Here is a 72089-nt window from a genome sequence, read left to right on the forward strand (position 1 = left end):
AGGAGTAGAAAGATAAACATTTTCCTGTTGAAACATTTTCCTGTTGTTCTGAAGCAAAAAAAAAAATCTCAAGTTCCTAGCCCCGGCACCTCTGGGCTTGCTGCATCAGTTATGAATGTAAAAAAATTTCTAGAGCCCAGGCACATCTTTCATTACAAATTAAGCACTGGCCACCCTTGCCCGGTATGACTAGGAGGCCTGGGCCTGGCTGTCAAGGAAAGAGTGGGAGATTTAACTGTAAAGGGCATCATTCCACAGCCCTGAAGTTTCTTTTGGTGGATATGTGTTAGGTTTTTCCTTCTTCAAAGCACAAATGTAAGGCTCCAGTTGTGCTTCCATAAACACCTAGTAGCTCTGTCTCTGTTTCTTTTCAGACTCTCATCAGGGAGTGAATGTTATTTCTGGTCTCTGTTTCAGCTGAACAGAGGAGTCACAGCAGCAGAATTAGAACTCAAACCTCCTACTCAGGGCTCACACAGAATTCCGTTGGCGACTGCATTGGGGTGCATCTCTAATCAGCTTGTGCGGAAAATGGATGCAGTGAGTCAAATGAAGATGATCTATGAATTAGACCAGGGCTGAGAGGACACAGAACGGGGCTGGTGATGAGACAATGATGATTCTTGCTTCAAGACAGCTGGGGCACTGCCACACTCAGAAAAATAAGGGGAAAAAATCAGAGGGTTTTTAAAAAAACAAAACAAAAACCTTCATCCTAATTCTATGCACTATGTCCTTCCATCTTGTGCAGGAGAGCTCTGGTTAGGGTAACTGCTCCCCGGGCCAGCATGGTGTATAGAACATGTGGATATTCCAGCAAAGAGCTCCAAACTGCAGCAGTCTTCTAGAACAGACCAGCAACCACAGCTGAGAATGGAAGGACATTTTAAAAATGCTCTGTGTAATGAGTGCATGTGTACCTAAGAGGTTTATGGTGCCCCACTGACAGTGTTGACTTAAAGCTCCTGCTGGGTTGAGAGAAAGGTTTGAAGGCTTTGGATAGAAAGAATGGGAGTTGGGGAGCTGAGGAGAGTTAGGGCAGAATGAATGAGGAGACTGAGAGGATTAAATTTCTTCTTTCTTTACCTTTTTCTTTCTCCCCTTAGCCTCCTTTTACAGCTTTCCTTTTAAAGAACAAATTAGTTCCCTTTAAAAAAAAGAGAGACTTAAATGTAATATCAAGCTTATTAAATTTAAGCTAAACAAGCCCGAAATGCAGACATTAAGTATCTCATAGTATTATTAATGAAGAACCTTCTTATCTGAAAATCTTATTGTTCAAAATTGGGTCATAGCCTAAAATATGCCTCCTTTGCACTGGCAAATCCCTCATTTAAAGTCCTGCAAAGTCTGTTGTGGTTCAGCCTGCCAAGCCAGCAAAGCTTGCCTTTCCAGCTGGTGGGATTGCTGAAAGGCCTGTGGTGTCTTCTACATCTCACCATGTTGCTCTGTGAGCCACTGCAGAGTGCCCTCCATCTCCAGGTCACCAAACTGTGTGTCTGGCAAAGGATCCCAGACAAGCCTCCACTTGTAACAGGATCCATGACTTGCTTCTCTTCCTGGGGTCTGCTTGCTGCCCCCAATAAGGCTCAGAGAGGCTTCAGGTTGTGAAACACCCATGTCTTTATTTACTGATAGTTATCCCACCACCAGTGTCTGTCTATTTACAAGCTTTACAGGATTATGTAACCTCTTTTACAGGCAGAGTCAGCCTTCAGCGAGGCAGCCATTGGTTGGTTGACTTTTCCCTAGCTGCCCTGCAACCTTCTAGCTTCCTCCCAGCCTTTATAGCCCTTGGCTTGTCAGGCGAGCAGGGGTTGCCAATCCTCAGGCTGCCATCAGGTCTTTTCCATCAGCCCCAATCTGTTTCCCCTGATTGGAACTGACCAGCAGAGGCGGCTCCAGGCCCCAGCACACCAAGGTCATGCTTGAGGTGGCATGCTGCAGGGGGCGGTCTGCCAGTAGCCCGACAGGCAGGCAGCCTTTAGCGGCACGCCTGTGGAGGGTCCGCTGGTCCCACGGCCTCGGTGGAGCCACGGGATCAGCGGACCATTCACAGGCACACCTGTGGGAGGTCCACTGGAGCCGCGGGACCGGCGACCTGCAGAGCGCCCCCCACGGCAAGCCGCCGTGCTTGGGGCTGCGAAATGTCTAGAACCGCCCCTGCTGACCAGGGAGGGGCTAATTAGATGCTTTTCCACCAGCACCCTGCTACAGGCCCACTATTTACATTTTTTCACAAGTTGTTCTTTTTAAATATCTGAGTGCTCAGTTTTGTGCACTTTCTTCTGAGTTGATTGTTATTGTAGATGGGTGAGTGACTGGATACAGGAATTGGTGTGGGAGTGTCCAATTAGAGTTCATCTAGGTTTATAGGGAGGCAATAATATTTAAACAGAAGAAGGGTGGGGCAAACTTTGGCTATCACACATTGCATGTCCCTTTCACCAGGCAATATCCATTCAGTGATTATTGAGAAACATCTGTGCTCTCCACTTGTTCAGACAAGAAAAGAAATGAGATCTCATCCCACAATCATCTGGAAAGCCAGGAGATCTAAAGTCATCATGTCTTCTTCTTCTTATGCAAACTCTGAAGTCATCTTGGTCTTAATGTCTACAAATGGTGAATTATTCAGAAATTTATCCTTCAGTGGCAACTTCTTGAGGGAATACTGGTAGTTTCGATAAAGAAAACACCAACAGAAGAAAACATATTGACTTGTTTCTTTCTATCACCTCCTCTGAGCAATCTCTGTATTTTTTTGTCTTGTGTTTAGTGATCTGTTGCACCTCTCATGCCATCTCCTGGGCACAGAAACTGATTATTTTAGGACAAAGGAGGTAACAAAAGGCACATTATAAATTATTGATAAATATTGAAATTCTCCATAGAAAGATCTAGACATAGGGGAGTTCCTGCCCAGATGGTGACTAACCAGCTCCAAAGAACACTGGATATAGACAAACATGTTTGACATTCCTTTGTTTTGTAGAATTGCTGGACAAAAGGGGTGCCTAGGTCCACATGAACTAGCTCAGGCTTTGTACTGAGAATGCTGAGGCCCATATGACTTAGGCGGGGTTGGGGTCGAGTTTGAAATCTCATAAGGAATGCTTAACGGGAGCAGACAGTGTGCTGGAAGCAGGACAGAGACACAAAGGGTCAGAAAACAGGGACTTTCTTTCTGGTTCCAGCATCGGCTTCAGCGGTTGGTGTAAGTGGAAAGCCTGTGAGTGGGGTTTTGCTCTTGTTTTTTCAATTTCTGTTCATGGTAAACAGGACTTTTGTGTAAATTTCAGGAAGAAATTAATTACCCTAGAGCAGGCCCTGAACCTGTCCTTAATTTCTCTAAGTGGGAAACTGACACACTGCAAAATCACAGTATCTGCTCGTGGTTAGCAGAAAATTGCACCCTTTGCATCCGGCTTTTCCCAGCAACATCAACTGATGGCAGAAATGTGAAAGCAAAAGTTTTATACTGCATCAAAAACGGAAAACACAGGAGTAGTAGCATGATTATTGGATGCAAATGAGACTGCTCTACATTTATTAAACTAAGGAATTCCTGGGTGTACAGGAGATTGTAAGGAGAGTTTTTGTCACATGGGATATGTCTACACTGCAATTAGACACTCACAGCGGGCCTGTGCCAGCTAACTTGGGCACGCAGGGCTAAGGCTAAGGGGCTGTTTAATTGTGGTGTACACATTCGGGCTCTGATTGCAGTCTAAACTCTGGGACCCTCCCACCTTGTAGGTTCGTAGAGCCCAGTCTCCAGCCCAAGCCTGAAAGCCTACAAAGCAATTAAACAGCTCCTTAGTCTGAGCCCCACAACCCCAAGTAAGCCGGCATGGGCAAACCATGGAGTTTTAATTGCAGCATAGACATAACCCCAAACACAAGAAAGGGGGATTCCTTTTTGCATGCCTGTACTGAAATAACCCCCTAGAGACATTAGCACATGGCTTTGTACTTCAGATAGTCTATCTACTGAATGATGTGAAGCCAACAAATATACATCCTGTCAAATAAAAGACTGATGGTGAAAAAATAATTCAGAAAACAGTTATCTGAAAACAGAATCCATCCCCTGTTGAATATAGAATATTGATTTGGAATTACATGTAAACCACATAATTGCATTCTGTTTTCTACACATCAGATTCATTTATCAGAGAGTTAAAGAAAAGATTAACTAGTTCTTAGCACTTTCAGTTGAATCAAGAAAAGAAAATAACAATTCAGAAAAGTAATGTAACTTTGATTTGTGCTGAACCTTAATACCACTAATACACTACCATGCCCTCTGAAGATATATTTAAATTGTTGAAAACACAACACCTCGATCATTTTAGGAAAGTGCCAAAAAGCTACCCACCTCTGCTGTAAAGATTATCTAAAATGAAATTTATGGACCATTGGTTTCTACTTCATTAAAATCTAGAACTAGTTTATACAAACAATAGTTGCCTGAAGAAAATAATAGTTTAAAAAACACCAGAGTCTGTAAATAAGTATTAGGAACTGAAAAACATTTATTGCAATAGCAAATTTTACTGGCTCAGCCTCTTTGCAACAGAGATTTATATTTTTTTATAGTTGTAGCATAAAAGCTCTTTAAACTCTTTAAATGAGTACTGTGCATACTTATTGTATCCATTTAATAATTGACTAGTTGTTGCTTAATCTGTCTCTAGTACTTAGGCCTTTAAAAGTCAACAGATAACGTGAAATAAATAAAACCTTTGTCACTCACTGCTACATCAGGTTTTACGTAACTGTCCTAAAAATGAGTTGCAACAGAAACCTTTGAACAGCATGCCAGTAAAATGTACTGTATTCCAAAGAAGCTGATAACATCTTGTTTGGAATTCTGTCAATTTATTCCAAGAATTTAACAGTAATTAACCCAACACTTTAAGCCTCTTGGCTGTTTTATATGTTTATGATGTAAATAATACCACTCTTTTGTTCGTCAAGTGACAAAACTTGATGATGTGGTGGGTCAGTCCGCTCTATTTCTGGTTTTCATTTTGAAAGGGAGATGGAGTGTGTTCCCAAGGCTTCTCTTCTGCGATTACAATAAGAGTCCTCACTGGAGGAATGATGGTTGTAAAATGGGTGCCTGTCAAAAAGGCACTAAAAGAAATTAAATTGCTTAGCCAACCAGTCATCCACATTGGTTCACACATCTGATCTTAGGTTACTTAAAGCCAGCAATGGAGTTGTGATAAGCTCTTCACTCCCTTACCAGTCCCCAGATCCATTTAGTTGCCTTCCTGATGTAACAAATTGACTGCATTTAGCAATATTCATCATGACCAAGATTTTCAGAAGTGACTAGTGATTTGAGGTGCTTCAATTTTGGGGGTTTCAACTTGAAACACCTTGAAAGAGTTGCCTTTTCAAAGGGTGGGTTCTCAGCACTCTCTGACAATCAGATGTCTCTGAATTACCTTAAGTTGAGAACCCAAAATCACTAAACAGGTTAGAAAATCTTGTCCATAAACATTCCTTAGGCACCTATTTGTTCATCAGCAATAGTGTAGGTACCTTGCAAACAATACAGGTGGGCATTTACTGAGTCATCATGAGTCCTAAAAGTTATCGATCATGGCAAGTCTCATGTTGACAGTCTGGTTTTATTAACAGTCATATAAAAATAAAGGCATATGTTGCGATAAAAAAGTGTCAGTTCTTTAGATTGTTTTGCTGATAGAAGTGTCCTTGATTATATGAGGAGGTCCTTGAGCATTTGGCGCTTTCAGCTCAGATGAAGCTATTCAACATTTTAAACCCCAGATAGTTTTAGTTGGTTCATTGGCCTTTTTTCCATAGTGGTGTATATTGAATTATAGATACATCATGTACAAAATTCCAGAGTAATTTTCACTTAATCATGGAAACTCTGTATATAGAATTGCAGACATACAAGAATTTTGTAAATGGCCAAATCATCAGAAACTTTTATATAATCATTAAATATTTTCCATCCTTACCCTACCCCTACATAAACTCTGAAGAACAGAGGGAGAAAAAAAATTCTAGCAATATTTTTGTTCCCAAAACTGAGTTCCATGGTTTGCTCAGCACTATCCAAACATATTGAACAGCACATTGATCTGCTCCAAGGAGCCTGTAGTCTATAGTGCAGACGGTCAAAACCAAATCAAACTTGTATAGAAGAACAGGTGCCAGCACTAGCTAGGTATGTTATGTTGTAAGAATTTGTACATTTATTTTTAAACTCAATGGGTTAAAAAATACCCATAATTATACACTAACAAAATGTAGTCTATTGACTGTTCCAGATATTCCATACACAAATGAAAGTCATTTGCAAACAATTCAGCTGAGCTGACAGTTCGTATGCCAGATTGTATCATGTTGGAAAATTAAAATGCCAGCATTATAAGTTCTTGGGAGAAAGCATGTTCAAAATTGGCTCTTTAACTACACCGTTTCAAAGGCAACTTTGTACTGATAAACTAGTCAATCAAATATTACTGCATTTGTAACAGTAACATGTGAAGCTATTCTTTAGTTATGTAATCTAGCAGATACAGAAGCTTTAAAAACACCATATGCTAAATAACATAAACACTCCAGAGAACATGTTGTGAAAAATGCTGTGATTAATAAAAACCAGAATGAATTTCTTGCCCTGTCAAAGCATCATTATCAGATAAAAGTTAAGAAATAATTAGTTTCAGTATGTCAGCAATTCTAGATCGCTTTAAAAAGGAAAAGTTTAGCTGGAATTTCTATTACTTAGCCCTAGTCTATACTATGGGGTTAGGTCGAATTTAGCCACATTAGGTCTATTTTATAATGAATGTGTCCACACAACCAACCCTGTTCCGTCGACTTAAAGGGCTCTTAAAATTGACTTCTGTACTCCTCCCCGGTGAGGGAAGTAGTGCTAAAATCGACCTTGCTGGGTGAAATTTGGGGTAGTGCAGACGCGAATCAATGGTATTGGCTATCCCAGAATGCTCCATTGTGACCGCTCTGGACAGCACTTTGAACTCCGCTGCACTAGCCAGGTGCACAGGAAAAGCCCCGGGAATTTTTGAATTTCATTTCCTGTTTGGTCAGCGTGGCGAACTCAGCAGCACAGGTGACCATGCAGTCTCCCCAGAATCGTAGAGCGTAGAATGTTTCTACTACCCTTATCATCTCCATCCCTGAGGTTATTGCAGATTAGAAGGCAAAAAAAAACCGCGCTCGCAATGACATGTTTTCCAAGCTCATGCAGTCCTCCCGCACTGATAGGGCACAGCTTAATGCATGGAGGCATTCAGTGGCAGAGGCCCAGAAAGAATTAAGTGAGAGGGAAGAATGGAGGCAGAACATGATGCTGAGACTAATGGAGGAGCAAACGGACATGATGAAGCATCTGTTGCAGCTGCAGGAAAGCCAACGAGAGCACAGACCCCCGCTGCATCCACTGTATAATTGCCTACCCTCCTTCCCATGTTCCATAGCCTCCTCACCCAGATGCCCAAAAACACAGCGGTGGGAAGGCTCCAAACACCCAACCACTCCACTCCAGAGGATGGCCCAAGCAACAGAAAGCTGTCATTCAAACAGTTTGATTTTTAATGTGGCTACAATAAGCAATGTGGCCTTGTCCTCCCCTCCTCCCCCACCCGACCCAGGTTACCTTGTCCATTATCTCATTTTTTTTAATTAATAAAAACAGAGTGCATGGTTTCAAAACAATAGTTACTTTATTTCGAAGGGGGGAGGGTGCTTGGCTTACAGGGAATTAAAATCAACAAAGGGGAAGGGTTTGCATCAAGGAGAAGCACACACAACTGTCACACCAAAGCCTAGCTAGTCATGAAACTGGTTTTCAAAGCCTCTGTGATGCACAGCATGCCTTGCTATGCTCTTCTAATCGCCATGGTATCTGGCTGCTCAAATCAGATGCCAGGCGATTTGCCTCAACCTCCCACCCTGCCATCAATATCTCTCCCTTACTTTCACAGACGTTATGGAGCACACAGCAAGCAGCAATAACAATGGGAATGTTGGTTGCGCTGAGGTCTGACCTAGTCAGCAAACAGCACCAACGAGCTTTTAAATGTCCAAATGCACATTCTCCCCCATGCTGCACTTGCTCAGCCTATAGTTGAACTGCTCCTTACTACTGTCCAGGCTGCCTGTATATGGTTTCATGAGCCATGGGAGCAAGGGGTAGACTGGGGTAGGTGCTACCGCGTGGTGCTGCCAGCTGGGAGAGCAGCCTGAGGGAGAAGTCTCCAGCTCACATGATATTCCAGGCAAGATTGAATCTCCATGAGATGAAATTTAAAGAAGAGAAAGACCTCGAGTCTCTGGCTCCCATTTGGTGCTCTAAGAGGAGAATAGCCATGTCTGTCCAGGCACCCCTGTTCAACCTCACTCAGGAGATGTATGATGACTGTCAGTCCTACTGCACCATCTGCCATGAAGGCAAGGAGCTGCTGCTATGTAGCAATGCAGTACCACATCTGCCAGCAGCACCCAGCAGAAGTACGGTGATAGTGAGCTGAGCAGGCTCCATGCTTGCTGTGGTATGATGTCTGCACGGGTAACCCAGGAGAAAAGGCGAGAAACTATTGTCCACCGTTGCTTTCATGGAGGGAGGGAGGGGGGCCTGACGACATACCCAAAACCACCCGTGACAATGTCAGACACAGAGGGCTTAACTCAGAATTCCAATGAATCTGTTTTCCCAATATTCCCTGTTACACCTTGTTTTTAAACTGATAACTAACCTCCCAGCATCTCTGTAACCAGCTGACAGTAAGATCAGAGTAAAGCCTGGTCTACAGTAAAAAGTCAGGTCAACCCAGCTACGCCACTGAGGGATCAGAAAAATCCATGCCCTGAGTAACATAGTTAAGCCAGCCTAATCTCCAGGGTAGACAGCTAAGAATTCATGTATGCAACACAGCATCTGAGTTGAAGGACACACTCTACATGACACTTAATTAGTTTTATCTTGCTAATTTCAATTCAAGTTATGTTACATTCATGGAACCATATCAGACCCCTCTGGGCAGCTCAGTTAACATCTGGTTGCTCTTGCTATTTTTTGACCAAAATTCGGTGTATCTCGTTAGACAAGGAGGTTATTTCTGTGGTTTTCCATTCTTTCTATCTTTAATCCATGTTTTTCCTCCCAGTGAGAGTGAAATTTCATTTAACTTTCACTTTTAGTTGTTTCCAAGCATAAGAAGAGGGAATATTTGATTGCATTAAACTTCTACCACATAACAGCTAGAAAATATCAGTTGCACAGGGAATCAATATCAGCTACACCAAAAATAACCAGGGCTAGCTCTCTCTTTCCCTCATCACCCGTTATTCATTAAGCTGTGCATGGATGAGGTAATGCATAATTATCCTTCTCAATTTTCACTACGGAGAGATGATAGCCATCTGCAGTTAAGTTTAAGAATTGCTTCCATTATAACCCAATTTAGGTTCCCACTTCTTCTTCTAAAATCTTCAACAACAAAATCATTTCCTGTTCAAATTCTGCATGTGTGGCTGACAGTCACTACTTTGCCAAATACGAAGACCTTGAGATAGGGGCCAAAAAAATACTGAAAAATAAGAGTTAATCAAAAATAAAAATTTTCACTGGAAAAAGTTTGATTCAAATTTTCAATGGAAAGTTTTCAAGTGAAATGAACATTTTCATCTCATTTCACTTTGAATTTAAATTTTCATTTCTTTTTAGTTTTCAAAAATTTAAATAAAGCTAATTTAGAATCAAAATGAAAAATTCAGTTGGACTCAAAATGAAAATTTTAATTTGAATCAAAACTAAAAGTAAATCTTGTTACAGTTTGTTTCAAAATTTCCCTTCATAGGTCTTTTTTTATTCAGGGAAACGTAAATGGGTTTTACAACCAGCTTGTGCTTTGATTGCATCCTGAAAATTCTTTTTGTGGTTGTTTGTTTCCTTACATTTTAGCTCAGAACCAACTTGTACTAGAAGCTTCCCAGGAGTTTATTTAAAAAGCCTCATTAACCAGATGGATACATTCATCCTAGCAGGACTTGAGCTAGTGTGCTAAAAATAGCAGTGTGGACATTTCAACTCAGGATCTCAAGGCCACTCAACCCCCTGGATCGGAGATCACATAGCTAGCCCAATTCTCCAATGGAACAGCAAAATTCACAGAACCAGTTTTGAGATGAGAAAAGGCACATTTGACGAGATATTTACTGGAAATCAGGTATGGTTCATTTGACAGAGAGTTATATTTAGTTTCTTAGACTGTGCCAGCAGTATCCTAGGGAGAAACTGTTGCTGTCCCTTCAGGAGTACCTGAGACAAAGTAGTTTCCCTAGAGAAATGAAGTCCTTGTTACTAGCACGGTGAAGGATGAGTCTCCTGCCAGCGGCAGCTCCAGGCACCAGCCCTCCAAGCGCGTGCGTGGGGCGGCAAGCCTCCAGGGGCGGCCTTCCAGTCCCTGCGAGGGCGGCAGTCAGGCAGCCTTCAGCGGCATGCCTGCAGATGGTCTGCCAGCCCGGCAGCTTCGGCAGTAGGTACACCGAAGCCATGGGACCAGCAGACCTCCTGCAGGCAAGCCGCTGAAGGCTGCCTGACTGCCGTGCTTGGGGCGGCAAAAAAGCTACAGCCGCCCCTGTCTCCTGCAGGCATTTCTTGGTGCTGAGACAGAAATAAGGTCCTGGAAATAAACACCTGCTCCACATTGGAAGTTTTGTCTCTTTGTTTAATTTGGCAGCATACAGGTGGATAGAAGCAAAATTTCTAATTTCCTGCCCAGGTGCTGAGCTGGTTGCAGAAAGCATGTGCCAGCCTAAGCCCCTAGCAGGCATGAAATACTGCTAGCTGCCACAATAACTTAATTATTTTAACCATGTGGTATGTGATCTGTGTTGAGATCAAATCATCTTAGTAACTAATTACACAAATTTAGTTGTAAGTTATAGTGTGGACAGAGACTAAAGATCAGCCTGCCTTTTCTACTGATAAGCAAGTGGATAGCAAACCCACCTGAAGTGATGATCTTATTGCCAAGATTCAGTGAGTAAGTATATGGCTTCTATAGCTAATTAAATCTGTTAATTATAATCTAAAATTCACTGGGCTAAGCAATAATGTTTCACATTTATACTCTTCCTCAGATGGACATGATTTGATGTTTGCCATACTAAAGGGAACAAAAACCAGCTGAATCACTTCAGAACAAGTATGTATGAAAAACCCTGAATGCAGTGAGTTTGCAATAAAATGTGCATTCACAGGACATATAGTGTCAGGTTTTTATTTTGTGAAAATGGCTGCCTAAACTCACTGTTCTAAGAAAATTGATTTAATAAAAGGCAGTTCTAGGGTCATGAACCACATGGCTAATTCAAGTTATTTGCATCTTGTGACTGAGTCGGCTGTTTCTCACCACGAGGAACTTCTGAATAATTGTGCTCACATCCAATTCAAGAGATCTTAGCCAATATGACAGAACTATGTAGTGTAGAAACAAATGCATAGTCCTCTTGTCAATCTTCTAGAGGTATTAAGAGAGCAATGGACTATGACCTGTGAGTTAGAGCCATGCCTCTCTTAGCTACTGGGGATCTGATGGGGCTGTTCCTGGAGTTGGTTGTAAGTGCACCAAAGGCTGACTTCTATTAAAGAAAGAACAGGAGTACTTGTGGCACCTTAGAGACTAACAAATTTATTTCAGCATAAGCTTTCGTGAGCTACAGCTCACTTCTTCGCATGCATAGAATGGAACACACAGAAGTGAGCTGTAGCTCACAAAAGCTTATGCTGAAATAAATGTGTTAGTCCCTAAGGTGCCACAAGTACTCCTGTTCTTTTTGTGGATACAGACTAACACGGCTGCTACTCTGAAACCTGTCTATTAAAGAAGAAATTGTTAGAAGAAACACTCTTTACACTGACACCCTCTGCAATTATTTCTCTGTCTTGAGTCTTGTGATAAGATAGTTGAAAAGGTTGGGTCCAAATAGCTCTGGAGTACTCAAGACTGCTTGAGCCCAGTGAGTTTGATTTTGGGCTTGGGCATACAATCATACAGAGACTCACTGGCTGTGCTGGTCAATGATCTCCTTGTAGTGATAGACAGAGGTCAGATGTCCACGCCAGTGCTTTTACTGGCAAAAACGTTTTAATGCTTGGGATTTCTTTCACTCCCTCTTCACTACTATCTGATGGTATTGCTCAAGGCAGAAACTTCAGCAGATGCTAAAAGTTATTTGCCTTCTTGGGAAATTTTGCCTCTCAGCTGCAATATATGATTTTGATATGATTAAACTACTGAGTATGGGGATTTACATGAAATGCCACAGTTCTGAGCTTGTAAGGATTATCATGCCATCCCCTGCCCCCTCCAACATGTGCACAACATTAAACAAAGTTAGCAATAGCATAGTGGTTAGTTTGGGTTTTATACCAGAAAAGTTTGATTCAAGTGAACCTTCAGGTATAAACACTGTCCCCTGCCCTGTATCTGTCTCCGCCTTTCTCTCGCTGCCCACCTACCCAACCATACACCCCTATAATTGAAAGGTCTTTAAGGAGCTCAGTCCAATTCTTTTTGGCTATCGGGCCTTATTTGAGGAACAGAGGAGTGGCCATAACACATTAGATCATTGAGCCTTGTATTCTGCCTGTGACAACCATTAGAAGTTCCAGAGGAAGGTGAAATGACTCAGTTGCACCTAACAGCTAAACCTGAAAGGGACTGACCCACTGTGTTTGAGGTGCTGTCAAAGGCTCAGCTCCTACTGAAGTCATCTTGAATGGATCTTCCATGGAGTCAGTGCAATCTATTTCACAGTTAGGACGGAGCTCCTTGCCAAATGTGTAATAATGTACAAGGAGCAGGAAACCACTCACAAGGACTTCTAGGATGATCAGTCTATAACAATAAAAATAATAATTATGATCATTAGAGATGGTCCTGAGCTATGAAGTTCAGATACGTTGGTTCTCAAGCTGAGATGTGTCTCTCTCTTTATTAATAATAATTTGCACTTAATGTCTGTGCCCTTTAGATAAGGATTACCCTTAGCATGCAGAAGTGTAACTATTACTGTTCATAAAGTAGTTTATCCCAGTGATTTTCAAGTTGTGGAAGCTGGCCGGCTGTCTGCCTTGTTCCTCCCTACAAAGTTACATTAAAAAGACAGATACATATATATAACTGTTCCATGTAAACGTTTGCTGTAGCTGCCACAGACATGTTATGTGATTGTAAATGGAAGAGGAGGTTGTCTGTGCAGTTGTGAATATGAAGGGAGATAATGCTCACTCTCTCTCTTTCTCTCTCTCAAGTAAGATATGGTGGATGCAAAGGAATAATTGGAGAATGGTTGATGCAACCCTTTTTGTAATCTAATCGCAATATTTGACTCTACCTCCTGTGATACTAAATCCCCAAAGATTGACTATACACCATAAGAAAAACTTCTCTCTTGTAGCTATTCCAAATTTAATCAAATAAGTAGCCAACTAACCCTTTTAGAATTTAGCTGAAAGGACCCTAAAAGAGCAAAAATAGAACAGGAATTACTAGTGGCATTTTTAAATGTATAGGAATTTTTGAGAAGGGTTTTGTATGATTTGGATAATAAAATTAATATATGACCATTGCTTTTTAATGGACCGTATTGTGTAAAAGGAGGTCTATATTTTTGCTGTAGCAGTAAAGATACTAGATCAAATTCTCTGCATTTATTTACATCAGCAGAGAATTTGGTCCATTCTATTTGGTTTTATCTATATATTCTAGACTGGATTTTGCTGTAAATGAAAGCGATTTAGTCAGGGAAAGAGGATTGGTTGACTTCCTTGTCTCTCTTGTTTAATTACGCGTGTGGAAGATAAGCCATCTGTGGATTCAAATGATTATGTGTCAGGGTGCATCTACACTGGAGCTGCAAGGTGTAATTTCAGCTTGCTGAGACAAAGGCTGACCGGATAGCAAGTGTGAAAAATAAGGAGAGAGGGTGGAGGGCAATAACCGCCTATAAAAGACAAAGCCCCAAATATTGGGACCATCCCTATAAAATCAGAAAACCTGGTCACCCTACTGAGACATACCTGCACTATTTCTGATCCATCTAGTGCACTAGAAATAGAAGTGCCGCTGCAGCAGCATGGGTGGCAGAGCAGGCTAGCCAATCTGAGACCCTTGGGCAGCGATCCTGTCCTGCTTCTGCCTCTACACTGTTATTTTTAGCCTGGGTATGTCTACCTGAGCTGAAGTACACCTTCAATGTACACATACCCTAAGGATAATTCCACCTATGCACTCAATTGCACTTTAGTAACATAAGAACGGCCGTACCGGGTCAGACCAAAGGTCCATCTAGCCCAGTATCTGTCTACCAACAATGGCCAATGCCAGGTGCCCCAGAGGGAGTGAACCTAACAGGCAATGATCAAGTGATTTCTCTCCTGCCATCCATCTCCATCCTCTGACAAACAGAGGCTAGGGACACCCTTTCTTATCCAACCTGGCTAATAGCCATTAATGGACTTAACTTCCATGAATTTATCCAGTTCTATTTTAAATGCTGTTATAGTCTTAGCCTTCACAACCTCCCCAGGAAAGGAGTTCCACAAGTTGACTGTGCGCTGTGTGAAGGAGAACTTCCTTTTATTTGTTTTAAACTTGTTGCCCATTAATTTCATTTGGTGGCCCCTAGTTCTTGTATTATGGGAACAAGTAAATAACTTTTCCTTATATACTTTCTCCACATCACTCAAGATTTTATATACCTCTATCATATCCCCCTTAGTCTCCTCTTTTCCAAGCTGAAAAGTCCTAGCCTCTTTAATCTCTCCTCATATGGGATCCATTCCAAACCCCTAATCATTTTAGTTGCCCTTCTCTGAACCCTTTCTAATGCCAGTATATCTTTTCTGAGATGAGGAGAACACATCTGTATGCAGTATTCAAGATGTGGGCGTACCATGGATTTATATAAGGGCAATAAGATACTCTCTGTCTTATTTTCTATCCCGTATTTAATGATTCCTAACAACCTGTTTGCTTTTTTGACCGCCGCTGCACCCTGCATGGGCGACTTCACAGAACTATCCACGATGACTCCAAGATCTTTTTCCTGATATGTTGTAGCTAAATTAGCCCCCACCATATTGTATGTATAGTTGAGGTTATTTCTTCCAGTGTGCATTACTTTACGTTTATCCACATTAAATTTCATTTGCCATTTTGTTGCCCTATCACTTAGTTTTGTGAGATCTTTTTGAAGTTCTTTGCAGTCTGCTTTGGTCTTAACTTATCTTTAGCAGTTTAGTATCATCTGCAAACTTTTCCACCTTACTGTTTACCCCTTTCTCCAGATCATTTATGAATAAGTTGAATAGGATTGGTCCTAGGACTGACCCTTGGGGAACACTACCAGTTACCCCTCTCCATTCTGAGAATTTACCATTAATTCCTACCCTTTGTTCCCTGTCTTTTAACCAGTTCTCAATCCACGAAAGGACCTTCCCTCTTATCCCATGGCAACTTAATTTACGTAAGAGCCTTTGGTGAGGAATCTTGTCAAAGGTTTTCTGGAAATCTAACTACACTATGTCCACCGGATCCCTCTTGTCCACATGTTTGTTGACCCCTTCAAAGACCTCTAATATATTAGTAAGACGTGATTTCCCTTTACAGAAACCATGTTGACTTTTGTCAGACACCTAGAACATAAATTGTTGGGCAATTTATTCTTTACTATTTTTTCAACTAATTTGCCTGGTACTGACATTAGATTTACTGGTCTGTAATTGCCAGGATCACCTCTAGAGCCTTTTTTAAATATTGGCGTTACATTAGCTATCTTCCAGTCATTGGGTACAGAGGCCGATTTAAAGGACAGGTTACAAACCCTAGCTAATAGTTCCGCAACTTCAGTTTTGAGTTCTTTCAGAACACTTGGATGAATGCCATCTGGTCCTGGTGACTTGTTAATGTTAAGTTTATCAATTAATTCCATAATCTCCTCTAGTGACACCTCAATCTGTGAGGATTCCTTCGATTTGTCACCTAGAAAAGCCGGCTCAGGTTTGGGAATCTCCCAAACATCCTCGGCCATGAAGACTGAAGACACAGACAGATTAGTGTCTATAACATGTTTTAAATTGCTAATCTTATCATGCACTTTACATTGGCTATAAATGATGCATCATAACCCCACATAACAAGATTGAGATATGACATAAAACATCACAGAGTAAATGGGGTCATTTTACTTGATTTTACTGAGACATGTATCACAATGTAAAACAAACAGTTTCGTGAAATTCTTCATTAAGAAAATATTATTATTGCCACAATGAGTTATTGACTGCAGCTAATGATTTAAGATGATATAGCACGTTCCATTGTAATCTTGGTAGCTTCCAAAGATGGTTGAAAAAATCTAAAGCCATTTTATGATATCAAACATATACTGACGGCAGAGAGACAGTAAGATCAGAATATCTGAGAATCAGGTCATTTCTTTAAATAGAAACCCTTTCCCCCCAAAAAATATACTGTACCTCATTCACAGCAATGGAGAAACTGCAGCAATATGTAAAAGGAAAAAGAGTTATAAGCCCAAAACTATAGACTTTACTTACGTAAGTGATCTCATTCACATAAACAAGGGCTGCTAGGCTGAGGCCTATAGTTTTATCCAAATTTTACCCTAGAAAAATGTATTTAAAGCACTTTACAATAATGAACTGAGTGAAAATCTTATCTTTATGGGACTATGATGAATGGGAAGATGATTTTTGTTTCAAAATTATTTTTTCATGCCAACACAAAATTGGGGGTGGGGGAGGTTGAGAGAAATAATCTCTACAGTAGCCATTATATTGCTTTATCCAACCTGGGTGCATCACGTATAAAGAAAAAAGTTTCTCTCCTTGAATGAAAGCATTGTTGGAATAATAGTTTCAGCAATCTTGGTTACACATTTCCCTCCTGCTGTTTAGTGACCACATTTAATTTAATAATTTTACATTTCCTTCACTCTCACCTCTCAGCAGGAACCTAAAACTTCACCTAACTTTTGTACTGGTGACCCCTTTCACACAGCAAGCCTCTGAGTGCGACCTCCCTTATAAATGTAAAAAATGTGTTGTTAATTTAACACTATTATAAATGCTGGAGGCAAAGTGGGGCTTGGGAGGGAGGCTGATAGCTCGTGACCCCCATGTAATAACCTCACAACCCCCAGAGAGGTCACGACCCCCAGTTTGAGACCCCCGTCCTACACGGACAATCATGGCCAGACTTCTGTATCTATGGGCTTCCTAGTAAACACACATTGTAGTAGGGGGAATATCATTAAATTACCATGAATCCCACAACCTATTATGGCCTTTTCCTTACTTGAAAGGCCCTACTCCCACAATCAGAGCCAAGCAGACAGACCCACTACACCAATGTGGAACTCTGCTAAATTCCATAGGGTTGTACAGGGAGCCCTCAGTCCATCCTACACATCTGATTGAAAGCCAGACTTAGGTTTGCCAGTTATATTTCTATTAGCTCTTTTTCTGTGCTTCAAGGAGAGAATTACTACATCTTACATCCAACCATTTGGCAGGATTCTCCATGAATGAATAAGCAAGTACATATGGATACAGTCTGACTAGCAGGCGGTTGGGCAGGAGAGGACAGGGGCACTTGCCACACAATCACACATTTTCAGATATTATGACCTATCTTGAAAATTTCCATTTTCATAATGGTAGGAAGTCTGTTCCTCTATATCCTGCGTTACTCCCTTTTGCTTTCTCCATGCCTTTTTCCGCACAATGTTGTTTTGACTGGTAGCGCCGTACATTTTCTTTGGACTAACAAAAGTTTCACTGTTCAGTTCCATTTCTTCAGCCAGTTCATCTTGGTCGATTATGCCACATTTCTCTTCACTGAGGCTTTCAGGGTCAGCCCATTCTTGCTCCTCACCAGAAGCAAAGATAGCATAGAATATCACTCCACTGTAGTGCACGAGAGCTGCTATCAGAAAGACATTTTGCCACTCTTCCCGGGTCTGAAAGAATGATATAAGACTCATTAGGTGTGCAGTAAATGGAAATACTAACCTCTGGATTAGACCAGGAGTTAGCACACATTGTACATTGATTGATTGTCGGATTCCTAGTTTTATAAATAAAACATTTGAAGAAAATAATTGTAATGAATATTTCTTTTTCCTCCATAATGATAGCTAATAAAATACTAATGGGATTTCCCCGTGGGTTGTAGGACACCCATGAAGTTAGAAGGCCATGGCCCTTTCTAAACGTGAGAAGTCAAACCCCATTTCAGAGCGATGATTGCTCAGGAACCTCAGCAGTCTTACACTGCAGTTTTCCAAGTAACTCTTGCGGGTTTTTCTGCAGGAGAGAATGATACCACCCTAAGACAGAACCCTAGTGAAATTTCAAGGCAAGATGCTTAGCAGGTGTAAACTGTATCCCTCTTCCATTGATACCAGCTGAGGATATAGCACCTAGTATTTTGGTAAGGGGAAAAAAAACACACAGCTGAAAAAAATTAGAGATCCAATAACCTTTGAAATGATCTTAATCTTGCATGTAATTTAATCCTCATTCTAGAACCAGGTAAGGAAACATTACCTTGTGTTTAGTCATCGCACCAACAATGAGTGGGCACACCATTCCAGACAGTGTCCCCACACCATTGGAGATCCCCATCAGAATGCTGGCGTACCGGGGTGCAATATCCAAATGGTTGACATTAAATCCTGTAACAGCAGCAGCAACAATCAACTGCACAGTCAGTTTCACGCCATGGGGCTAATATGATTTGCTTAACAGTGGTTAAAGGAGATTGAAAAAGGAGAGGGAATCCACAGTGCATTAACCAGGGAGAATGGGGAGCTAACCATCTGCTTTTAGCAAAGGAAGGGGAGCTGCAGCCTTTTATCCCACTTCCCCTTCTTTTAACCCCTACATCTCCACTTTTGGGGCATAACATAGTACAGGAAATATTGCTTATTTTTACAATTTAATCATTTAAGGCTTCAATGCCTGCAGTCACCTAGCATCTGAAGTGATGCACCCAGCATTGAATTTTTAAATAAGAATTAACAACTCATAAATTTGGGTCTCTTTAATTCTTCAACTCAGTTTCATGCTTTAATTTAGGGAGCCTTTTCAGAAACATTTTTTCCCTGTAGTTTTAGTGACAATTTACCAAAATACCAGACAGCCAGAACATATAGTAGAAAGTTTAATTATATTTTCTGTAGATTTCTAGTGGATAAATATTTCATTAGAAAAGATAAAAAGCAATTTAAGTGATTGTCAAGCAGTGTAATACTGTCAGTAACACAAGCTGTGCGTATCAGCTGCGAATACCTGCAAGGAAAAGCCATGTAAATTCCAAATTGTATTTTCTCAAGAGTTCGAGGAACTGAAAGCACTAGAAAGGCTAGGTATTAGTAAAATTGGAATTAGAAATAAAAACTCCTCTCCGATGAGAAAAATCCTGATATTTCTGCAATGGAACACAAGTTTCCTCTTTATCAGGATATCTCTGTGGTCAGCTTTCCATGCTCATTAACAGGAATTCCTAATGAACAGAAATCACCATTTGAAAAACAATGGTGTCCAAGGAGCTGCAGAGCCCCAGCATGTTGCTGGATAAGCCCATGGAGTTGAAAGGAACTGCCTGCACCGGGGCAGAAACAGTTATAGGACACACAGCTTGATGAACCCAGCAGGTGCAGCTGGCAGGGGAAAAGCAAACTGACAACTAGGGTACAGCAGTAGAGAGGTAATTCATACACTTTCTGCAAGTATCAAAGGTATAGAAGGACTGGAGGGGGGGCTGTTAGAGGCGCAAACAGACAGAATCACATGATTACAGTCTGAAAATTATACTGGCAGTTTAAATCACATTTCAAACCTTCTCATCTTACATTTGAATTTCAGAATAGTTAGCTCTGAATCCTATTAGTTTAATGTTTTGAATGATAACAGCCTAATCTGAGGTAAATGTGCATTGCAATCTGAAGAGCATGGAGGTATTGTAAACCCTAGAGTGGTAAAGACTCAGATTCTCACAAATTCCACTCTCTCTCTCTCTCTCTCTCTCTAAAAAATAAAATGCAGGTATTGCAGTAATCATTCTGTTGCAGCAGGAAACACGTCTTTCCCATAAGCAGCCATGTAAGTAGCTAATATGATGATTAATAAGATGAAGCTTTACCTGAAATAGCAAATCCACTAAATCCTACTGCCAGCACCAAGAAGGAAATAGCCACACCTCTTGTATGAGAGTAACCAACCACCAAAAGCAAAGTTGCTTCCATGCCAAAACCTGCAAATGAAACACAGGACTAGATTAAGTTCTAGAAAATATAGTGGTTAAAAAGACACCAATAAGGACTAATCAATTAGTGAGTTTTAAAATACGAATTAATGCACTTTGGGGCATTACAGTTGCCACTGAACCCACTTGCCAATTTTTTGTGGGTCACAATAACATTTTACTGTTTGTATGTTTATTTATTTTAATAGTTCTTCTTTTCCCTGTTGCTGTGTGAGAGACCCAGACAAAACAACCAGAGAAACTGACACACAGGGGAAACAGTGAAAGTAATTACTGAATATGCAAGGTGCTGTCAAATACCTAAAGTAAACAAAACTGGAAAAAAGAGAAATAGCTCTCTCCTCTAATTCATTTCAACTCTAATGATCTGAGATGGCCTTTGTAATAATAGTAAAAGGAGATTTTCTCAAACAGCAGTGAGACATTAATATTATAAATCATCAAGTACCACAAGGAACTTCCGAAAACTAACTTCTGTCTTTGTTAAGAAGTAGTGACCATTCTTCCAGGTGCATCAAGTATGGGTGACATGATGGCAATCCCCTGGTCAGTTAATTTGAGAATGTTCCTTGATGATTTAAGGTCAAATTCAGACCTGCTCCAAGCAGGTGCAACTCTTGATTTACTTAATTCATACCGTGCCATGTATAGGGACATAAGAACAAAGGAACTGACAAACTAGAGTAGTTCCAGAGTCCATCTAGCTTAGTAACTTTTCGCTGACTGTGATTAGCACCAGATGTTTCAGAGGAAGGTGTAACCCCCCAGCTGAGCAATTACACAATAACTAAGGCTACAATTTTGTCATGGAGGTCACGGATTCTGTGATTTTAAGAGATGCCCATGAGTTCACGTTTCAGCCCTGCGTGGTGGGGCTCGGGGATGGAGTACCACCTCCGCCCCCTGACTCACCTCGGTGGTCACCCAGCCTGTGGGTCAGTGTCAATGCCTCCAAGTTACACTGTAATACTTTATTGTTAAATTGTTACCCATTTTTGTTGCCTTGACTGTAACCTGATTTTGTACATTTTTATGACTGTACCATGAATTTTGCCTAATTTTACTACGACGAAACTGTACCCGTAGCAAGAATATATCTGTGATGGGATGTTCACCCCATACCATAAGTGACACATAGGAGGGCATGCAGGGTCAAGTGCCCCTTCCCCTGCAGATTTCTGCTCAGCCTGCCGTGGGGAGGAAAGGAGAGAGGGGCTCTGTCCTCCATTGCGCCTCCCCTCTGGGTAATGTTTAGCCCCTCCCAGAACCACTACTGCCCTCCATCCCAGCATATTTCTGGCTTGCCTCTCCTCTCTCCTCAGTAGCCAGGTCTTGGCAGGGAGCAGAGGGGGTGGGACACCGTTGTCTCCCCAGCCAAGTTCTCTCTCAGGCAGTTGCTGCACTGCACAGAGTCAGCTTCAGCCGGTGTGAGAAGTGGTTCCATCCTGCTGCCCGCCCAGGCCCAGCTGCCAAGGAGAGCAGCCAAACATGCCGTGGAGTAGACACAGCAGAAAGACAGAGCCCTCTGCTGGTAACTCTGGCAGGGTGGGGAGAGCATGGCTAAGATATAAAGCCAGGAAGTTTGCAGCAGAAAGGAGCTGCACTGTGGAAGTTGGCAGTCACTCTCTAGGGGTAGAGAGGGGAAAATAGGAAACCCGTGAAGAGAGAAGTTGTGATTTGTGCAGAAATTGCAACACATGACTATATGTTTTATCTGTAAAAGCCAACAGTACCTCCACAATTCATTATTTTTCTTACAGTGGTAGTGGTTAAAATCTTTCTGCTTCGTAAAAAGTCAGCTAATTGCCCACCAATGGGAACAATAATTGTCATGACCATGTGTGGAACTGCAGACAAAAGGCCAACCTGAAATTAAACAAAATATATGTAAGCTCATGTATTCTCTCGTTCTATTTTTATCCTTTGTTCAGCAATAATTTTTCTTCTGGAATGTATTTGTTTAAACAGACGCTAGGGCAGAGGATTCTGGGCTGCACCTCTTACAGAATTTCAAGCCCAGGGAGAAGGGGTTATGGAATCTTTATGTCACCTTTGTGACATCCCAGTTTTGTGTTGTTCTAGGAGCTGGAGCAGCCTTGGCGTAATTTAGACAGCCCAGGAGGCCTAAGTTATGGCAGCCTCCTTTGGCTGGCCAGTAGGCCACAGCACTGCCAGAAATCTATGGCCCTTATCCTGTCTTTGGAGGTCCCCTACACCAGGGCTTGTGAGGGGGCACCTTGGGTGGCAGCTTTATGGCTCTCTCCATAGCTTCTGCACCAGGGGAATTCTCCCTCAGTCTGAAATGGGGATTTTAGGGCCCTTTTATGCCACTCTGTCCCTCTCTGTCAGCTTAGAGGAGCCAGAGAATGATTCGGAATCTCATCATAGTATTTTCATACATTTTTCTGGTTCTTATAGTTACTCTTGCCAAGGAATTAATTAGAAGAAAGTTAAAATTCCACTTATCCCTGCACTTGTTATAAATAGGCTTAGAAGGATTAGATTTTTATTGGTAAATGTCATTAAACGTTGTTTTCACCATATACACAGCAACCAACAAACATAATTCCATCTATAATAATTGAAATTTATGGCTAGGCAGAGAAAGAAAAATGCTACTTGAGAACTTATTAGGGTTTGATTTTAAGGATATTTACTTTGTATATTTTGACACGTGATGTTGACAATTTGTGTTTTAATGGTTATAAAAGCTTTAAAATTTTCAATCTCAATGTCTGCTCTCATTCAGTAATTATTGTCTGGACTCCCTCCCCCCACAATAATTTCCCACAACTGTGAAAATTTAAATAGATAAAAATAAAAAAAAAAAAGCTTTAAAATAAATATTGATATCATCAGCTATAACTGGCTTTGGAGGGATTTGAGGCCTTTCAGCACCTTGCAGGACCAGGTCCAAAGTGCAAGAGCTGGAATTAAAAAACTTACCTTACTAATTGCAAAGCCAAAGACCTCTTCAAAGTAAGCAGGCTGACTTATAAGCAGCAAATAGAAGGTCCAGCTTCTACAAAAGTTTGCCACAATGATTGCATATACCGGCATTGAAGTGAAAAACTTCTTCCAAGGGGTACTAAATTGCTAGAACAGACAAATTGAAGACTTTTTGTATAGGTAAAAGCAAGGCAGAGACAGATTTTCCTTTCATATTGGTTGTATCCCCCAGTGCAACTTTACTGATTTACACTGGTCTAAGCAAGTGGAGAATCAGCTCCTAGGTTTGTGACTGGGAACAAGAAAGAGCTTCTTTCTTTGAAGGGTTAGGACTTTTGAGATACTGTGTAGAACAGTGGTTTTCAAACTACAGGAATGGAAGGCACTGGGGTACGCTGGCTTTGGTCAGCACCGCCAACCAGGCCATTAAAAGTCCTGGTGGCAGTGCTGCTCGGCTATGACAGATTAGTCACTCCCTTTTCTAACACTGCGCTGTGCCCCGGAAGTGACCAGCAGCAGGTCTGGCTCCTAGGTTATGGGGCCACATGGCTCCAAGTGCTGCCCCTGCCCCAAGCACCTGTTCTGAACTCCCATTGGCCAGTTTCCAGACAATGGGAGCTGGTGGGGGGCAGTGTCTGCAGTCGAGAGCCACATGCGCACCTCCACCTAGGAGCTGGACCTGTTGCTGGCCGCTTCCAGGGCCGAGCACAGTCCATGGTGCCAGGACAAGCAGGAAGCCTGCTTTAGCACCCCACTGGGCTGCTGACCGGCAGATGCCAGAGTTAAGCCCACACACCAACCCCATGCCCCAATCCCCTGCCCCAGCCCTGAGCCCCCCAAACCCAGAGCCCTTTCCTGCACCCCAAACCCCTCATCCCCAGCCCTACCCCACAGCCTGCACTCTCTGCCAGGAGTCCTGACCCTCTCGCATACTCCCACTCTCTGTCCCAGCCCTGAACCCCCTCCCAAAACCCAGAGCCAACTCCTGCACCCCAACCCCCTCATCCCCAGCACCAGCCCAGAGTCTGGACCCAGAGTCCTGACCTCTTCCTGCACCCCAAACCCCTGCCCCACCCGAGATCCCCTTCCCACACCCTGAACCCCACATTACAAGCCGCAGCCCTCACCTCCACTCCCCAACCCTCTGCACCAGCCCTGAGCCCATCCCACACCCCAAATCTCTCATTCCCAGCTCCGTTGGGTCACGGGCATCAACAATTTTCTTTAACTGGGTCACCAGAAAAAAAAGTTTGAAAACCACTGGTATAGAGCAACAGTGGTACAGAGGTAAGAAGAATTATAAAGTAAATTGCGGGAAAGCATTGATATGTTCCTCACTGTCTTCTGGTGTGATTCAATCTGATAAATTCCATATTGTAAATATACAGTAACTAAGTGACAGGCAGATATCAGTTTTAGTCTAAATTAGGGCTTGAACTAAAGTCCTTGGGATCAAATGGAATTTATGCAATTCACTCTTCTCACTTTGAGTTTCCATTTATGCTTCAGTAATCTGTTCAGCAGGAAGAAAATTACATCAGAACCACACTTATCGACAACAGAACTCCTAAAAGAAACAATTTGTAATGATGGCAAGGTGGATATATTTTTTTTCCTTCTCTTTAAAATGGATCATTATGTACACAGTGTGGTATGAACTCCACATGGATGTATATATGTTGATCCAATTAATATTAAGGGTGCAGTGGTGACCTTGGTTGTGCATGTGTGTCTCCAGACAAGGTCTGATTGATTTCAATGAATGCATCAGGTGTGCATCAAAGGGTAGAATTTGACACATTATCCAATCACCACGATTGTTGGCCAAATCATCCATAATCAAAAGAGTATTTGGGGTATTTTGTTACAGAGTGTTGAAGAATGTAAGCCAGGAAGGAATAGGTTATCAAGAAACAGCTTTTGTTTTTACAAACAATAGCAAAACCAAGTTACATAAATGGAAGAAGACAAATTTGATCGGAAAATATATTTTGGGATTAGGTTTCTAGGATGTTACTGGTAACAAAGCTAAGAAAAGGTCTGGGGAGTGGGAGAAGAGGGCAAAAACAAAAAACTTAGGCTGTTTTAAGACCAAGAGTGAAAGAGAACCCTGACTGTGCATCCAGAACTTCCACTAACAAGAGTTGTAGGCAGCTTCTGATCTAGGTAGCAACATTGACTTCATTTTTTCTGACCTCAGCTGGGTTACTCATAAGCGAGATCAGAATCTGGCCCCTTAAGTTTAGACAGAGGTAGAAACCTTGAGCTGAAGGACATTGAGTTGTGTAGATGGATTAGATGTTTATATTTTTATTCATGGGCTGGATTCTGTAGTCTTTAAGAAAAGCAAAGCTGCCCTTATGCACGCTGAAGTCCTACACTGTATCCCTATCCACACATTGATATAATGCAAAGTCTTAACATGTTTGTTTGCCATAAATGACAATGGCCACCAAAACCCAGGTATTTTCTGTCTATGACCATTAAATTATACTTACACTTGCACTAACTAGGCTGGCTCCTTCTCCTATACTTGTTTCTACGTATGTCCTTTCTTCACTGGTTATTGTTGGATGTGCAGCAGGGCTCTCATAGGCATGAAACAACCAGAATATGTACCAAACAATTCCAAACATTCCTGCACAGGTGGAAGGAAAATAGATTGGTTTCAAATACCATTGGGTAATGGTAAAGTATCTGTAATGCCTAACGTTTCAGTTATCTATCTGAGGACCAAATCAAATCAAAGTCCGGCAGGAAGTCTGCACAAATTCACATGGAAAAATTATAGCTGCCTAGTTATACTGTGCCCATCACAGTGGTATCTGAGCAGCTATTCAGCACACTGCACTTATGTGCCTGGGGAGGTTGAGGGAAGGCAGAAGCACATATCTGCATGGGATGTGGGTGGGGGGAGGGAATCATGATTAATCCAAACTAAAAAATATATTGGTATGGGCTATGTAAAGACATAGTAAGCAGATCCCAAATGGCAAACCTTGCAGCATACTCTGTGCAAAGGATCAAAGTGAATTATGCTATCTCTGAAACAGACAAACAAACATGCATGGGTGAGCTTCCCCATTGTGTGTGGCTTTTGGAGCCCCTACTGTTTTGTGAATGGGTAAGTGTTTAGGCACAAATAAGAGGCAACTTCAGGAATGTATAGCTGGGTGGTTAAGTGGGCTTTCATAAGGACTCACCAGTATGTAGCCCTGCACTATATGTTGAAATAATTACAGTTGAAAAGCATTTTACAATATGTTACCATAGTATCTTTTAATACTTCACAGAAAGCTGACAATAAGACTGAACAATTTTGATCAGTACCATTTTTAAAATAGATTTGTACTACACTAACAGTGCTGATCCAACTGTGTGCCATTTTACAGTAAACAACTCACCATAAATGTAAAAGACTGATGGCCATCCTATATACTGTACCAATACCCCTGCCAAGGGCATGGCAATCACTGCCCCAGCGTAAGAACCTGAAGATCAAAAGGATTGAGAAACCATGTCAGCTATGTTACCTAATTCCTCCAACTCATTTCCTATAGGTATTAGAAGAACTACACAGGAGGCTGGAATAATTTGTGTACTAAACAGTAAACCCTGTATATGATGGAAACCACTTCAAGCCAGCACCTCTAGTTCCAGCACTCAGCAACTACAGTGTGCACTTAAGACCAGCGTCACAAATTCCAAGCGGTACCTTTATCATGCAGCAGCATATGTTGAGGTAGGTAAGCTGTATTACGCATATCGATTAATTGTGCTACAGAGATGTTAACAGCCTGATTTTCAGAAGCACTGAGCAGTCACAGTTTTAGACTGAGAATTTAAATACATTCTCCCATCTTTATGCTAGCACCTGTGAAACTCCACCAATGCTAGTAACAGTGGATTGCTCATCTAGACCTGCAGTATGTTAAACAATACGTTGACTATAGCTGTGTTTCTCAAACTGGGATCCATAGACCCCTGGGGCTCCTTGGGAACCCCCAGGGGGTCCGCGAGCCCCACTGATCAACTCCTCCCCCATCTCCTCCCTCCCAGCACCTCCTGCATGCCAAAAATCCAGTGTCACAGTGGGGCTAAGGCAGGCTTCCTACCTCCCCTGGCCCCATGCTGCTCGTGGAAGCTGCTCTGCTGACCTGGGGGTGGGAGGTGGGGGGCAGGGGGCCAATGGGAGCTGCAGGGGCAGTGCCTGCAGGCAGGGGTGGTGCCTGCAAGCAGGGGCAGCATGCGGAGACCCCCTGGCACCCCCGCCTAGGAACCGCTGCCAGAGGAATGTGAACCAAAACTCCCTCTGAGAGCCACACCCTCCCACACCCCTCACCCCCTTTCACGCCCTAACTCCCTCCCACAGCCGCACCCCCCCCACACCCCTCAACCCCTCCTGCACCCAATCTCCCTCTCAGAGCCCAGAATCTGCACCCTGCACCCAAACTCCCTCTCAGAGCACAGAACCCACACCCAAATTCCCTCCCACAACTCTCACCTCTCCTGCACCCAAACTCCCTGCCCCAGCCTGGTAAAAGTGAGTGAGGGTGGGGGAGACAAAGTGATGGTGGGAGGGGGTATGGAGGAAGTAGGGGAAGGGCCTCAGGGAAGAGGGCAGGACAAGGGTTAAGCACGGGACTTGGGGGTCCCTGAAAAATTGTAAATCAAAATGGGTGTCCTCAAGATGCTAAGGTTTGAGAACCACTGGACTATACCAATAGTATGAAGAAACAGTAGAAATAAAGTCTATTTTTAACCTGGTAACGGGTTAAGATGTCTGAGCTCCAGACCAGAAGAGGTGTGTGATGTATTGGTTAGGGATATGGAAAAGGACATGAGCATTTAAGTGTCTGAAAAAGGAATTTCCACTGAAGACTTATATAGACTAATGATGAAACTCTAGCTTAGCACTGACAACTGGGTATCTGATATGTTCTGGGCAGGATACCTAGAATTGTGAACCACAGGGTTACCCCTCTGCCTTACTAAGAGTGAGAGCTTTGCTGCTGCTGCTGCTAAGATGTGGGTCAGCTCCCTGACACACCAGCCTGTCTGCCTCATCAGCAAAGTCTTCAAATCTCTGCCAGTCTAAATTCTGCCTTGCAGGTAACAATCAGCATAACCTTTCAGTGTCCAGTCCCTCTTACTGCACCCTCACAGAAATTATTAGAGTCGCTGCCTCCAAAGACACAGAGCACAATATGCGCCTGGTAGATTAGCTAGAGTCTTGCACTTCACTGTAATACACGGCACAGAGATCATTTTGTAATAAAACAAGAATAAGTTTATTAACAAAGACCAGAGATTTAAGTGCCACTAAGCAAGAACAAAAGAGACAGGTATGGTTACAAACAAAACAAACAGGGATTTCTAGTGACTAAAAAACTTAATCCTCGCAAGTTACAGTCGTCACCTAAGCAGTTTTGTTACTCACATCAGGTTACCAGCAACTCCAGGCCAAGGCACCCAGCGCTGAGAGAATCAAAAGGTGCTGCTCCCTTGTATTACTCAAAGTCCATTGTCTTTGCCTCAAGAGCCAGGAAAGATTCCTGGGTTGCAGACTCTGTCCCCCAGTGTGCTCTCTAAAAATTTGTTTACCCTATATGTACCTTTACTTTCTTGGTCCTCTGCCTCTAACCAAGCTTGTCTAGGGCAAGCTGGGTTTTTGCTCTGCCTCCCAAACACATTTTAAGAATGTATTTCCAACACACATATCATTCTTTGAACACAACCTGTACACCCATTACAGATGATATTCAGGACCAGCGTGTCACCAGTTTATGTACAATTAAGGCTAAGATTTTGTCACAAATATTTTTAGTAAAAGTCACAGGCAGGTCATGGGCAATAAAGAAAAATTCACTGAAGCCCATGACCTGTCCCTGAGTTTTACTAAATACATCCATGACAAAATGGGGAGCTGCTGGGCAGCTGTGGGGGCCAGCCAGGAGCTGCGTGGTCCCCTGGTGGTGACTCAGAGCCCTGCGGTGCCTGCAGCAGCCCAAAGCTCCAGGATCCCCCCACAGCCGGGAATTGTGGGGTCCCCACCATGGTGGCTTAGAGCCCCCCACTGCCCACAGTGGCAGGGAACTCCAGTGTCACCCCACTGCCCATGGCAGGTGGGAGCTGTGTGGGGACCCCACCAGCTGCCACAGCTCCCAGCCACTGTGGGCTGAAGTCACAGAAGTCTTTGGAAGTCATGGCTTCCATGACTTCTGAAATCTCCATGACAAAATTGTAACCTTACATATGATACCTTACATGACACCTTTTAGATACATATTATAACAGTGTGTTGGGGGGAATGGGTGTCCGGTCTGATTGAGTTATCGTACAGTGGGCTGTCTGCCAGTTGGCTCTGAGGTCTTCCTGGATTAACTCTGCCATACATGAGAAGTGTTGTTAATGAATTATTCTGAGGAAGGAGCAGACTCAGGTCTTCACTGTTTGACATTAATTCATACTTTGTTAATGAACACTTTTGACCTAAGTACAAACTATTATCAGACATGCAGAGAGCACCTCACTCTACTAGTTTCTTGGAAAACTCATTAGCTAATACTTTTCACTGGTGACTATTCAGACTGAAGTTTCATATCTGGTCTGCATCCTAGTTAGTCCTGCAGGATTAACTAAACTGAATGCAAGGATTTGATCTGACAAAGTGGGGAATTTTTTAACATTTTTATGAAGCCCATGTGTGCCTCAGTTTCCCGTACATGCAGCATTGTTACAGAGTGGGTGCAAAGAGATTGTGTGCTCTCAGGGCAGGCTAAGACACAGGTGTGAATGGTTTCTAGCTGTCTGGGCTCTTAGGTCCCAGGTCAACGGAGCTCTTGAAAAGAAAGTGGCAAATTCACTTGCCTGAACATGGACACCAAGTAATCAATGATGCAGAAAGATGTCGACGTCCCTTGCCTCTCATCTCCCCAGCGTGGGAACAAAGAACTATGTTGGGGTGGGGGAAGAGATGGAAGGTAGGTGTTGGGTGGGGGAAGCTGTGGAAAGCACACACCTGGGAATCTGACAAAGGAGATCAGATGGTGACAGAGTTTGAACAATAGGGTTCACTGCAGTTTGGCTGGTCTCTGGCTACCCAGAATAGACTGTGCTTTAACCTTCATTTCCCTGTGCTAACCAAGGACTTTTATGCTGTGTTCCAGCTGACTAATAGACCTACTGTTTGACAACACTGGCTGAGTGTCACTGCAGATGCTTGCAGAGGTGCATTGCTCCCAGACCCTAAGATTGTACAAGTCTCCCTCAGGGATCTGTCTCATTGGCACTGGTCAAACAGGGCTCACAGTGTGAAGCAGCAGAGCTGAAGGCCCAGAGGTCCAGTCTAAGGAGGCAGTGAAGCTGTGTGGCTTACCTATGAGGAAAAGTGAGACTCCTCGGGGGGCCTAACATATTGAAAGGATCCTCCCAGAGACTGTTCCAAAGCTGGAGCCATAGCACCAATCCTGTGGATCTGTGACACTTACCAGTTCTCTTTTCAAAAATAAAATGGGGGTGATCCATAGCATCCAAGGTGGTTGGGGGTCTGAGGGAGTTTGCCAGGGTTTTCCCATCCATTAAATTGTAGATTAAACATGTATACAGCACAATTCCTGTACATTCTTTAAAAAAAAAATCTCCCTTTTTTGCACTTCTTTGCCTTTTCCTAGTCTTCCTCTTTTCATCCTCTGTTTGATATTACAGTCCCCTGCTCTCTCAATGCCTGCATTTGCTAGCAGACTATTTTTTTCAGTGATTTTTCTATCTTTTCAAATTTTTTGTTGAATTTTCTCTATTTATCAAGTCTCCATCTTCTTCCTAGTTTTCCCCCCACTGTCCACTTTTACCGTCACTGCTTTCACTCTCCTCTTCACCTCTCTGTCCCAGCTTCTCTGCAGCATTCTCTCCCCACCCACTGACACACCAGTTCTACATCTTCCTCATCCTCTCTCCTCTTCATCACTATCCTCCCTCCTTCTAATGAAGAGGATCATATTTCACTTGCAAACAATAAAGAATTTCTCAATGGAAACACCAATCAGAAACACAGAAAATCTAGAAATCACTAAACTTACCACAGAAAGACGTGGTTGCCAGCCTGCTTCTCTCCAGTGGGGGAGCCCATTTGCTCCACATCCCATGGCACGCTGGATAGGTCACGCCCTAGCAAACATTTCATACACACACATCACACAATTTTGCTTTTACTGTAGACAGTTGCTGTTATTTTCAACTGGTATAATTGCTCTTCAATAATAAGCGGTATGGGAGGGGCTGAGGAGAGCTATGAAGAACTTTGTTGGTTGCTTATGAAGATTGTGAATGGCTTTGAACAAGAATTTAAGTGGTAAAGTACTCTGGTGGAAATGTTTACATATATAGGGCATGCAGTGAATGATAGTATTAAAATGTGGTAGATCTACTTTCCTTTCCATAATCCTGGTCTTTTGAATTTATAGTTTAGACTAATTGAAATATGTAAATGGGTATAATTAAAATTTAATCATCTTAAAAAAGCATAAAGAAATGTTATAAAGATGGGCCTTTTCCCAGTAGTAATACTCGGCAGGAGTAAAACTAACTATCATCACTGGATAAAAATGAACAATAAGGAGCAATGTGGATTATTTAGAAAACTTGAGCGAATCTTTTTCTGACATAAAACTGAAACCCCCAAAATGAGTGAAATATAATCAGGCCAAAATGCTGAATGCTCCTACCTCTACGAGACCTTGCAAAATTCTTACAAACATAACACAGCCATAATGTACTCTTGCAGCAGATGGGATGAACATATTCAATGTAGATGTTAGGAAAATAGCTGCTCCAAATACCCTGTGGAAAGAAATAGAATAAGGGGAGATATTTATTGTTCACTGGGCATAAAAGACATTGGCCCATACTTTGTGCCATTTCACTTGCAAAGGATTTGCACAATGAGCCAAAGTCAAAGTCAACAGAGTTGCAGCTACAGACACCAGAGCTGAATCTATCCCTGGTATGAGTCCTCTACCTAAAACAAGAGTTTTGTATAAACTCAAAAATTGGTACAGAAAAATCTACTGGTTCTTTTTCTTCTTCTTCTCAAACTGGGGTCCTTGGAGCACTTTCTGGAAGTTCATGGCGAACTGATTGATTCCATGAGTCATGATTCAGGAAAGCATCCCTGTTTAGGAAAGTACTTAAGCCCAGGCTTAAATCCTATAGAATTCAATGGAATCTAAGCACATGCTTAATGGGAAGCACTGGCTCAAGAGCTTTCCTGAGCCATGTTGCTGGTTCTGCTAGTTTCCAGCAGCTAATCTGCATTAGAAAACAGTTTAAAAGATACTACTTTCCTAATATTACTTTTCCATATCAGCAATTGCCATAAAGATTTTATGTGATAGTATCTGGGAGGGAAGGTGTCTAAAAGGCAGCATCTTTAGTAAGATATGATGCACCCTACAAAAAAAAATTAAGAATCCCTATTCTTGAATTCTTAATAAGGCAGGACACAGCTATGTTCAAATTTTTCAAGAATCTGAATTCATATAGGGCTAGATGAGTTCTGAAAATGTTTTATGTTGGCTGCAGTCACCCAACCTATATATTCAATTTCAGACACAATGTAAAGAGTAGCAGAAAGGTCTGTGGCAAGACTATAGCTTTAGGCAACATTCTCGTGTGCCAAACATGGTTGGAGTTGAAGGACAGGACAACCCAATTTTCCAGTGCAGGTTTACCTAGCATACCTGAGTCTGACTGTGAATCCTTTCAGGCAGGGGAGCCTGGAGTTTGAGTGTAAATAGAGAGCAGTGCAACACTTACTGCACCATAAAAACAGTAACAATAGAAGTGACAGAAAAAGTGTCTGAAACTGAATCGTATGACAATCATTTTCTACCTGGCATAAACTGGATGCTTGCCAGCAATGCTTAATTTACAATGAAATAGGTGCCATGGGTCAATCAATTAAGTGCCAATGCTCAAGCAATTGTTTTACTTTCATAACTGATGCAGCAAGCCTAGAGGTGCTGGGGCTCTGAACTGCCTAGCCCAGAGGTGCTGGGGCTGCGCCCTGGCACACATTAAGCACTGCTTGCCACTCCAGGGCCATGGCATAGATGAAGCATCTACTTGTCTGTCCGAGACCTCATATATCGCATTTGGATGCCCTCTTAAAGAATTCATTTAAAAACTGGACCTAAAATACCACAGGGAAGAAAATAGAAAAAACAGACAGTGGGAATAATAAGGTGCCTGACCAAAAATGGGAATCTTTATTTAATTAGTATTATTAATATAAAAATTAACTAACTTACTGTATTTCTTATATTTTCATACTTTGTTGACAAAATCTATGCATTTCATTTCTATACAACAAATCAGTTCTATGGATTGCATTACATATGCTATGCATCTCCTAGGTTCACTAATCCAATGTCTCTGGAAATTATTGAACTTCATATCACCAAGAACCAGCTTAATGATCATGTCACAGTAGTGATCCCTGATAAGATGTCTACGGTAGTAAGAGGACATTTGCAAACCACCTTTTTAAATTTAATGAGCCAGATTCTTGGCTGGATTCTGTCTCCATTGCACTGCCGGAGTCTCGAATCAACCAGATCCAGCTCACTGAGAATTATCCTAGTCTGGGGGAGCTCTCACCTGTTGCAAAGTTGAAGCATCAGGCCCCTGTGACACCATCCACTCATGCACATATCTGGCCCTGATGAACAGGGACCATAGCCAGTTGGCAGACATTAAAGCAGCCCCCACAGGCTACTGCCTTAGAATCACAGATATGTGGGCCTGGAAAGGACCTCAAGAGGTCCTCTAATCCCTCCCCCTCATGCCAAAGCTAGATTTATACCAAGCATGCCTTCACTGCTCTCTGGGTAGAACCACAAGTTCTACCACTCTCAGACTGGATCTGAGGGGCACCCTCCCCACTACCACCCATTTACCAACCCTGTTAATCTGACAGGCCCAACTGTCTTTAGCACTTGTCAGCCCTTTTCATCCTGTGACAGCAGCTGATTAAAGTGGCTCAAAAACAACTTCTTCAAAACAAAACTTTATGTATTCACCCAAATGCACAGAGCACACAAAGCAAAGGGATTTTTTTTAAAAAGGAGGGGGGGTTATCTGACTGGGGTTTTACCAGGTTGTTTCCTTGCCAGCTTTTGTAAGTTCCCCTCAGTCCAGCCCCTAACCCCCTCCCCCTCTGTCCAGGAAAGTCAGCCCACTTGCTACCATTTCTCCCTCTCTCAGTGTCTGTCAGTTCATGGCCCAGGGCACTCAACTCCCTCCCTTCTTCTTTGCCAGACCAGCATCATTAAGGTTTTAGCATCCCCTCTGGTCCTAGATTCAAGTCTGGGAAAATAAACCTTGCCAGCCTAACAGTAACTACAGAGTGAGTATTGCCCGATTAATAACTTCCCTATTGTTTCCTCAAGGACCTTTGCTATTACCTAGACTGTATCTTATTTTTGCCATTGTTTTGTTTCTTGTTTGTCTCCAAACAGACTCCCTTGATTTAGCTCCTTGTAGTCTGGCCTGATAACAGGTAAATTGCAGTGCACCTAGTATTCATAAAATTAAAACACATCACTCCCTCATTCTCCACAATTACAGTAGTGCCTATGAACAGGTCCCTTTGGGTGCTGAGTGTTGTACAGACGTCAACAAAGAAGACAGTCTCGGCCTTTGACAGCTCCCATGACAAGCAGGACTCAGTTGATGGACACAACAGACAAATGGGCTGGGAGGGCACAGCGACAATAAAATGAACAGAGTCAATATGAAGAGTGTTCTAAGAATTACAATGCCAAAAAATGGCGGTGGAAGCAAATGGTCTCCCATGGACATTTAAGGGGCCATTTTCAAAGCTGAGTGAATATTTAGTTGTGCTACATCCGTTATCACCAAAGGAGGTGTGGGGTTTGGCTACATTGGCCACTCCTTGCTATCAAGAGAAGTGTATTCTTTATTAGAATGCTGTGTAGGAGTCCTCACACTTCAGGGATTTACACTGCATTCAGAGGTGAAAGTAAGCCAGTACACCCCAGTACAGTGTACTGGCAAGAGCTGGTGCGCCGTACCGGGGTGAATTGGCTTCTCCTGGTGACAATTGCCACCAGAGCCCTGCTGCCAGAGCCCTGGGGAAGTGGCAGCAGAGCTCAGGCAGTGATTAAAAGGGCCCAGGGCGCCTGGTGCAGTTACCGCCCTAGACTCTTTAAATCATCCCTGGAGCCTGCCAGAGCCCTGGGGGAGCAGCACCGGGACTCCGGTGGCTATTTAAAGGATCCTGGGCTGCAGCAGCCACTACCACCCCAGCCCTTAAAATAGCTGCCGGAGCCCTGCTGCCACTTCCCAGGGGTCCAGCAGCAGGGCTCCAGGGATGATTTAAAGCACCCAGAGTGGTAGTGGCAGCCAGAGCCCTGGGTCCTTGAAATCACCACCTGAGCCCCCGGCTGCTGCTGCTACCCCGGTGCTCCAGCAGCACAGCTCGGGTGGCAATTTAAAGGGCTCAGGGCTCCCACTGCTGCTACCCTCCAGGGCCCTTTAAATCAACACCCGAGCCCCGCTGCTGGAGCCCTAAGGTAGCGGTAGTGGGACTCTGGTGGTGATTTAAAGGGCCAGGGCTCCTAGTGGCCACTACTGCAGTGGAGCCCCTGGCCCTTTAAAGCTCTGCCAGAGGCCGGGGCCCCCTCCAATGGTGATTTAAAGTGTATAAGGCTCTGCTGCGGTAGCAGCAGCTGGAGCCCTGGGCCCTTTAAATCACCCCTGGGGATTCCAGCGGCCTCTGCAGCTGGTAGCTCTGGGGGTGATTTAGAGGGCCCGGGGCTCCCAGCTGCTGCTACCACAGCCCCAGCCCTGGGCCCTTTAAATCCTGATTTAAAGTGGCTGGGGATTTATAGGCCACACCTCTTCCAGTTGAGGCCCTGCCCCTTTCTAAAGACTCCGGAGTACTGTTAAGTCCTTTAAGTTACTTTCACCCCGAGTGCATTCCATAGGAATGTAGATAAAAAAGCGAGGGAAAGAATGATCCGCAGGGAAAGAGTAGGATTTATTTTCCACTTGAGAGTTCTAATAACTGAATTCACGTTATGTATTGTTTCATTCCATATAATTTCTTTGTATGCCAAAGATCTAAATAAGAGTGGCTGAGCTAGAATTAGCTAATGTTTTGCTACTATTTATGAGGGTGAGGAACGTTTGCAAAAACAGCCATCATCTTGCCAGCAGTGCAGTACCTTGTATCTAAGATAAACTGGTCTCTTCCTTGGCTAAAAATAGCCCAGTGTTTCTAATTCATTCATGTATTCTTTTCTCCTTGCCATTCAGGGCCCTGGCAAGCTGCCAGTGTGAAATCAGAATGGAGTTCTTAAATGATGGACTCTGCTAGCCCGTGGTGTTCTATTCCTGAAAGCCAATATCAGGATGCACCTCACGTTCAATATCTCTTTATTAGTAAATAACAATGGACAACTTATAATGGTACTTTACAGTAGTCAGACATATTTTGTAATGGTGAGCAGTAAGTTAAGGGGACACTGTTATTAAATGGTTGATGAACTTTTCAAGTCAATGTGGATCTGTGGAAACATTGGGTAATTTACGATTTCACATCAAACTGAAGGGAAATTTGTGGGTTTGGGTAGTTTTGAATTACTTCCAGTGCAAAACCAGGTTATCCAGTGTGTTTTCAGCTGAGCTTTGCACTGAGAATTGAAATTATTATTATTTGTTTTATAGTAGGGCTTAGAGAGGTCAGCTGAGTTTGAGGTTCCATGATGCTACACTCAGTACAAACATGTGGTGAGACAGTCCTTGTCCCAAAGAGCTTAGAGTGTAAGCAGACAGGACCAACAAAGGATAGGGAAAAAGAAATAAACACTATCACCTTTTATAGAAGGGGCACAGGGAGATCAAACAACTTCCCCAAGCTCACAAAGAGAGTCTGTAGCAGAGTCAGGAATTGAGCCCAGATCTCCTACATACTATCTAGGTCCTTAACAACAAAGCCATCCTTCCTCTTCTAAAAGAGAAACTGGGATGGGTGATGAACCCACCTGGACTAAATCTGGAGAAAATGGTTCCATGAACACAAGTGAAAACAAGAGAGTTTGGAGTATCTCTGGATATAAACCTTAATACTACTACTGCAAATAGAAATTCTCATTTAGGGAATTTTCAGGGACCTAGTCTGTCTCAAGAAGTCCTGAGTTCTAAACATACTTATCATGATCAAGTCCTTGAGGCCACAGTATACTGCATAGATGACAACTGTGAAACTCATGTAGACACAGAAGTATTACATTGTGTGCATCAATAGCATGATATGTGCCTAGGGATGGATATAATAAATGCAGTTAGGTCACAATTACCTATGATTTTGTTGTTTACAAGAAAATAGAGGAAACAGAATCAAAAATTTATTTGACCAAAGTACAATGTATTGCAATTTTTTAAGTGTCAGTAAAAGCTGGAGAAAATTATTACATCTGTATCTGTTTCTCTGAGAATCTATTCTGCTACTTAGAAACAGGATATGGAGGCTCTGATGCAAAGTGAACATAGTAAACAAGTAGTATAATTAATGATAGAAACAGTAACAGTAGCTTGCCACTTACTGTATAAAACCTAACTGACTTCTTGCCTGTGAGGTATGGAAAGCGATACCCCCATTTAAGGTTCCCATCCCAGCACCAGTTTCTCTGCTGAATTGGTGGAATTTGGTTATTAGAGTTCAAATAGGCATATTGAGACCATAAATTGGATTCACGAGTCACAGAATTACATACACCAGCTGATATGGACATATTCTGTACTTTTTCAATACAATTACATGGAAACCTCTACCAAAATGTCACAAGTGTTTTTGATGGTGTTTTTGTTATTGTTTTTTAATATTACAAGCAATAACTTTATGTTATTTAAAATAGGGACATTTGATACACTATAAATTTCACTATAGAAAGAATGCTCTGTATTGAATTAACATTTCCACTAGATTGTGTGTAATTTGCAGCATATTTTTGGATTGTAGAAATGGATACAGATATTTTAAATGAGCTGTAAGGTGTCACAGATTCATCTTCCCACCAAGAGCGCTATTTCTCAGACTTAAAAAAAGAAAAGAAAAAAAAAAGCCTTCTTCAGTTTTACTCAGTAAAATATTGGTAGGTTTGTGGAAGTTTGAGTTGGTCCATTCTGTGGGTAGCTCAGAGAGATCAAAAGACTGGTGATACAGCTATGGTTGGGCTAGCTGGTTTGTGGACTGGGTGAGTAAGACAAACACTGAACTCAGGCAATTTTGTCTGGTGGAGGAATCAAGAGTGGAGGATGCTAACTTTGTAGAAGGAATGATGCAAATTAAGCCTAGAGTACATTTTGGAAGAGGCAATCTTTGGAGAGGGGTTGGAGCCCCACACCATTCCCCCTGCCCCCTTTCTTACAGATATATATAGTTTAAAAAACCTGGTTGACAATATTAGAGATAGCGCCACCATAAAAACCACCAGACATTTTGAGACAACCTTATCCATCCATCACCTATGTTGATGCTCCAAATCCTGGAAACTCTTAAAAATATCTTCAAACATTTATTTGAAGATACTTTTTACTTTAATAAAACTAGCTATTTTTCATTAAGTTCATTCTGAAAACAATTGTAGTGGGAGTTAACTTAAATTTTATTAAAAATCAGCAAGCTTGGAAAATGGCTGCACAAATTCATAAAGTCTGATGAAGTTACAAGAAACTGAAAACAGAGGTTTTAATGCAAAGTGCTAGGCAGCCTTAGCCATAGATGTTACTGCTAGCTCAGCCCATAATACAGGTATGTAAGTGAAGGTCTATCTGTATTTTTGTGTTTGGATAGCTTTCAGGATAGCATCTTTAAAATAGCTCCACAATTGCAACATGCACCTCTTCCAAACCTATGCAAGGCATCTCTATACATTAGGGACCCTTGAAGAGAAAAAGCTGACGTTTCTTTGTGAATCTATTTCAGAGATAAGTTGAGCCAAAACCTCATTAAGAAAATCTTTGAAAAGCAAATGACAGGGACATGTTTAAATCCCCTGGTGTGATTTGCCCAAAACTTTTCAGAAAACATTTTCTGGGATGACATGATACACAAACATTTCAGATAGACTAAGTGGTTTGGGTTATATTAGGAGTGCATTTCTTTGACCTTGCCTGCTCTAACACAAATACAAAGTGATATGTATATTAAACACCTGCAAGCCCACCCCCACCCCAACAAAAAACCCTACCAAAACAAGACACTCCATTGCACATATTTCTGTCCCCTGAGGAGAGGATGAGAGAACAAACAACGTGTGATAGATTTTAATCACCTCACGTAATTTGCTACTGGAATGCACTCAGGTACTATGGTGATGAGCGCAATGGAGTAACCTATTAGAAGAGAGTCGGAAATCAAGCTTAGACAGGGAAGCCAGCTCCAATTTTAGCTACAGAGGGAGTAGCACCACTCAGTAATAGAGATAAATACCACATATTGATTTCCACCATGATATCCCTGAAATACATTTATCACAATAAAATGTTAAGTTAAATGATGCAACAATGATCATGAAAAATTATTGATATGCCCCATTATTTTATCTTACCTGTTAGCAGCTAGTTTGTTTGAGATAAACCCTCCTGGAATTTGTGTTACAATGTAACCCCAGAAAAATGAGCCATGTATAAGTCCTACTGTCTCTGGATCCCAGCTGAACTGAGCTTTCTGCAAATGAAACAGCATTTTAACGATAAGGTGAATATTTAACATTTTGATTCCAGGATAAATCCTGTTTGGAATCCTGTAGTTTAAAGGTCACCACTTGAGCTACACTTCTCCTAGTACTATGGATACCATACACTGGACGTGTACAGACTTCTTCTCAACCAGTTACAGGACAATTAGCTCATTAAATAGCACCTTGAACACATTTGAGATAATCCCTTTAGCAGTTAAGTTTTGATTCTGAGGTTCAACCAGGATAAAGCCAAGGAGAGGCCTTTCTCAGTCAAGTCTTTGTGCAACTACCTCCTAGTACTGATCTGCCTTGACCATTTTAGAGGCCCTAATAGCAATCCCCTTTTTTATTCCTTTTCTTTATATTAACAGGGAACTGATCTCTTTCATCTGGTGAGTTAGGTCCCTGGCAGTTATGTTTTCCCCTGTGCCATATCCTTTGTTTTGGGTGGGATGCGTTTTTGGACCATTTGGTTCTTTTTAATTTGATTGCAGTGTTTTTATTGTTGAGCCCTTAGATTCCTAGCATGAACCACCTGTGTTCAGTGTTGTGTGTGCGCATGTAGGGAGGGAGGGGGGAAGATGGGGATGAAACACCCAAAGAGGAGACACTCTGCTGGCTAGTGGGGAGATATGGCTCCTTAAAACAAACCTGGATAAAATTAGCTAGGTATTTTATATTAGATTAAATGTGATAAGAATTATATTAGAGTACCAGTGCAATCAACAAAGATGATCACAGATGATCCATAGCCTACAAATGTTTGATGAACAGACACATGCCTGAACTGTCCCTATTTAATGTAATTGCATTAGGAGATATTTTCAGTCTGCCTCTCCCTGCAAGGGGCTGTTACCGTTCTTTGTAAGCATGCTTAAATGAGCCTGTGTAACATCCTTTGTTTGGATCAACCTTCTATTGCTGGGCATAGGAGAAGTGTGACATTCTGTTTCTTGGTCATTCTCATAGTATGGAAACAGAGAGGAGCGTTGATTAGCCTTCAAATGAATCTTTGGAAGACGGCACCATCATGTACATTGTGAATCAGGAAGCCTCACTAAAACATTACCCAAAAAATGGAAACTAAAGAGTCCTTAGCAGTGACATTTTGGTTTATGTTTGTGCCTTTCTGCATGCTACAAGGCAGACTCAGTTCTCCTGGTTAGATTTTTTCAAACAAACAAACAAACAAAATGCAAAACAGTTTCTCATTTTGATCAGACACTTTAATTAGCCAGTCACTCTAACAAAGAGCTGGAAACATTGCTCTCCGCTATCAATACAAAACTCAGATGAGATCATGCTAGTGGGCTGGGGTATTTTTTATGGTTATTTTTTCTAAGTGCATTAATTAACTTTGCAGAATGTCCCCATTTTCTATTAATGATTTCTAGTTTAAAGCTTAAAATAATGGTCAGTCCTGAAAGCAAAAAGGACTAACCAGTGTCTTGGTGTTTGAAAAGCCTATAAGGGCACCTTGTCCAGGGGATGGAAGGATTTGTGCCCAGAGCAGAGTAAGGAGTAAATCAAGGCTTGTGGGCACAGGCAGTCCCATCTCAACCTGCCTTTTCTCATCTGGGGACTCCTGTTCTCCCCTGTCCAGTGTAGGAGATATAATCTGCTTCTTACCAAGTCCTGCCTCATTGGGAGAAGCAGCATAGGTTGGCTGGATCCTAGAAATCAGGAATTAGACAGAATACGCACAGGGCCAGCATGCAGCCCCAGGTTCAGGTCCTGGCCAATGGTGACTACCAGTGGGGAAGTAGTAATAGGCTTTCCATCCACTTTTGCGGGGCTCATTTGGTGCTCGCAGAGACTGATCAGTTTGTTTAGCAGATGGGAGGGGGAGGAGGGAGAAGAACAGGAAAAGTTGTGGAGCCACAGCATGATGGGAAGAGTTTATCCAGCTGCTATCTTCCACTTAGAACCATAAGAAAGAAGCTTCTTGTCTTTAGAGCCATGGCGGTGGGAAGGTCCCTTTGATCACAAGTAGAACTGATCAGCATTGTTTAGTCTTGAAAAATAGTGTGGGCCCTTTTTAAATTTCTAAAAACTGGTGGACATATTGAAAAAAATTCATGAAGATTTTGACTTTTTTCAAGCAACTCTAACAACAAACTGTTTGGTAGCAGCAAGAAAGTGCCTACTTCCCATTAGAGCTGAGTTGATGACTTGGAAAAGTGCATACAATGGCAAAACAAAGGCTATCCTTAGGCAGGCAGGCAAGACTATGTTGCCCTGCTATGTCTGGAAGTAATATGATGCTTTGCACTTCCATAGTGAATGGCCTTTGTCCAAGGAGCAAAAAGCACATTAAAAATGTAAGTTAAAGCTTAATGCTCCTATGAAGTAGGTTATTATCCCCATTTTAGAAATCAGTCAAAAGACACAGAAAAGGTAAGTAACACAGTCAAGTTCACACCAGGAGCCAGTAGCAGACCAGGCATGAGCCGTAAGTCCCATAGCAAAATTTTCACAGGAATTTAGGTGCCTACTGAGATTTTTCAAAGCATCTAGATGCTTAATTCAATTTGAAATGAATGGAAGTTGGGCAGCTAAGTGGTTTTGAAAGTTCCACTAGGCATCTATCTGCGCCTGTAGGCAAATCTCTTTAAAAATCTGGCCCTAAGGTACCAGTCACATGCTCTAAGGACTTGAAAAACTCTCACTGATGTTAATGGAGCGGAATCAAACCCCGACTACTGGACTTCATTATTTCTCCGATAAAAGCAACAGAACAATCTGAGAAAGGATAATTTTTCTACATAAATAAAGATACTCCTTTAAGACCTCACACCAGCAGCTTTGATCCTGGGGTACTTGATGACAACAAACTATTTTTCCCCTCACTGCAGTTAAGTTAAAGACCCAGCCACTGATGGAACGATGGAAGACAGCAAAAGTAAAGAATAATTGTAGGCTTTGAAAAAATAAATCAGACATTGCTGACCAAAAATTTTTTTAATTAATTTTTGTAAAGTTAGGCCCCTAAAACCAAACTGAGGCAGTGGCCTGATTCTCAAAAGTACTGGGCACTCTATTGCCACAGCTGCCAACTTTCAGGTGGTAAATAAGCACCCTGACTTTCTCAATAAACCAAAAATGAAACTAATCCCATTTCAAAACAGGGCCAGAACAAGCCAATCCCTAAGAGCCCCAACATTCTATATGACTAGATCCCCCTGGCATGCAGTCTGGGACTGTGATGGACCCACTGTACATCCCTGCCTCTCTCCCTCCCTCGCCTCAGCTTGACCCTTGCCCCTGCTTGCCAGGAGCCAATCAAAAAAAGAAGCAATAGGCTGCAACAAGCAACAAGCTACCAGCTGAACAAGCAAAAAGCTACAAGCAAAAAAAACTAGCCAACAAGCAACTCACAAGCCACTGAAACCAATGCATAAACAATTTCTGCATTGTTTCTTTCCCACAGGTTTGGCATTTCTGCCTATCGCTCCCCTTTGCTAGGTTCTCAGCACTGAATTCATCAATAATCTGATTTTCAAAAATTAGGATTTAGAAGCCCGTCTTTAGGCACCAGTTTTTTAAAACTTTGGCTCTATATGCATAATAGGATCATCCGGAGTTACACTAGCTAGGATAAATGTACAGGGCATATCAACCTTTCGCTCCAGAACATAAAACAACTAATTACGACTGAGGATTAGGAAAGACCTTCCCCCTTAGCTATACTCTTGATAATTGTTTATTATGGAGGTTCTTATCCTTTCCTCGGACATTTCTGGTGTTGGCTGCTATCAGAGCCAGGATACTGTTCTGGTCATGATAACCCTCATGCTTCTTCCCCATTTAGCATCTTATCATTTGGGGATATTTCTGCAAAAGGGATGAGGAAAAATCAGTGGGATGGGCTACTGCTTCTTGTATACAAGTAGCTCCCTGTCCCTCAAGAGTTACTAGGTTTTGCACACTCAACTTCCCTTTTCTGCTGCTTCCCACCTGCCAGACCTGGCTGCAGAACACCCTTTGTTTTGGGAGGGACTGCTCCAAAAATAATGTATTTTTAAAGCATGGTGGGGAGAAGTTTAGAAGCAATGCTATTAGATTTGTCTTCTCTACCTCCACCAGCCCGCTTCCCATGGCAATGCGCAGGAATCCCCATGCATTTATCTGACAATATACCCTGGGCCATAAGAGAACCAATACATTGGGTATTAAACAGTAAAATGCCCGAGTCTAAATAGAACATGAGTCATGAAATACTTCTGGCTAAAGGCAAAGCAACCCCCCCAAAAAATGTCAATTGTACCTTGCATGGAAAAGCTAAAAATCTTTGCATGTCAATTTCTTGGCTTAATCTAATGTTAAACTAAGCAGTTTGGAACTCAGAAACACCCCACTGGACTCAGAAAAAGCACTGTACAGGCCACAGCAAGGCAACCTTGTCTATATGCTACTCCATGGTGTGCTCAATCCTGACCCAGAGGGACCAAACCCTGAATCACAGGGGACCACCTCTGAGACTCAAAGGCAATTTTGGGGGAAGCCATTGTAAGTAGAGGGTGTTCAGCACCTTCTTTGGACCAGTGTATGACCATGGCATTGTGTGAAAGATATAGGTTTCTATAAGCAGGCCCAGCTTGTGTTTAAGATATTGGACTGAGATGCACAAGACCCAAATTCAATTTATGTCTCTGCCACAGACTTCCTATGTGATCTTGGGTTAGTCTCTCTCTGTCTCCATTTCCCCATTTGCAATAGCACTTCCCTACCTCACTGGGGTGTTGTGAAGGTAAGTATTCGTGAGGTACTTGGATGGTGCGGTGATGGGGGCCAGATAAGAACAAAGACCAATAAGATGCTTCTTTACCTGAAGCTCTGGTTTTCCATTCACATAGACGGTGCTGTTGTTAACCATTTCCACTATGGCAACACCCAGATTGCACCTAATTCCAAAAGAAATGCAAAAGCCTAGACCACTCATTATAGCAATGATGTAGCGCTTGGGTAGTCCACAGCAATAGCAGTCACATAGGGGAGGTTTGTGAGTGGTTGCCAACACAGGCCTTCCCTCTTCAGTCAGTTCAATGTGGTCATCTTCTGTGTTGGTTCCATCAATTTTTCTAAAAGGATATGAAGGAGAAAAGGAAAATCTATTATTCTGTCAGTAAAACTCTTTCATATGTGCATGGCAGCAGCACACTCTATTCGGCCACTACAGCTATATCCTTATAAGAGATTTAATTCTTGCTATAATGCAGTGAATTGAAAATCAATTATACTTTTAAAGGGCTCTATCTTCAAAAGCTGCCTGAAATTTTTGCATGTGCAACCTTCCAAGTCCATAGACCCACATCAGGTAGTTGGACATCTAACTGGCCAGATGCTCGTGCAAATACTGTTTGCAAGCACAAATATGGAAGCTGTGTTGAGGTTATCAGAAATGACAAACTTCACAAAGAAAATAAAACACATTGCTAATGCTCTCCATGTTAACCATAATTACCAAATGTTGTAAATTATACCGGAAGCACACACAAAGCTCTTTTTATCTGTCTCTCTCAAAGTGCTATACAAAAAGAGGGTGTTATTAGCCACATTTTACAGATGGTGGTGTAATTGTAGGGGTCCTGACCCAAATACGAGGTGTGGGGGTGGTCAAGGGGTTGCAGTACTGCTACCCTTACTTCTCAGCTGCAGCTGGCAGCTGCACTGCCTTCAGAGCTGGGCAGCTGGACAGCGGCAACTGCAGGCTGGGAGCTCAGTTCTGAAGGCAGAGCTGCAGCCAGAAGCAGTGGAAAAGTAAGGATGGCATGGTATGGTATTGCCACAGGTGGCTGGTGAACTGCCAGGTGGGGAAGACTAGCCCCCAGCTGGTCCCTCCCACCACACCTGAGGGCCCGTCCTCCTTCCCCCAGCCGCCAGCCCCTACCCCAGCCCCAGAATGCCAGGCAGGTGGGTCAGCAGTGCAGTCACTGAGAACAGGGCAGGCGGATAGTGCGTGGCCCCCCCACCCCAGCCCCAGAGCACAGGGCAGGCTGGTGATGCGTGACCCGCCCCCAAGGAGGTGAGCCAGTGGTGCGGCCCCTGAAAGCAGGGCGGGCGGGCAGGCATCTTGCGGCCCCACCCCCTGGCCTGCTGAGCACAGAGTGAGTAGGCCGTGGGCCCCCCTGACTCCGAGAGTGCAGAGTGTGTGGGCCCCCCTTTCCAGCCCCAGTGCCTCTGGCCCCCTCCCCAAGCACCAGGTGACATGGCCTCAGCACTCCAAGTCCTGGCCACCCCAGCCTCAGCAGGCTTCCCTGAAGAGGAGCAACCTGTCTGGGCTGGGGCAGGGGGAAGGGAAAGCAGGATGTGGCTCACTCAGGTAGGCGTGTGGGCATGGCCATGCTGGGCTGTTTGGAAAGGCAAAGCCACCCCAGCCGCCCATGGGTATTGCCACCTTTACTTCTGCACTGGTGCCTGCAGAGTGGGGCCCTCCGTTAGCAGCTGCCACTCTCCAGCCGCCCAGCTCGGAAGGCAGCAGTGCACAAGTAAGGGTGGCCTGGTATGGTATTGACACCCTTACCTCTGCGGTGCTGCTGCTGGTGGTGGGGCGCTGCCTTCAGAGATTGGTGCCTGGCCAACAGCTGCTGGTCTCCAGCTGCCCAGTTCTGAAGGCAGCACAGAAGTAAGGGTGGCAATACTGTGACCCCCCCCCCGCCCCCCGCAACTCCCTTTTGGGTCAGGACCTCCAATTTGACAAACGCTGGTCTCCTCTTGTGAAATCTGTGTAATATAGGGTAAAAGGACACAAAAGACCAGATTTCCTCGGGTCAGACCAGATTTCACAGTCTGTGATGCATTTTACACAGCCGAGAATTTGGTAGAACCCAACTCATTATAGAACACACCACCCGCTTTGGGTGTCTGCCCTGTTTTCTGACAGTCACCCCTGAGATTGGCACTCACAAATAGAATGACAGAGAGTTATTCAGATCTCTGGGCCTGTTTCAGTTTCAAATAATATTTTTGAGGGGTGGGGAAAGAGGAAGGCATGCAGAGTATTCAGATTACACTATTATACAAATATCTGGACGCCATTTACAAAAACATCCCAATACATGTGGAACACAATTTGTCTAATACAAAAATGGTGTAACACCTCTTATTAACAACCTTTCTGGGCACTCTGACTGCTCTAATACAGCAAAGAATCCTGTGGCACCTTATAGACTAACAGACATTTTGGAGCATGAGCTTTCGTGGGTGAATACCCACTTCGTCAGATGCATGTAGTAGAAATTTCCAAGGGCAGGTATATATATGCAGGCAAGCTAGAGATAATGAGGTAGTTCAATCAGGGAGGATGAGGCCCTGTTCTAGCAGTTGAGGTGTGAAAACCAAGGGAGGAGAAACTAGTTTTGTAGTTGGCAAGCCATTCACAGTCTTTGTTTAATCCTGAGCTGATGGTGTCAAATTTGCAGATGAACTGAAGCTCAGCAATTTCTCTTTGAAGTCTGGTCCTGAAGTTTTTTTGCTGCAGGATGGCCACCTTAAGGTCTGCTATAGTGTGGCTAGGGAGGTTGAAGTGTTCTCCTACAGGTTTTTGTGTATTGCCATTCCTAATATCTGATTTGTGTCCATTTATGCTTTTCTGTAGCGACTGTCCAGTTTGGCCGATGTACATAGCAGAGGGGCATTGCTGGAACAAATCAACATACCCTTAGAGCCCCGACCAGGGTTATTCTATCTACTGCCCAAGATCCACAAACCTGGAAATCCTGGTGCCCCTTCATCTCTGGCATTGGCACTCTCACTGAAGGACTGTCTGGATATGTGGACTCTGTACTCAGACCCTATGCCATCAACACTCCCAGCTATCTCCGTGACACCACTGATTTCCTGAGGAAACTACAATGCATTGGTGACCTTCCAGAAAACACCATCCTAGCCACCATGGACGTAGAGGCTCTCTACACGAACATCCCACACACAGATGGAATACAAGCTGTCAGGAACAGTATCTCTGATGATGCCACAGCACAACTGGCTGCTGAACTCTGTGCCTTTATCCTCACACACAACTATTTCAAATTTGATGACAATATATATCTCCAGATCAGTGGCACCGCTATGGGCACCCGCATGGCCCCACAATATGCCAACATTTTTATGGCCGACCTGGAACAACGCTTCCTCGGATCTCGTCCACTCATGCCCCTTCTCTACCTACGCTACATTGATGACATCTTCATCATCTGGACCTATGGGAAGGAGACTCTGGAAAAATTCTACCACGATTTCAACAGCTTCCACCCCACCATCAACCTCAGCCTGGACCAATCTACACGGGAGGTCCACTTCCTAGACACCACGGTGCAAATAAGTGATGGTCACATTAACACACCCTATACCGAAAACCTGCCGACTGCTATGCCTACCTTCATGCCTCCAGCTTCCATCCCGGGCACATCACACGATCCATTGTCTACAGCTAAGCACTGAGGTACAAATCGCATCTGCTCTAACCCCCTCAGACAGAGACCAACACCTACAAAATCTCCGCCAAGCATTCTCAAAACTACAATACCCGCACGAGGAAATAAGGAAACAGATCAACAGAGCCAGACATGTACCCAGAAGCCTCCTACTGCAAGACAAACTCAAGAAAGAAACCAACAGGACTCCACTGGCCATCACATACAGTCCCCAGCAAAAACCCCTCCAACGCATCACCAGGGATCTACAATCCATCCTGGACAACAATTCCATACTTTCACAGGCCTTGGGTGGCAGGCCAGTCCTCGCCCACAGGCAACCTGCCAACCTGAAACATATTCTCACCAGTAACTGCACATTGCACCATAGTAACTCTAGCTCAGGAACCAATCCATGCAACAAACCTCGATGCCAACTCTGCCCACATATCTACACCCGCGACACCATCACAGGACCTAACCAGATCAGCCATACCATCACCGGTTCATTCACCTGCATGTCCACCAATGTAATATACGCCATCATATGCCAGCAATGCCCCTCTGCTATGTACATCGGCCAAACTGGACAGTCTCTACGGAAAAGGATAAACGGACACAAATCAGATGTTAGAAATGGCAATATACAAAAACCTGTAGGAGAACACTTCAACCTCCCTGGCCCCACTATAGCAGACCTTAAGGTGGCCATCCTGCAGCAAAAAAACTTCAGGACCAGACTTCAAAGAGAAACTGCTGAGCTTCAGTTCATCTGCAATTTTGACACCATCAGCTCAGGATTAAACAAAGACTGTGAATGGCTTGCCAATTACAGAACCAGTTTCTCCTCCCTTGGTTTTCACACCTCAACTGCTAGAACAGGGCCTCATCCTCCCTGATTGAACTACCTCATTATCTCTAGCTTGCCTGCATATATATACCTGCCCCTGGAAATTTCCACTACATGCATCTGATGAAGTGGGAATTCACCCACGAAAGCTCATGCTCCAAAACGTCTGTTAGTCTATAAGGTGCCACAGGATTCTTTGCTGGTTTTACAGATCCAAATTAACATGGCTACCCCTCTGATGCTCTAATACAGTGTCTCTAAGCATTTTCAGATGGGCAACCCCATCATTCAATATCAAAAATATTCACGATGTCCTTGCATGTATTATAAAAGTAAGAGTAAAAAGTGTATCAATACTAACAATAAGCCTATATAATTTATTTGTGTGCTAGTTTTGAGAGGTTGACGGAATACTAGAACCTGAAGGGTAAGGATGTGCAGGGAGTGAGGAAGCAAGATTTTCTTTGCTTTCAATTATTATCAAACCCTCCCAAGCCCTCGAGGGTCATGACCAAACAGTGGAGAGACACTGCTCTAATAAATTCTTATCCCCTATTTGTTCAGACAAAACAACTTTGCTTTATTTAGTGCATCATCTCTTCTGATGAATTCATAGCTATCAGAAGTGTTAGTTCTTCTGGGCAATGACTGCAACAGCTTACAGCACTTAACACCATGAGGGCCCTGTCTTGATGAAGGCTCTGGGTTCTTCAGTAATGTAAGCAGGGGTTAAAGTAACAAAGGTCTTACTGATACGCTGGGGCAGCCGGAGTCCTGGGCAAAGTGGGGGGTGGCTCTGGGCCCCTGGAAGGAGCATGGCCTCAGGCAGATGGGTCAGAGTTGGGGCCAGACTCCCGCTGCCAGCCCTTTAGTGCTGCCGGGCCCGTGCCGCCAGGGGCTTTGGCAACAATTTAAAGGGCCCGGGGCTCTGGCTGCGGCCAGGAGCCCTGGACCTTTTTAAATCACTGGGCCCCGGGGAAGCTGCCCCTTTTGCACTCGCCCCCGTGTCAGCGACCCTGCTGGTATGTTGCTTAAAGCACTAACGTTGGCTGTGTACCAGCCCATACCGGCAGCCACTTTCTAACCAGTACGTCATACCAGCCGTACTGGCTTACTTTCACCTCTGAATGTAAATATTAGAAAACAGCAACAACTCATGGGGGATATTTTTCCCCACTTCCTGTGAACTCAGTGCTGGTGAAAAGTGTCAAACTGGCAGCCTGGAGATCCCAAGCCCTCTGTTCATCCACATGAAAGATCCAGTGTCTGCAGTGACAGTGCAAATTGTTCCTATAGCATGCCTTGAGCATGCTTTGAAGGATAAGAAAATAGTTTAATCTCCTGGACCGAGCCTCTCTGCTGAGATTGCCTGTTGTGATGATAAATTTTGTGATGTACACACCTGTCAACTGCAACCAGATTGAAACTTAATTCACATTGGGCAATAAATCACCACTAAATAGTAGCAATTTACTGTCCTGAGCTGGATTTGACCCAGTGAGCTAGTGGTGACAGATCTACGTCCAAAGCTCCTTAAACCCAGTGGTTCCTGCCTTCTTCTGGAGGAGCCCCCATTGTGCTGGAATGATTGACAGATGTGCCTCCCTCCGCTGTGCTTCCTCACACTGTGCCCTGGCACCATTCCTGCAATCTCATTTTCTGTCTCCTGGCCTTTAGTCCTTTCTTTTTCCTTTGCATCTTTTACATTTGTGGGTGTTGTGTGCATGTGCATTCTAACTCTTATTATTCTGCTCAGTTGCTTTGTCTCTCCCTTCTGGATTCCCATTCACTAGAAGGCAACATGCTATCTAGGTAGGAGGGAGCTATTGGTGGCTGCATTGGGGCCAGACTATATATGTTCCCTTGGGCCAGGGAGAGACTAGTTCTCTGCCTGCAAACTGTTCCTGTGGCTGGTTGCTTTAGGGGTCATTGTGGAAGTAGGGAAGGAAGCTGAGTGACTTTCAAGGAGCCAACTGCTGCTTCAACTATCATCACATGAGCACATTTGCAATGAGAGTTGGAGCTGATCTGGGGTTACTCAGCTTTCTCCACCTCCTTTGCCCTTCTCCTATGTCCTGAGCCCTATGGCTAAACCCACCTCTTCCCCAAGGTGGCCTGTCCTCTATTGCTGGGAAGCACAACCCTAAGCCACCCCCTATCAGAAATCATTAAGACAAGAGAGCATTTTCTGTTCAGCTTAAACTATTGATGAAAGAAACGTCTTTAAACCCAAACCTCATTTGGCTCATGATTGTATTTACATTAACTATTGTTAGTATTATTCCTTTCAAAGCACTCTCCTATTTCAGATATACTCCTGACCTTAGCATAAGTGTGTCAAATCTCCTACATTTAGACAATGCTGTTATATAGGACATTGCTTTCCAATCCAACCAGAAGCAGGAATTCTTAGAAATATTGAAAAAAAAATACTGTTAGTGTGAGATTTCCAACCAAAGTTTGCAGACCAAAAAGGTATGAATAAGTTTTGGAAAAGCATCTTTACTTGGGGGATTCATCAGAGCTCCGCACCTTTTGCTGTTCACCCAACATAAAACTATACATAGCAAAATTGAATCTTAAAATCTAGCTAAGCAAGGATTTTCATTTTTAGCCAAACTAAAAAGTTGCAAAACCAACTCGCGTAACATTCTAGTACTTGTCTTTTCAACAGCAAGTTCATTTTTCTGTGGTCATGCATCTCATATTCATCACACCCAATCTATAAGAATATCACTGGTAGCACTGTTAGTAATGCTAAGAGGAGAATGAACTTTAAGTGCACTCTCTGTACCTAAGCTAAATTTTTCCTTTCTCAACATTAACTTTTTATTCATTGCTTTAAAATGGTGGATTTGGGCCCTAGGCCTCAATCCATCAAAACACTTAAATGCATGATTAACTTTGAACATATAAATATCCACATTGAAGTCAATAGCCAATTCATACACTTAAGCATGTGCTTAATCCAATCTTGAGCCCTTAGACAGCACTTGTACTACAAAGCTTTTCATTTTATGTTATTTTGTCACCTGGAAATTGGCTCTGAAATGAGACTCAGAATATGACTCTTTGCATCTGCTGAGGAGTTACTATTGAAGGATTTTATCACTGTGAAATGATGAGCAGAATTACTTATAAACTCCGAGGAAGACTGAACTGCTTTGCAAGGTTATGAAATGGTTTAACTCTTTCTGATAAGAGCTAGTTATTTCCTTCTTCCAGGTACCCGGCCTGTAGCATATTTGCAGTACATCACTCTTCTATTTTCCCTTGTTAATATGTCCTGCTGTATATCCACACTCACCTTTGGCTGATGTTCATTCATACAAAACAGTAAAAAAAAAAGTATTTGATATTCACATAATTCTCAAATAAGATGTCACAGTGACGTTGGTCTGTTTGCTTAAGAAATGGCTAATTTACACCATTCCATAGCCTTTAGGGGCTTGTCAGAACTGTTTGCTCACAGTCCAAATAACCTGTGTAATTAAGGACATGATTAAAACAGAATTAATTTCACACACAAAACTGTGCTGAGGGCCATCCTGCTGGCACAAGGCAACTTAGACTTAACTGTAGCTTGCTACATTTTTTTAAATACTCAATTCTTCTCAAAACTAACTAAACTTGCTCGTTAGAAGTAGGCATGTCCCGTCCCCGCCGCCCACCCTGCTTTCAATAGGCGCAAGAGTGGAATTCAGAGTTTTAAAAAGCGGAGATTCCTGATCAAAGCCATAGCAGATCTTACATATTTTGTATTTAATTGATGAGTTTGTTTCCTGATTATTTTGGCTCATGTAAAAGAAATGGTTTTGCCATTTTGTGAACAATATGAAGTTGCTTTTTCAACACTTAGCATTAAAATATAGCTGTCTGCTGGTGGAACCTCCATAGCGTCTCTTAGTTGGGTGTTTGGCAGAGAAGCTGTTCTAGAGACAACACATATTTAAATCTTGGAGAAATTCAAGGCCCCTTTTGAGCTTCAGTCCTGCCAAAGCTTTAACAGCACCATAGCTGTGACAGTACCGATTGCTTCTATCCTGTACCACACTGAAATCAGACACAGAAAAATCTTGCAAGAGCACATGCAGGTGAGCTGTCTCCAGCTGATCTACTTGTAGCTAGTTGAAGCATCCTGGGAGAGCTGTAATGCCTTAAGCATAACATCCTCCTGACCACTAGAACTTTAACCTACCATCCCTCCCTAACCAGCATGAAGTGTTCCACCAAAAGACTGTGCAAATCCATAATGCAAAAATAATAGATTTAGCAGTTTCCTATTGATTTTACCATGTCCTTTAAAACATGAGATTTCATTTAAAAACTCTGAAGTCTCTATCCTTTGCAATGATATATCATCACACACTGTATGTCTCATGTTCTCACTGTAACACAAAATTTTAACTCCAGCCTCAGACTTCCCCACGTCATAAACACGTCATAATGTCCACCATTGCATGGATTTCTAAGAGATCGTCATAAGATTGGAGTTAAAAATTTGTTTTATAGTGCCATCACAAAGAAGGTAGGTTGTGTAAATGTTGGAGTTGTTTAGGACTTCTAGACAAAGGATCAGAGTTTGTCAGTGAAAGTAATGTGTGCAAATTAAGATATATTCTAGGAGGACACATTCAGTGGACAGTTTCTTGCTTTTAAGGGTTTGTGTGGGTTGGTTTCCCCTTAAGCAACTGGTTTTAATTACTTTTTTCCCTTTGGGGGAATTGTATGTGAAATTGATCGATCTAGTTTCAATTGTCCAAGCTGAGTGAAACACTAAAGTAAACCACCATAGAAAGTGAAAAGGTTAAATTATTAAGACTGTTGTGATCTAAAAGTAGTTATTAGTAAATCAAAATATGTAATTAGTAAGCCAAAGTATGTAATTATCTTCCTTTGACAATCTAGGTCAGAAGTTATTGATCAATAAAGTAAATATATCAAAGAACTGTTCTTTAATTTTCTTTTGCCTACCTCTCACTCCACTTTCTTGGAAGAGGTAAGATTTTAAGTAACAGCAGCATTTTGGGCAGCTGGCATAGATGAGATTATTATGCAAAGCTGAACCATCTGTTCACACCTATATCTTTTCAGCTGACTGACAATGCACAGAAACATGAAAAAACATTCCCCTGACCCAAGACTCAGTATTAAAAATAGTGCTTAGTGAACCAGAAAAACTAGGACCTTGGGCCCAGTATTGCTTCCACTTTTACTAAGGACTTTAATGAGAGCCTGACTGGGCCCTGAAAAGATATATTTTGAATATTCAGAACTCCCTTATAGCACAGCAGCACAATTTAAAGATATATGTATGCCTTACATCTGAGGTATATTGCAAGATGCTTCAGAATAATGCAATGACCTATTTTATCTAGTTTAATTTGAAGAGTGTGCTGTAGGACGTTGTTCTACCTGGGCTCATACTGTCCATGATCATCCCATATATCACTCCATTTCTTTGCCCTTCACACTATTTTTTTTCCTTTTTAAGTTCTGAAAAATAAAAATATGAGAATGAACATTTGGACATTGAACGTGGATGGGCATATTTCCACAAAGCATGGTCTCACACACTTGCTGGCCCTGGTACTTCCTAAAATTCAGAAACAAAATGGTGGTTACAACAATAATTTAAAATAGGGCTTTGTTTAAAACACATTTGTGGCCACCTGGCATGCATGATCTCTCTCTTTCCAGAGCCTCTGGATTTTAAGGCTATTCCCAGTTGTGCATGGTAAATTATTCATCTTCGAATCTGATCATGTTTTTTCTTGAGAGACTACCAAGCTTTCACCCCTTCAGTCTTATCTTGCCTTGTCTTCTGCCCTACCTCCCCACATGCAGAGCCTTGGGCCTTAGGCTTCACTCACTTGTTCCATATAGGTGGATAGTCCCATTCGGGGAGAGAAGCAAGCAAAGAACACTCCACATCTCCTCTCCAATGGGAAGGTTCCACTCCTCTCGACTGGGTCTACACATGGGTCCAAGCCAGAAGAGGGCTTAATGCTGCATGCTGGGATGCATTTTCCAGGATAGGTCAGACTTACTATACAAAAGTCTCTTGGGTTTTCCTACAAGCCTTCTTAAAGATTGATTTTCATCATTTATGAAGGATTATTTTCAGATGTTCAGAAATGTCCTCTTTTAGAGTGTGTATACTTCTCAGGGGCATTATCCACAGACTTTCAGATTTATTACACATTCATCTACCCCATAGATAGCCATCTAAACTTTTTGACACAATCCATCTGGGAATTTTAATGATATATGTATCCCAATCTTAAAGTTCATACACTAAATATTTGAAAATCTATTCAAAATAGAATTTCAGTATAGCTCCAATAGTTAGTGTTCATAGACACTGTACTCATTTATCCATTGCTGCTTTCTCTAGTCATTTTCTTTCATCTTGAACATCTCTCAATTTTTCATACTTAAAACTACTGATTAAACAGCTTGAATTAACTTTTAACAAGTCCCAAAACTACTAAGAAAAAAATAATTTTTATAGCAAGTGCACCTTCACCTTGCTGTGTGTATTTATTCTGGTGTAGAAACTAAACCACACTTGGCAAAGATAAGCAATCACATAAAAGGATGGAGCAGAATTTAAATGGTTTCATTTTTAAATTATTTAAAATTGCATAGATGCTATAATGATGGGAAAATTATAAATACCTACAATAAATTAGATCAGACTGATGCATTTCAGAATAACCTTTACACGATACAAGGGGGCTATATGATAACATGTCTCATACGTAATATGAGACAATTACACAACATACAAATCTCACATCTTCCTCTTTAACATTATTAACCATCCTCAGCACACTCAGTTTCATCATGGCAGCAAGAATTAGCAGATTCAGTGTAACCTCAAACATTCAAATATCAATTAACTAAAACCCTCATTTATGCAAAGGTGAACACAACTTATGAGGTCTTGTTTGATCACTTGGAATTTGTCCAGGTTCTAGTCATTGATGGACAACTCTTGGTATAGCAGCACCAGTTGAAAAACCTTAGTGTAGACAGGCAAACCCTATGCAAACTGTGATTTGCACCACGGCAGCTTACCCCTGTTTCAAGCAGGGATAAACTACACTGAGTAGCACTATAGCAGATGTGGTTGTCTAAACTAGGGGTGCAGCTATACCAGTGGCTGGTCAAAGATCACAGATTCTCATGGTAGACAAAGCCTGAGATTGTGCTGTAGTGTATAAAGTTTTCTACTCAGAAAATTTAACACAGTGAAGTCCTTAAGTGCATACGTCTGCAGAGTTTGGAAGCTTTTCAGAAGAAAGCCTATTTTCCTGTGAAATGTAGAAAAGCCAGCAGACTCCTGGCCCCAACACCCATTAATCCAAATCCAGAATCAACTGAATGAATTTCAGGTGCCTCATTATATTAAGCTAATCAAGAATGTGCTATTATTGCACTTTAAACTCTTTCTAAATTGGAATGGTTAAAGCCACTTCTAAAACCTCTAGCAAAGTTATTCCAAATGACAACAAGCCAACGGCAACTTGAGCTTCCATAAGATCAGACAGGAGGGAATTATTTGTGTCAATGGATTTTAAATTGCAAGGATCATTTTAAAATATTTAAATGGAAAGTAGAAGAATACTATTTATACAATTATTTAAAAAAAAAAAACACACCTTTAACTCATCCTATTTTCCAGTGCCCGTAATTTTCTTTACAGGTTGCTAAATAGCAACCTGTAATCAGTCATCAACTAAATATTAGAAAATGTATAATATTCTGTGCTGATTTACATATTGTTGAAGTCAGTGTGGTTGGATGGGGAACAAAGTCAAGGCTGAATTTGGCCCAGCAAATTACCATAATAAAAGCAAATTTCATATTTTTACTTTGTGTTTTAAGTAGCAGTGGATGAAGCTCAAGCTAAACAGCTACATGTTTTAATAGTTTACAGAAGTTTTTCAAACAAACAAACTAGTTTGGGCTCCATCTATCCCAAGAATAGACTTTGTCATTAAGCTTTCAGTGCTTCTTGGTTTGGGCCTGATTATAGACATGGTGAAAATAGCCTTGCATTGTATTTCTCTATTTCCTCTTTCGCCCTTGGCATTAAAATTGGGAAGGCGAGAAGCATGTGAACATTTAAAAAGAAAAAGTTTAACAGATTTTTCTCTATGTCAAATATGGCTTGATTTGGCTCACTACAAGTTTCGGGCAAAGCTTGAGACCAGTTCTTACTGATGGGTATTTGAACAAGTTTGCCAGCTCCTGTTAGAGCTCTTTGTTTGGGTAACAAAGACAATTCAAAGCTTGTGTGACTTTTCCACATGGCAACCAAATGCACTGTCAACAAGTCACATGGATATGCCACCTTAATGTTAGACTATAAACCATAAGTACATTTGTTCATATGGACCAGCAGGATTCACAGCAAAATGACTTGTGATTTAGTTGTACAGCCATCCTCCTTGGTTGTGTGGGTGTGGATATGTACGGTTTATATACTCTGAAAGTCAAAAAGCAAATGCCTGGCTTTGTATAAAAGATTGTAAATGGAGAAAAGTTAAGGAGAAACTATGAAGGGAATAAATACTCTGAGTATGCTTCAATGTGTTTACAAGGTGTAGAAGTCCTCACAATAGCAAGAGATATATGAATTCATATTAGTGACTCCTAAAAAAAAAAAAAAGCATTCTCTCCCGCTCTTCTGCAAATATATATACACACACACACACACCACAGTGTAGTATATAAATGAATTAGTTTTTCTTTCTTTCTCTGAATAGAAGACGAGCACAGATGGACCAAGAATCATACCTGGACCAGCACTCCCAACAGAAAAATCAATCTGACCTTTGTATGTAAAAGCACATACAAATTAAATAGAATAAAATAAATTAAAAATAAATTAAATTGCAAACAGTGGTCTGATCTTGCAAACATTTAAGCATGTGATTAACATTATGCATATGAGTAGCACCGTTAAAGTTATTGGCACTTTATTATGCATAAAATATGTAAATAAATGATGTCAATTGAATTATCCATGTCTTTAAAGTTAGTGTGTGTGTAAAGGTTTGCAGGATAGCCTTTACTTATAATGTTACTATTTTGTACTGATATCCATGTTTCTCCTTTACTTATCAATTTGATTCCTTTGTGTGTATAGTTTTTTGTGGGGTTTTTTGTAATTATTATTCAAAAGTAAAAATGTTCAAGCTTTTGTTTTATTTTAAACTTGCAAATTAAGGTGAAAATGGTGAACTTTTTTTCCTACCCCTAATAAACCCCGGATTCTCTTTTCTCTCTTTCAAACTCCTGTTTGCCCTAGCTAAAATACACACACACACACACACACACACACACACACACACACACACGATTTTCACTGGATAGCTTTTCTGTTATTGATCAAGGGTAAAATTTTCAGATACACTCAAGCAATTTAGGAGCCTAAATCTCATTGAAAGTCACTAGACTTCTAAGTCAATTGGGCATTTTTGAAAATTTTACCCTAAAACTTTTTAAACATGTAGCCATAGAGTTTGCATGTCGCAATTTGCAAAATGATCCTCATTTCTCATGCAAGCCAAAAATAGAAATCACTTCCATTAAATATTTAAAACTGTGTTTAACTGTGGTTCTTTTTCATGCTCTACATAACATTAGAGAATTGTTTCATAATTTACTTTCAGCTCTTGTTCAGCATAATATACTTTATAGTCTATATAGAGCCACTGCTGCAACATTATTGAATCTTTCTTGGATGTTTCCATCAGATTTTACCTTTGCAGATTCCCCAGAGAGTCACTAACAGTGGTCTTCACGTCTTCCCTCCCTGGTTTCAAAAATCTGTCTTTCAGTGAACTAAACCCTTCAAAAGGCATCTTGTCTGTCTTCTAAATAAATCCTTTCGGTTAACAGTTATTCACTGCTGCAGTCATATTTGCTGTTTTCAGACTTGGGGGTCCCTGTTAGTCACCTTGATGATCTCTGGGACAACAACCAGTTGCTCTAGAAAGTAGCCCAGAAGGGAAAATTTAATGCAGATCCTCCAGAACAAGAAAGTCAGGCAGGCAGAGCTTCAGTGTGAAATCTTCTAAGAAGTAAGGGCTCAGCAGCTCAATTGCTGCAGCTCCACTGTGTATGTGCTGTAGGGGCTGGCACCTGGAAAGGAAGCGGCTAGTCCAAAGGGCTGCAGCTGGAGGAGCTGGAGATACTGAGGTCCGTATTCCTGGACCTGGTATTGTTGCCTGCACCTCACGCTGACTTGCTCAGTCTCATTCTCCCTCCCTCCTCTCACTGCCTCTCTCATGCTGAGATCCTATGCAAGGTGATGCTATAGTAACGGACACAAAACGTGTCCTCAAGCCACTCAAGTTTATTAATAGGATCTCATCCAGAGCAAAGGGAAGAAGCAAAGTTTATTAAACATTTACAAGTTCTCTCTGATGCAGGATGGGAATTACAGGCTACAGTTCCCAGTCACTGTTTATCCCCCTGTCCATATGAGCCCCCTGCCCACATGCACCTGCCTGATCTAGACTCAGAAATGTCTTCCCAAGACATGTCATTTTTATTGATATCACTAAGGCCGCAGGCAGGCAGATGCAGAATAGTTCTAAAGTGCTGCTCTTTGAACAGGCAACAAAAGATTGGCTGTAAATTGGGTTTATTTGTTGTTTTTATTTTAACACAAAGAAGGTGAGGGAGATGACCCTTTCCCACTCAGCATGGCTTTGCTATGACATGTCTTTTCTAGCATTGAGTTCAGACTTTTAACAAAAGCTCTTGTAAAAATGCAACTACCTGGCAAGCCCCTAATGCCTGCATGCTACAGGCATTAAGCTGGGGTGACCTGAGACAGCCTGGCTTTTGGCAATGCCTCAGTTGTCAAGCTTTGGTTATGGAAATAAAGGCAAAAATGTTGCTCCTTTTTAGTTGGTATTGGTATGCTGCATGTTTTGCTTTCCTGGTGATGGTGGGGTGGGAGGACTCAAAACACTCCTGGTTTTGAATTCACAATCAATAGGAAAATAGGTGAATTTATACTTTCCAAGATTCCTCTGCTCCCTTGAGATATAAAGTTAAATGAACAGCCTCTGTGACTGATGGTCGATGCCGCATCAGATGATCAACAGACAGGGAATTAACTTCCAGATTAGATCTTCCCCAGGTGTAAAGAGTAGCACAAAAGGCAGTGTGGTCAAACGGACAGGGCAATGGGCTAGGACTTAGGAGACCCAGGTTCAGCTTCAATTCTCAGCTGTGTCATGGACCTGCTATATGACCTTAAGCAAGTCACCTCACTTCCCCTCCTGTCCTACATCTGTCTTGTCTCTTTAGTCTGTAAGCTCTTTGGAGCAGGAACTCTCTCTCTCTCTCTCTCTGTACAATGACTAGCACAATGGAACCCTGATCTCCGTTAAAGCCTCTAGGTGCCAAATAATGACTAAAGGCCCATAATCTCTGAGGCAAGTCATGGATTGCCTCAGAAGCTGCTCTCGTAGTTAGTGGAGAATATGCCTCTTGGAAGACAGAGTCTCACTCAGTTGTTAAAAGGCCAGCCAGTAATCTGAGATGAGCTTTTTTGATCTTCACATTGATATAAAGTATTTGCTTCCTTTGCCATCAATTAGACATCTATTATCTAAAAAAAATAAAGCCTTGGGAAGAAGAGATTGTTGGCTGAAAGGCTTTTTTGTTGCAGAACTAACTGCTTCATTCTTCCTGATTATAGCCTCCTTCTGCCCTTTAAATGATTCTTTTCCTACTTCTAGGGCAATGACAGGAAACCCCAGGCTCAGAATGGCATGCAGTTAATCAGCCTCCAAGCAAACATGCAATACAGGAGGGGCCTAGTAGTCAGCCAGCCCCCAGCACATTCCAAATACTTATGCTGTAGGGGATGCCAGCAAATCAGCCCCCATATTGACAAACTACAGGTAGAACTACACAGCAAATGAACATCCCCCACAGCTAAAATTCACGGCATAAATCCATACAGGTCCTTCCAAATTTCAACTTTTTCCTGCAGACATTTTTCAAGAATCTTTGTAAAACCACAATTTGTCACTAGGATTCAGGAACAGGTTTAATATTGAAATTACTTAACTAATTTTATAAAATTGACTAGATTTCAGGATAGTGGGATCCCCTTAAAAATATTGGGCATGAGAATGTCAAAACCACCAATAATGAAACACCGCATTGCTGTATACATACTTTGTACCTTGTTTATAAAGGGGAAATCATGCTTCACCAGTCTATTAGAATTCTTTGAGAGTGTCAACAAGCATACAGACAAGGATGATCCAGTTGACATAGTACTTGGACTTTCAGAAAACCATTAACAAGGTACCTCATCAAAGGCTCTTAAGCAAAGTAATCTGTCAAGGGATAAAAGGGAAGGTTCTTTCATGGATCAGTAACTGGTTAAAAAGATAGGAAAAAAAGAGTAGGAATAAATGGTCGGTTTTCACAGTGGAGAGAGGTAAATAGTGTTTTCCCCAAGGATCTGTGCTGGGACCAGTGCTGTTGACCATATTCATAATGGATCTGAAAAGGGGGGAAACAGTGAGGGGGCAAAATGTGCAGATACACAAAAGTATTTAAGATAGTTAAGTCCAAAGCTGACTGCAATAAGTTATAAAGAGATCTCACAAAATGGATGACTGGGCAACATGACTGCATTTATCAACACTGAATTTCAACTGCCAAGTAATGCTGTGACATTTCCCAGAGAACAATCTGGACTGATGACAGCTGGGTTCCCTCAATTTAGCAACCTAGGGTGCCTCTCACACTGCTTTGCTGGTCTGCTCTCTCTCAGTCTCCAGCATGTAAATCACTCCTACCTATATTGTATGAGTGCTATGGCCAGCCACTTATGAATTATACTGCAGAGGCACACAAGCAAATTCCCAGGCCCAGACTTTCCCCCAGAAATGTGCATCTTGTACTGCCCAGTACCTTCCTGGACAATAAAAGCTCATATAAAATCTATCATTTCATTAATATGCACAAATCTTCATATCCCAAATGGAGTTTTCTGAACACTTTAACCCAACCACATTGGTTTAGATAAAACAATAAAACAAGTTTATTAACTACAGAAAGATAGATTGTAAGTGATTACATGTAATGAGGCATAAAAGTCAGAATTGGTTACAAAGAAATAAAAAGTAAAATCCAACTAACACTTAATTTAACAAGCTACGTAAATTCAAAGCAAAGTTTCTCTCACCACATGGACTAGAAGTCTTACTGGCTGGAATCCTTTCAGCCAGGATCTTCCCCCAATCTAATGATGCTTCCTGTGTCCTTCATGTGTTGTCGATGCGGTGAGTAGAGATGATTTGGGGCCACTGTTCCTCATTTTGATCCTTTTCTATTTCTTTGAGAATTATCTCCAGCTGGGGTTCAGGAGACAGTCTGGGGAGATGGGAACTTCCAGCTGCTTTTTTGCCACTATGTAAAACAATCACTTACACCCTTTTTCCTGCCAAAGAATAGCTGCTTAATCAGGTGATAGTCCATTGGATTTTGTTGACACCTGGCTGAGGCATCAGTTTGTCTTTTGTCTTCAAGAAACCAGCTTTACTAAACTTTGAATATGTCTCAGTAATGTCATACAGTAAAATCTTACCACTTTACATACAATGTTGCCACACATTTTACCAGGATAACAAATATTGATAAATTATTTGTTTTCAAATGATACCTCACAAGTACCAAATTCACAGCCATGAAAAATGTGTCACAGACCATGAAATCTGGTCTCCTGCCATGAAATCTGGTCTTGTGTGTGCTTTTACCCTAAACTATACAGATTTCACAGGGGAGGCAGCGTTTGTCAAATTGAGGGTCCTGACCCAAAAGGGAGTTGCAGTGAGGGGGGGTCACAAGGTTATTTTAGGGGGGTAGCAGTATTGCCATCCTTACTTCTGTGCTGCCTTCAGAGCTGGGTGGCCAGAGAGCAGCAGCTTTTGGCAGGGCACCCAGATCTGAAGGCAGTGCCCTGCCAGCAACAGCACAGAAGTAAAGGGTGGCAATACCATACCATACCATGCCACCTTTACTTCTGCACAGCTGCCTTCAACGCTGGGCGGCCAAGGAGTGGTGGCTGCTGACTGAGGGCCCAGCTCTGCAGGCAGAAGCACAGAAGTAAGGGTGTCAATACCATTCTATCCTTACTTCTGCGCTGCTGCTGGTGGCAGCTCTGCCTTCAGAGGTGGGCACCTGGCCAGAGCTACCACTTTCCAGATACCCAGTTCTGAAGGCAGCACTGCTGCCAGCAGCAGCGCAGAATTAAGAGTAGCAGTACCGCAACCTCCCCTACTATACCCATGTGACCACCCCCAAAACTCATTTTTGGGTCAGGACCCCTACAATTACAACACCATGAAATTTCAGATTTAAAAATAGCTGAAATCATGAATATTACAATTTTTAAAATCCTATGACTGTGAAATTGACCAAAATGGACTGTGAATTTGGTAGGGCCCTACTAACAAAAGACATACTTTGTGAAAAATCCAGTAAAGCTTTATTAAAAGGGTGAGTATAGGGATACAGACTGTAACAAATGTACATTAGAAAACATAATCCCAACTATACATACAAAATAATGGGGTCTAAATTAGCTGTTACCACTTAGGAAAGAGATTTTGGAGTCATCATGCATAGCTCTCTGAAAACATCTGCCCAATGTGCGGTGGCAGTCAAAAAAGTAAACAATGTTAGAAACCATGTTAGAAATGAATAGATCAGACAAAAAACCATAATGTCGCTATATAAAGCCATAGTACACTCACATCTTGACTACAGTATGCAGTTCTGGCTGCCCATCTCAAACAAGATATACTAGAATAGAAAAAAGTACAGAGAAGGGAAACAAAATTGAGGAGGGGCATGGAACAGCTTCAATTTGAGGAGACATTAAAAAGACAGACTGTTCAGCTTAGAAAAGAGACGACTAAGGGGGAATACAATAGAGGTCTATACAATCATGAATAGTGCAGAGAAAATGAATAAGGGAGTGTTATTTACCCATTCACATAAGACAAGAACCAGAGGTCCCCCAATAAAATAAATAGACAGCAGGTTTTAAACAACCGAAAGGAAGCACTACTTCACATAATGCATAGTCAACTTTTAGAATTCATAGCCAAGGATGTTGTGAAGGCCAAAAGTATAATTGGGTTCAAAAAAGAATTAGATAAGTTTGTGAAGATAGGTTCATCAATGGCTATTAGCCAAGACGTTCAGGGATGTAACTCCATGTTCTGGGTGTCCCTAGTCTGTGACTGATAGAAGCTAGGAGTGGATGACAGGGGATGAATCACTCTATAATTGCCCTGTTCTGTTCATTTCTTCTGAAGCCTCTGGCATTGGTGACTGTGGGGAGACAGAATACTGGGCTTGATAGACCATTGGTCTGACCCACTATTGCCATTCTTATGTAATACTTACCTAGAGGCTGGCTACTTTGCAATAGTATTTGTTGAGGGAAGTGTGTTCATTGAAAGGGCTGGAAAATTCTTCACACTGTTCACTTTCTACGTTTGTCTGCTGTAGTTTATAATATCTTGAAGGCAGGTACTTTTTTAATCTCTGTAAAATATACAAAGTTCAGCATTTTATAAATACTTAATTGTAATATCAACCCAAGCACTGACGCTGACTCACAATGAGATTGTGCAAAAGTTACTTCAACTTTTCTGTGCCTCTGTTTCTCCATCAGTAAAATGGAGATCATACTAATCCACTTCATAGAGTGTGATGAGTCTTTTTAATATATATAAAAGGTTTTGAGGGCCTCCAATGGAAAGTGCTGTCTGAGTGCTAAGTATTATTCAAATTGTAACAAACATTTAAATTAAGAACAAAACAACTTAACTTTCCTTGATATTTGATTGTTTTTATCTGAATTCTGTGACCAAGCATGTGGTGACATCACTGGTACCTGCTGTGAGATGGCTGCTTGTTGGATCACTCTGCAGTCCCTTCGAGGGAGTACCAATGGCCTATACACCGTACAGCATACACAGATACATGAGAATGAGGGAGTTTGCACACACAGAGAGAGAAATTCTTGCTTGGGAAGTTCCTACATAAAAATAGTACCTTTTGAATCAGGAGAGCTACTCCTAAGGGTTGATGCACCTACACTTTTTGCAGCACACCATACTGCTACATACTTTACTCAGCCGGAGCACAGCTCCACATCTTCTGCTCAGAACAGAGGCAGCCCTCAGAGCCCCAAGAAAGGAAGGGAAGAGAAGGATATTGGAATCAGTGGATGGAATTGTTGAAGAGCAAAGGGAAAATGTCAAACAGTGGGAAACACAGCAAAACGTGAAAGACTTGAGGGGGAGCAGGCAGAGAAAAGGTAAAAAAAATTATTTGGAAAAAAGGAGAGAAAACATAGAAGGAAAAATTAAACAAACACAAAGCAAGAAAAGCTGAATTTCACTGATTCAAATTTTCTACATTTATTGTTTTTCCAGTATTGCCAACCAGAAACATTAGAAGAAATCATGAATTAGGTCCCAAGGATTCATTAGGTTGGCCTAAAATTCATGCGGGTTTTTTAACTGTTATTTCATTTGCCTTTTGGTTTTTGAGCCTTTGGGGGCATTCAGGGCATATTTTCAAGCTTTTCTCAGTTAACCAGGCTGACCAGAACCCACCCCCGTTTTCTTTCTTTCTTATGTGAAAGCTGGGATTCTCATGAAACTGCTTGTTTTACCTAAAGACCCTGCTTCTGAAGACATTGAACTGTATGACTCACAGTACAATTTTGAGAGTTGGCAACACTGCATTTTCCTGGCAGAATGTCAGGGGAAAGGAGGAAATAGCTGATCTTGGGCTTCCGACCAGTTGCATCTGTAAGAATGAGTTCTCACCTCTAGGTGCCCCTTTCTGCCTGGATGCAGCATTGTGATGGACTTCATCTCTTCAGCCATGGTGGCCAGTTCCTTGGCCTGCAATGATCTCTCTCAGCCTGCGTCCTCTCCCAATTCCCCCTGTGGGTGTTCTATGGTTTGGCCCTCCTCCGATCAAGTCACATAAAAGTCTAAAACCCGTCTGGGCATAGCATAAACAAATCCTTAATGAAAGTCCAAGTTAATTGTCAAACTAATAGACCTTCTGCCCTTCTCAGGCTTCACTAAAGTTCCCTTACTGGCCCTACCTCCAGGCTTCCTCTACAGGAGCCTAACATGCAGCTGTAGTGTTTTTTCTCCATTGTACTCAACCTATTAAACCCTATTCCAGAGTTTTTCTCTGCGAGACACACCTGTCTCCTCTGTTATTTCCCCCCACTTAGCTCTGTCAGTCTACTTATAAGGTTTAGCTGCACATCCTCTGGCCAGGAGACAATTGGTTAGTCTCCCCCCAGGCGCAGAGCATGACTAAGTGGGTTCTTTCCTTTGCCTTCTAGATTATGGGGAATTAAAACCCACTACAGCATTCTTTTGGATATGAATGGGGGAGCCTTATTTTTCTTCTCAAACCACATACTTAACAAAAGAAGTTCTTAGAACTGGCAATCATCAATTCCAAGGGAGAAATCTCACAGCTCAACAACAGAACTCACTAGTATGCCATCAAGAGAGAGAAGAGGAGTAAAGACATTAAATGAAATCCCAAGGGGAGGGGGACATCACATGAGAAAGAGCACATATTCAGACCTACTACATTAGAAGTTGTTTCATAAAAGTGGCACAATGCGAGACACTCAGTCAAGTAGCCTGCCCCAGTACTACTGAGTTTTGAAAGTCAAGCCTAAGTGAAAATATTTCTAACATCACAAACCATATCAGTCTCTGCCTGCTGGAGCTTGCATCAGCAAAACAGCCACTGTAACACAAGCAAAACCACCAGAAATAATAGTAATATTGTTCTTGGACATTAGAGATTAGAATCATCGTTTGTATCTCAGGCTATGTCTACACTATCATGGTAAGTCAACTTATGCTATGCAACTCCAGCTGGTCCAGTTACTGCGGGGTCAATAGGAGAAAATCTCCTGTTGACTTACCTTGCTCTTCTCGTTGGGGGTAGAGTACAGGAGTCAACTGGAGAGCAAATTGCAGTCGATTTGGTGGGTCTTTACTAGACCCGCTAAATAGACCACTGGTGGATCGATCTGACTGTCACTCCCCACTGTAGTGTAGACCTGCCCTCAGTTTCCCCAGCTGTAATATAGAGATAATTCTTCCCTACCTCAGAGGAGTTCTATGAGGGCTAGTTTGTTTGTTTTAGTCTTCTGAAGATGTAAAGCTCTATTTATGTGCTAACTATAGTTATTATTACATTGTAAGCTCTTTGGGGCAGGAACAGTCTCTATGTGTCTGTACAGCACCCAAGCAGGGCCAGCTTTAAGTCAATTCCCCCAATTCCCTGGAATCAGGCCCCACACCCGCACCTGAGAGGCCCTGCGCCTTAGGTATCTTTTTAAATTTTTTTTTACTCACCAGGCAGCGGGGGGGTCCGCTCTGGGTTTTCAGCGGCATTTCAGCGGCGGGGGGCCTTTGGTGCCACAGAAGACCGAGAGCGGCGACACTTCAGCGGCGTGGGGTTGGAAGACCCAGACTGCCGCCGGGTATTTGAATTGGGCCCCACCATTCATAAAGCCAGCCCTGACACTAAGGGCCCCTATCTCAGTTGCGGGTCCTTTATGTGCAGTCACAACATTGATAAAATAATCATGTATACAATGGATTCCAAAGTTATTGAGCTTGATGCAAAAATTCTGTTCTCTTGGAACAAATGCTCACTATCTGAAGATGGATTTTAACTGGGATTTGGATCTCTAGGTTACTCTAGTAACTGAGATCAAAATTTAGATCTTTTATTTTTATAACTTGACCAATGCTTCCTGCATGAGTTCAACCCAAGTCACAATTTTAGATGAAATCCCAGCCCCTAAGATTTCACCCCTAGGCTCTAGCATCTGTTTCCTGACCAGATCACAAATGTCAGAGATTCAGCCATAGTTATCCAAGGAAAACAGAAAGTGCCATGATACTAACAATAAATTAATAACTAAAAACATATAATAAATAGGATATTGACTAACCTACCTGAAGCTACTAATGTAATGCTAAGTTCCTTGATTCTTATATGCTGATGTGTGAGATGTTTTTAATAAGTATCTCCAAAGGTACTCTTCCAAAGGTATGTAGATGCTATTACATAGACTACTTCAACTTACTCAAAAATAAAAAAACTCCCTATCCTGTTTCTAAAGGCAGATAACTTGCAATCACATTTACAGATGCTAAACATGTATGCTGGAAAGACATATTCTTTGTTGTTTTATAGCAGTTTTAAGACCTTACAATGTAATCAAATATACTGAGCAAATACTGTAAAACAGCTAAAAAGAAGGCAAGCAAATTACCTCTACAGTATATGAAAAAATATGGCCTTCATTTTCAAGTGATGACATTCCTAGTTCCTCAATTTTTGAGTTGTCCAATCTGAGACACATTAAAAAAGAGACTCATTTTCAGAAGGCGGTTACTCAACACTTCTGAAAAATCAAGCCACCTTAAAGGTCTGGCAAGTTCAATATCCAGAATCATTAATCATTCTTGAAAATGTAGATCCACAGCACACTAGAATCTGAGTGTCTGGCTATGTCTACACTGCACACCAGCAGTAGTAGCAGCATTTAGAGTATGTTTAACTACATGAACCAGTGAAAAGCAAAATGCATCCACACTGCAATGTGTAATTACATGTCGGTGAAGGGTTCTGGTAGGGTGAGGCAGTGGGGAAAGCCTTCAATATCTCCCCCCTCCCAGAGCCTCCCTCTGCTACTGAAATCTTTCCCCGCAGTGGGAAAAGGCTCCTGGAGCAGAGAGGCAGACGAGATACTGCCCTGCTAAAAGTAGCAGTATAGATGGAGATGCACTGCTTGGGGAGTACAAAGAAGTGTAGGGTACACACATGGGTACGTACCCACAGGCTTCAGGCATGTCTTTACTATACTCATCTAAACTATGCCTCACTTTCTAGGCTGCTATTTATAACTATGCTAGGGTGGCTACCCATGTACGTACTCCTCTACATGCTACCAAAAGTAGTACGCATTCTAGAAATACCTTCTGTGTGACTATCTGTAAGTTATATCTGTTTGGCAGTTCCTCACAAGACACTAGACCTGCATGTTAGGTTAGGGTGAAAAGTGACAAAGGTAACAGATCAAAATAGTTCACAAATTCAGATGGATATTTTCTGTATAAATATACACACATTCTTTCTCCTATGACATTTTAAAACATGGCCTTTTTCAGCCACACAAACAAGATACGGTAGTTGGATAAAATAATTTCTACAAAGTCACTGCACATGATTAAAAATCTCTGCTGCATTAGGTTCAGCATCCTCACTTAATTGTTTAGGTTACAGTGACATCTCATGGTAGTTTTATTGTTCTCTAATGAAGTCACAGAACATGTAATTGTTTCCCAGATTCAATAAATATCATTAAGGAACAGGTCTTTGTGCTTTTGAAAAGCTTTTGTTTTAAGATGACTCAAAATGTGGTCTCATTCTGGTTCCTTCAGAATTGCCTACGATTTCTGTTTCACCCTCATCCTGGGGAAATGTTTCAAAGGGAAAATAGTTTTCCATATGGACATCTACCCAGGATAATTAGAAAATTTATTTTAAGTAATGCAGGTCTAGTCCTCAATTCAAACGTACCCATAGCTGCTATTTGAAAATACAGGAAGTTAATTGAATGATTCACCAACCCCCTGTATATTAGTTCACTGTGTTCCTCCCATCCCAGATCTGGGTCTTTTAAAGTGTATATTATTGCAACAGCTCTTGTAAAGCATCCATGTGCTTTGAATGCTAGAGAAAAGAAAACCGTGATACATTTAAACAAAATCCTCAAACCAGCTATTGCATAAGGAAGTACAGATAGCCCCAGGGTTCAGAAGTCTTACTGTTGTGAGACATTGTGGTTTGAATCCTGAACTGGCACCAAAACATAGTTTATAATGGAGGATTAAGACTCAATGTTTTGCTAACAAATATGCTCTGGTTCACCCACAAATTAAAATTGATACAGCAATCACTGGGTGAAATTCTGTGCCAGGGTTCTGCAGGTAATCAGACTAGATCACCATCATGGTCTCATCTAGCCTTAAAAAATATCTAAGAACCATTGCAGAGTCTTCTGTTTGTGCTGCTCTGAAGCTATTCCTAGGCCAGGTTAGAAATGGCACTGACTCTCCAAAAGGAGTATTAATCTAGTTCTTTTTCATTAAGGGAGTTCACAATAACGGGCTGAAGGTGAATTTTAAAAAAATTAAATCAATGAGTTTTAAAAATTTTAATTTAAATTAAATACATTTTTCTTTTGAAAAATCAGGCTATTGAAAATGATTTTTCAAATTCTGACAACCTATGTTAAGGCCTAAACTTATTATAATCTATCAAAAGCGAATATTCATGTGTCACAGAATCTGTGCATTGCGGCAGCAATGGAACAGTCTTTCGGAGGAACCCTTTTAGAGTGCCAGATTGCCAAGGGGTCTCACTCTTACTTTAGGGTGGGTCACACAGCCTCACTGCCACCTACATTGAGCTACTGCACTCAGACGCTCCTGCTTCACACCATCAGCTCTCCTCAGCAAGTCCAACTGAGAGAATCACCTGGTAGAGACTTGTATATTCTTCAGGGACTAATGGTCCCCAGGCAGTATTTGCAGCGACAACGCAACAGCACTTTCAACACAGTAGGATTTATTGGTCAAATGGAACACAGCAGTGGAAGTCCTTCAGTTAGCCTAGAGTAATAAAGGTTAAGCACAGTCCATTCTGTTCAAGCCACAATTCACCAGCCAACTTGTAATGAACTTATTTTCAGGCTGTAGGCTTCTCTACACTTAAAACGCTGTGGCACAACTGTAGTGCTTCAGTGAAGGCATTACATATGCCAACAAGAGACAACCTGAAGGCATAGGTACCCCACCTCCTTGAGAGGCAGTAGCTAAGTTGAAGGGAGAATTATCCTGTCATCTTAGTGCTGTCTACACTGGGAGTCGGGTTGGTTTATTAACTGCATTGCTCAGGAGTGTGGATTTTTCACATCCCTGAGCAACATAGTTATAGTGACCTAATTGCCTAGTGTAGACCAGGCCTCTGTGTGTCTCTGACTTTCTTCCTTAAGCCATGTCTACACTAACACTTATGTCGGCAAAATTTATGTCTCTCAAGAGTGTGAAGAACCCACACCCCTGAGCGACGTAGTGACACTGGCATAAGTGGTAGTGTGCACAGCTTCTCCTGCCGACATAGCTACTGCTGCTCATTGGTGGTTGTTTAATAATACTGACAGGAGAGCTTTTGGCATAGAGCAGCTACATGAGAGATCTTACAGTGGTACAGCTGCATCAGAATAGCTACGCCACTGTAAGCGCTCTAGTGCAGACATAGCCTTAGTCAGTTTCCAGATGAGAGTGCTTCCAGCTTCTTCCAGAGCTCACACTTTATTCCCTCACCTCACACCTCTCAGGCCCTTTTTCTCAAATTGGTGTCACTGCTCAGCTTCTCTCCTGAGCGTGTCAATCAATGAGTCATTAGAGCCTGCATTGTCTCTCTGGACCCCTTGTTAATTGGTTTCAGGCAGTTTTATTTATTCTGTTCATTCCACCCAGATGGGGAATGACACACACATCTGTCTCTTAAACAGTGCATAGTGTAGACAAAGTCTAAC

The 72089-nt window shown here is 42.1% G+C and overlaps 1 protein-coding gene across 1 annotated transcript; it reads right to left on the reverse strand.

Annotated features, from left to right (window-relative positions):
• Positions 1 to 17233: 17233 nt before the first annotated feature.
• Positions 17234 to 59563, reverse strand: SLC17A8 (solute carrier family 17 member 8). Its single transcript, XM_030553867.1, has 12 exons — positions 59132 to 59563; positions 44919 to 45171; positions 39959 to 40077; positions 32048 to 32162; positions 31403 to 31490; positions 26729 to 26815; positions 25823 to 25962; positions 23322 to 23471; positions 22109 to 22241; positions 20253 to 20363; positions 18656 to 18783; positions 17234 to 18066 (listed from the first exon to the last, which is right to left on the reverse strand). Exons 1-12 carry the CDS (start codon positions 59230 to 59232, stop codon positions 17728 to 17730), a joined length of 1764 nt encoding a protein of 587 aa, XP_030409727.1. The 5' UTR covers positions 59233 to 59563; the 3' UTR covers positions 17234 to 17727.
• Positions 59564 to 72089: the final 12526 nt, after the last annotated feature.

The sequence above is a fragment of the Gopherus evgoodei genome, chromosome 1 (assembly GCF_007399415.2).
Source record: "Gopherus evgoodei ecotype Sinaloan lineage chromosome 1, rGopEvg1_v1.p, whole genome shotgun sequence".
Classification (NCBI taxonomy): domain Eukaryota; kingdom Metazoa; phylum Chordata; order Testudines; family Testudinidae; genus Gopherus; species Gopherus evgoodei.

Excerpts from the sequence above, each read along its gene's own strand:
- SLC17A8 (XM_030553867.1), bottom strand. The coding sequence starts at position 59,232 with ATGCCTTTTGAAGGGTTTAGTTCACTGAAAGACAGATTTTTGAAACCA. Across the intron at positions 26,816-31,402 it reads GGCAACCACGTCTTTCTGTG|GTTCTTACGCTGGGGCAGTG; the intron begins GTAAGTTTAGTG and ends TTTGATCTTCAG. Across the intron at positions 18,067-18,655 it reads GTGCGATGACTAAACACAAG|ACCCGGGAAGAGTGGCAAAA; the intron begins GTAATGTTTCCT and ends TCATTCTTTCAG.